At 36.0% G+C, this 62,475-nt stretch overlaps 4 protein-coding genes across 7 annotated transcripts in view; 1 reads left to right on the top strand and 3 right to left on the bottom strand.

The window, feature by feature from the left end:
- Positions 1-4,593: 4,593 nt before the first annotated feature.
- Positions 4,594-16,533, bottom strand: LOC129265086 (uncharacterized). Its single transcript, XM_054903072.2, has 6 exons — positions 16,217-16,533; positions 12,505-12,589; positions 11,422-11,560; positions 6,933-8,190; positions 5,367-5,456; positions 4,594-4,863 (listed from the first exon to the last, which is right to left on the bottom strand). The coding sequence occupies exons 1-6, from the start codon at positions 16,444-16,446 to the stop codon at positions 4,800-4,802; spliced, it is 1,866 nt and encodes a 621-aa protein (XP_054759047.2). The 5' UTR covers positions 16,447-16,533; the 3' UTR covers positions 4,594-4,799.
- An 8,335-nt stretch (positions 16,534-24,868) lies between these two features.
- On the top strand, positions 24,869-30,217 carry LOC129265087 (uncharacterized). Of its 3 annotated transcripts, none has more exons than XM_064101762.1 (3): positions 24,869-24,938; positions 26,085-26,229; positions 27,012-30,217. In XM_064101762.1, the coding sequence occupies exons 1-3, from the start codon at positions 24,930-24,932 to the stop codon at positions 27,101-27,103; spliced, it is 246 nt and encodes an 81-aa protein (XP_063957832.1). In that variant the 5' UTR covers positions 24,869-24,929; the 3' UTR covers positions 27,104-30,217. The 3 variants fall into 3 exon arrangements, with proteins under 3 accessions (XP_063957832.1, XP_054759048.2, XP_063957831.1); XM_054903073.2 differs by lacking the exon at positions 24,869-24,938 and adding an exon at positions 25,124-25,364; XM_064101761.1 differs by lacking the exon at positions 24,869-24,938 and adding an exon at positions 25,475-25,609.
- LOC129265574 (N-terminal kinase-like protein) lies at positions 28,578-56,683 on the bottom strand. The gene is made up of 17 exons (XM_054903556.2): positions 56,275-56,683; positions 48,429-48,680; positions 47,899-48,125; positions 46,844-46,934; positions 46,249-46,404; positions 44,872-45,030; positions 44,131-44,238; positions 41,890-42,003; positions 40,993-41,085; positions 39,126-39,188; positions 38,530-38,794; positions 37,500-37,640; positions 36,979-37,136; positions 35,740-36,273; positions 35,145-35,285; positions 34,305-34,470; positions 28,578-33,243 (listed from the first exon to the last, which is right to left on the bottom strand). Exons 1-17 carry the CDS (start codon positions 56,386-56,388, stop codon positions 33,113-33,115), a joined length of 2,913 nt encoding a protein of 970 aa, XP_054759531.2. The 5' UTR covers positions 56,389-56,683; the 3' UTR covers positions 28,578-33,112.
- A 5,711-nt stretch (positions 56,684-62,394) lies between these two features.
- Positions 62,395-62,475, bottom strand: part of LOC129265088 (large ribosomal subunit protein mL49-like) — a 5,717-nt gene continuing 5,636 nt past the window's right edge. For both annotated transcript variants that reach the window (XM_064101760.1, XM_054903074.2), the window contains exon 4: positions 62,395-62,475. This exon is cut by the window's right edge. The gene's annotated coding sequence lies outside the window, so the exon portion shown is untranslated.

The raw sequence follows: 62,475 nt of genomic DNA, 5'->3' as shown, positions 1-62,475 counted from the left end.
TTTTTTATATAGGTAGAAAATTAGGCATAATTTATACATGAAATCTGCATAAACCATGGGTTCAACAGATGGTTTTTAAAAACAACCTTTGTGAATTCCGGCCATAGGGTATTCCTTTGTATGTAAAGTTCTATGTGAATCCATTCAGGTTTGAAATGCTGCACTGACAATATAGTCAAATAATATGAATTGAAACTTTAAAAAAAATCAGTATTCTTTCATCCTTACCAATCGTCCTGCAGTGTGTGTAATTTTCTAAAGGCTATATTACTGTTGAATTGCTTCAGATTATTATGTACTTACAATTAATGGTGAAATGTTCACTGGTTTAGATGAAATTCATCTGGTTTGTTATATGGAGTAATAGAGAAAAAAAAACCACTGAAACTTTACACTTAACAATTTAAATTTTAATGAGAGTCCTTGTCATGAACATAAAGCTATTATATTATTATTATATGTCCGCAAAGAATATTTTCTCTTATATAATTTGATACCATTTTTACGTGGTATATCTTTATACTTGGATAATCTGGACAGATGTATTCTTTATTGTGATGTAAAATGTGATTTGTGCCAAAGGTACATTGTATGTCTGCAATAAATGAAATGAATATAAAGTCATAATCCTACATAAGTTGCAGTATAAAATTTAATTGGAAAGTAACATTTTCAATAAATTAATAATGAGGATTCAAACTGAAAACAAAAAAATGTGTTTATTTAACAATTCTCATGTCAATTATTCAACATGTTCTAACAATGTATCTTAATGCAACTCCTGTAGGATTACGAACATGGACATCTGGACTCATTCAGTGCATTTATGCCGTACCTTTTTCGTCAAATCGCAAACTTCCTTTTTTTTAACTCGCCCAGTATATCTTGTGTAGATAAGAGCTATGAAATTATGAAAAAAAAATTACATGTTTTTTTTTTTCCAAAATACTGAAAAGTGATGTTTATTCACTTTGCTTCAATTTGAATGTACATATCAATTTTACGTACCATACAGAAGTGTGTGTTTCTATTTTATAAAATATTGGTGCTGACTAAGTGCTCTGTTCTTTGCAAACTTAAAAGATAAAAACAAGAGACTGATGCTATATTTTTGTATAACTTTGATATATATGTATGAAAGGGAGCATCTTATTGGAAAATATGATAAAATATTGTATGTACAGTTAAATATGTGGAATTGTTATGTTATGGATAACAACATAATTGCATAAAATCTCATTAGCTTGTATTGAATAAAGAAACTGAACAGTAAGATGAGTGCAACTTCCTGCATGATATAATCTTTTATTGATCTATATTACCGTTCTCATTAGGCTTTCTAAAACTAGTTTACTGGAAACCGGTTCAGGAAACCAGTTTGGAAGATTGCTTTTCTATTGTTCCCATTTGATCACACAAAGTGGTTTTAAAAATCACTTCACGTAAAGCGATCTTGTTGCTATGGAAACACTCAGTGGGGTGACACGTTTCGCGCAAAATTTGAAACTGCAGCGTTGGCATTATACACCTGTTGTGTGGAGTAGCACGCTCAAAATGTGCGAAGATCACTTCCGAAGAACAGTTGTGTCTTCACTTACGCTAAAACCAGTTTAATGAGGCATAGCGATCTTGAAAACTACATCGCAAGGTGGTTTTCCAAACTGGTTCGGAAGATCGCTTCCAAGACCGCTTCGACGGTTCTCATTACACATTAAACTAATTTCCACCAAACTAGTTTCCAGTAAACTACATGTAGTTTAAGGACGGTAGTGAGAACGGTGTCTGTGAATAACAACATACATTCCATTGCTTTGATCCTCAAAATAAACAAAAGTTTCATGTAATCTGATAAGACCATACAGCTGCTGCATCCCCCTTGTTTGCATCACATAATATGAATATAAACTTTAAGGGATGAAACAACAAAACCCAGCAACATTTCTGACAGTGTTTGGACTTGGACTTGAGAAATGATGAGATAAATCACAATGCTATATGTTAATAATATTAATAAGGCATTACACACTTCAACTTCTAACACAACATATGGTTCAAATTTAGATTTTGCGAATCACAGAATGTGATGCCATAAGTATGTTTTTTTTCAAAGCTTATTTTCCACTATTGAAACTTTCAAAATGACTTCAATTGGCAGGTTTATTAATTGGTGTGCAGGGGGGTGACCAGGGCTCCGTAACACAAAGATTAGCGATCAATCGCTAAATGAACTGACTAATCATGATCAACATTACACGCGCATTTGGTGCAAAATACTGACCAGGAACAAATCAGAAGTTTTCTCTCATGTTTGCTATTCATCGCTAAGCTTTGTGTTACGGTGCCCAGGTGATATGCAAGTCATTTTAGTTGATTTTACAAAATATTGATGATTTGTTAAGCTTTCTTGCTGTGCTTTGATACAATGTACATCACACAATACATACACCTCAAATATCATCTTCATTTTACCCAACTATTTATTATAATTCTCTTAATTTTGAACCAGACATTTTTTTTTGTACCTTTAACACTTAGAAAGAAATTGTATGGTATGTCAGAGATGACTTACCTTATCAAATTCAATTACATTATTTAGTTTTTCCATAACTGGTCTAAAAGATAAGTTTTCAATATCTATTATTTACAGTGGAAATTTTATTTGATGGTTCTTTATGTCCAAATGTCAACTTCTAATTATTTTAGATTTTACTTTATATACATTTTTTCACAGGAGGAATAGATTATTAAGAACAAGTTTATTAATATTGCTTTCATAAAGAATAATGTAATTATTATACAATGGTTCACTATAAGTAATCATGTTACCCCAGTGCTTGAAAACAACAATGTATCATGGTATCTAACAATTCCCTGGTCAAAGTACACTTACATGAAAAGTTTTGTTTTATATACATTCATATATGTACATTTACATATTTCATATTTATTACAGTAATTCTTTTTGTGAAGGTAAAAATGAGAGAGAAAGCCAACACATTTACATTTCAAATATTTATATATACAGTGCGTCCCAGAAAAAACGAAACCGAGATTTAGCGATGATTTATCATATCATAAATAAAATAGACAAATGACCTACCAATGTAAAGCTTAGAATCTCTCTTTCATCTGGTATTATTTAGATTATTCCTTATTCACGCATGATTGAGCAAAAACAATTCGAAGAAAGGATGCCAAAAACTCATTTGGCGGGGAGTATCTGAATTTCAAAAAGAAAATCACATGACTAAAAAGTTCAATATCTTCTCTTTTCTTTGATACCTAAATCACAGAAAATGGTCAAGTAGTAAAAAAGTTATGATCCCTCGAAACAATGCTTGCATTTCCATAATTTCATTAAATAAACATGTTTTCACCGGTTTCCCACAGAAGCTATCGCACGATAACAAAAGACTTAATGCATGGCTGATCGTCAACAAAACAGAGTGTCGAGTGAGTTTGAACGCTAGCCTGTAAAACCTCTTCATTTTATGAAATTATTGAAATTCAAGCCTTATTTCAAATAACCAGAACTTTGTTATTTCTTGACCATTTTCTGTAATTGAGGTATCAAATTAAAGAGCAGATATTGAACTTTTTAAAAATGTGGTTTTCTTTTTAAAACCCAGATACGGCCCGCCAAGTGACTTTTTGGTATCCCCTTTTCAAATTGTTTTTGCTCATTCATGCGTGAATGAGAAATAATCTAAGTAATTTCAGATGAAAGAGGAGATTCTAAGCTTTAAAATGGTAGGTAATTTGTCTATTGTATTTGCGATTAAGTTATGATAAATCATCGATACATCTCGGTTTCGTTTTTTTGTGGGACGCACTGTATATATATAACTTCATATATCATATTACATTGCATAGTAGATATTGCAACATATACTTTAACTTTGTAAAAAATATTGAAATTCTGCAATGACAGAAAATGCATACTAATTGACCTATAACTCCTTCAAAACAAGTTTATTAACTTTTTGACTAGAATAACACTCAGATCCTCTGAAACGAAAAAAGCTCTTATTATTTTGCAGTATGTAGACCTCTCTTTATACAAAATTCTGATGATAAAGTGATAGCACTAAATATTTTCGTATGATTTTAATTATTACACATTCAACTTTAAAGCAACTATTTCGATACCAGAAAACTTTGTATTAATGTTTGCTTGCCAGCATGCAATATAATTATACCTAATTCTGCGCTGCCATCGTCCAACTCAAATGCACAAAATAGACAAGTACAATGTGCATAGATCAGAACAATCTTTTGAGACCTTCAGATAAAATTTACAATTCTGCTTCTAAAGAGTTTTTTTTTCTTGTTGATGTTCAGTTTTCATTGACTTGTATTCAATATGAAATTTCTAACAGAGACAAGCTTTGCATATGACCTATGCTTACATGTCACATGTCATTGCTAAAACTTTGATTATGCAAGTAATGAAACAATATCAATTATAAAGTAGAATGATTCTATGAGAAATCCTGTCAACTTGATCTTCATAATACAAAATGCAATAAAAAAAAAAGTTGAATTATAAAAGAGAATGAATATAAAAACAACCAATAAGTGTGTATTGTTGGATTAATAAATCAAATATAAATCTTATCAACACCATGGTTACAAAAAACTAAAGTAAAATGCAAATTCATGATGATTTTTTAGTCAATTATCCTCCTTTCTGCATACGTTTGATAGGTTTGCTTTCCTATCCCTTAAGGAGTTGAGCTCACTGACCTGATTTATTTGATTAAACAAAGATCTTAAAGAATTGTTCCATTATGCAAAACTTACAAGGTAATCTTTGACTTTGTTCTCTTCTTGTGCCGAAGGTTCCATGCGCAAGCTCTTTTTCTAGGATACAAGAAAAAGGAAGACAAATACATGGAAAAGTCATCAGAATATATGTGAAGTATAATGGCTTCTAAAAGTTCAAATCCGCATATTAAAAGTCAAACTTCTATAAATTGAATAATCACCCAAGTCAAATACATTTTTCAGACCTCATACTACTCGTGTGTTGTCACTTCTTGTCAATTTTGCCGGAGGGGGACAAATTCCTGTGGTCCAACAAGATTCAAGTTAGATTCAAATTTGGTCTCAAAAGGTGTGCGCAAGACTTTACAGTGCAAACTTTTCACATTATGGAAAATGTGTGGGTCAGTTTCTTTTTTCCTTGTACCACATTCAAAAATGCAAAATGAGAAGATCTATCTAAAGCGTATGAAGATTTACTTTCAGAATATCTATGTTTGGGGGAAAACTGAGACATTATCAATAAAAGCAAGAGCAGCATTCTTTCATAAACATGCATATGAATGTGATAATTTTTCTATGTTTGTTAATTCCTGTCTTACCCATAGAGCTGTTTGTAGTGGTCAGGTATTTCATTCCATGCTTGTCCAATGAGTCTGTTGATTTCTTTACTTGTCAGTGCAGGCCAACCACTATGATGAAATGAAATATATATGCAGCAGTTTGTTAAAAAGGAGAACGGTAAAGACCATATTGGAAGTCAAAACGATTACCAGTATACATTGTTTAAAAGATATGAGTAGCAGTTGCAGAATAATACCTTAATAATAATAATAATAATTAAAGATTTGTATAGCGCACATATCTGTCGATGACACTCAAGGCGCACAATTAACTACTTATATAAAACAGAAATCAATAAATACATAAAAATGAACAAACTGAGAAGAAAAAATACACAATCAGTTAAGTTGGTAGTCAAAAAATAAAAAATGGCCTTATCACACAACAGTTAAGGAAATGCTTCCCTCATGAGGTAAGTCTTCAATTTGCTGTGGAATAGCTCTCTTGACTGGCACGACTTAATGTCCGATGGGATTGAATTCCACAAACGGGGACCAGCAACGGAAAAAGATCTGTCACCCCAGGACCTTTTCACTCTAACTTGTTGGAGCTGGTGAACATTCCCTGAACGAAGACCGGGTCTACACGATCTCTTCAACTCCAGAAGATCTGATAGGTACACTGGTGTCTGGTTGGTTTTCAGTTTAAAGACCAAGGAAAGAACTTTATATGCAAGTCTTTGCCTAACAGGCAGCCAATGTAATTCCTTAAGAACTGGGGTGATATGATCCGACAACTTTGAACGCTTTACAAGTCGTGCGGCAGAATTCTGGACCTTCTGTAGTCGTTTTATTTGAGTATCAGGCAGTCCAACCAAAGTACTGTTGTACATATCCAAACGTGATGTGACAAGAGCATGAACTGCCTGCTTCGTTGCATGGGGATTCAGGTAATCCCGGATCCGACGAATCTGCCTAATGTGATAAAATGATGATCTGATGCAGCTAGAGATTTGTGGTTCCATAGACATAGTACTATCAAGTGTCAAACCTAGCGAGCGAACTTTAGAAACAGGCTCAACATGTACATCACCAATTTTTAGGTTAGGAATGATGACCTTTTTGATCTGTTGGGAAGAGCCAAAGAAAATGAATTCAGACTTCGCCTGGTTGATTTTCAAGTAGTTCTGCCCCATCCATTTGGAGATCTCTGCTACACATGACTCAAATCTAGCAAGTACGTTGCAGGTTTTATACATTTTAATTGCTTACCAGCTGACTATTTTGCTTTCAAATTGGCTATATTGCATTTTTTAGGTTGATTTACATGTATACAATGAATCAAAATACAAATATTTCGAATACTTAAAGAATGTTTAAATAGTTTTCCTGACTGCAAGATTGTGATCCATACAGGTATTTTCATTCCATCTTTTATTTTCAATCTAGTATGCATCATCCAATTGACCAGATGTATTGATCTACTGAAGATATGAACATTGGAATCTACAGTACTTTGTATTTATTCAATTTATCAGTCAATTCGTACAAATTGAATTATCTGTATCTATTTCTAATACTTTGATTATATTTTCAAATACTTACTCTTGGAATCTCTTGATATTGACCTTTATGAATAATTCGAAACCATCTATCCCAGACCTCTTAGAAAAAATCTTCTCTCCAAGAAAGGACTTCATCACCAATGGATCATCTCCAACATCTAAGATAATTTCAACAGTTTGCTTCAAGGGTTGAAACAGTGAGGACTGTTTGTGATACACCTCAAATGGATGGACACTGGTGCAGGACATGCCAAGGTTTGGACCAGTGAGTTTGTCATCTAAGCAATTGCTCAATGTACAGTTAATATATCCGATGGTTGGGTGAGGATCAGCAGTAGGGACAAGGTTTCTGTTGAGGATATTATGTTGGGCCGACACAGGGACAGTGCTGTCTGAAAGAGGTTTTATTGGAGAAATCATGGGGACAGGGTTCTGCTGGGTGTGACCATACTGACTACATGAACTTGGTTGAAAGAGAACAGTTGGAGTATGAGCAATGTTATCAGATGACATGCAACTGCTTTTCTTTAGTGGCAAGAAATTGGTTGAATCAGCCTGATTGTACACCTCATTGCCATCTCCGTGGCAAATGAATGAAATTGGTCCTTGCTTGTCCTTGGTCCTGTTGGTAGGAATAGATAGCTGGTTAGGTGAGAATGTGGGAACTTGGAGAACCACTTGTTGCAAAGATGTCTTCTGACTCCATTTAATGTGTTTGCTCTTTTGATTGACCTCAGAGAGAGTTGGGATATATTTCACTCCTGTGTCACTTCTAATGAGATCTGCCAGAGAATCTCCCCTTTGTGGCCTATCATGGCTAGAGATGGAACTAGTGCTTCCCTGTGAAGATTCCTGATCAGTGGTCTTGCTGCTGCTAAAACCATCATCAAGGGACCCTGTGCCCCAGGTAGAGCTGACAGAAGAGTTCATCTGGTTTGATTGAGAAACATCTGTTTCAATTGAACTCTCAGAGCACATCATTCCACTCATGGAACTGCTTGCTAGCAGACTATCCTGAGTGTTTACTGTACTGAGGGACTCTTCATCATCTTCTTTGATGTCATTTTCTTGGAGATACTCATCGCCAATTTCTGTCACTTTGGGGCCATCTTGATGGATGAGCTTTATTTTCTTCTTACGTGTAGCTTTCATGGATCTCGGTTTACCCTTGGTTGAATTCTTCTTGGTTGTCAAACTTGTCAAAGACTTGTCAACTTGACAGTCAAGCCTGGTTAACAAATCTTGTATGGATTCCAAAGAAATTGGTGTATCAGCAGGAATCTCTTTCTGAATTCCATCTGTAATTTGAAAGAGAATAAAAAGTTAGTGAAGTTGAGATGATGAACAATCATGCACTCCTAAGTCAATCGGGAAGCAGTTGTCTTTCTGAACTAACGCTGACTAAGATTGCATACTGTGTGGAGTCAAACAGAAGATACTTTTAGGTGACACGACATTAGCTCCATCAACAACTGCTCTGGAGTTTATTTGGTCTAAGCTGTAGCATTAGGCTTAGGGTTGCAATATGATTTTATGTTAGGTTCAGGATAGGGAATAGTCCTTAATCTGGGGCTGAAGTTAGTTATTCTATCAGCGTGTAGAAATTACAGCAGAGCAATGTCACTGGAGCAAATGTCATGGAATTGTCTGAAAGCAAATAACTTATCTATTTTTCTCTACATGAAATTTTTTGAAATAAATGCTACATATTTTGGAAAAGAAGGTAGGAAGGTAAAATTAATGAATTAATTTTCAAGCTGATTCTATTGCCACTGAAAACCGATGAAATTGATAGCTCAAATTCAGGAGTGTAGCAAATGTACATTTCATGAAACTGATAATCAGAAAAATGCAGAAGTTTTATCACCATAGAGTCAATGGGATTTTTTTTAAGATGGTCATTAGCTCATGTGGTTTATTACACTGGGTACTATTTAATTTAATCAGATAGAAAAGTACACTCTGTCGAAAAATACTTTTCCTTGATATGATTATTTTACATCAACTGCTTATACTGTATCTACAAACAAGTGGAATGCCTCTGGCGGTCTCACCTGCATCACGCGATTCAATATAGCAACAGTGCTGACTTTGAAAAACACCATTTAAATAATTATTCACAAAAAACACCATTCATATAATGATACAATACTACGTTCATTGACATTGGACCTTGATCATGTGACCTAAAACTTGTCAGTGATACTTGATTACCCCTATATCCACATTTTATACACTATATCTATAAACTTTGAAAGTTATGACAGCAATCTAATAATTACCCCTAAAATGGCCAAAGTTCAATTACCTTAAATGACCTTTGACTTTGGTCATGTGACCTGAAACTCGCATGAGATGTTCAGTGATACTTGACAACTCTTATGTCCAAGTTTTATGAACTAGACCAATATACTTAGAGTTATGATGGTAATTCAACAAATACCCCCAACATGGCCAATATCCATTGACCTTTGACCTTGGTCATGTGGCCTGAAACTGGCACAGGATGTTCAGTGATACTTGATTACTCTTATGTCCAAGTTTCATGAGTCAGATCCATAAACTTTCAAAGTTATGATGGTAATTCAACAGATACCCCCATTACGGCCAAAGTTCATTAACCTTTGACCTTGGTCATGTGGCCTGAGATGCACACAGGATGTTCAGTGATACTTGATTACTCTTATGTCCAAGTTTTATGAACTAGACCAATATACTTTCAAAGTTATGATGGTAATTCAACAAATACCCCAAATTTGGCCAAAGTTCATTGACCCTAAATGACCATTGACCTTAATCATGTGACCTGAAACTTGCACAGGATGTTTAGTGATACTTGATTACTATTATGTCCAAGTTTCATGAATCAGATCCATAAACTTTCAAAGTTATGATGGTAATTCAACAGATTTTGCCAAAGTTCATTGACCCTAAATGACCTTTGACCTTGGTCATGTGACGGGAAACTCATGCAGGATGTTCAGTAATACTTGATTAACCTTATGTCCAAGTTTCATGAACTAGGTCCATATATTTTCTAAGTTATGATGACATTTCAAAAACTTAACCTTAGGTTAAGATTTTGATGTTGATTCCCCCAACATGGTCTAAGTTCATTGACCCTAAATGACCTTTGATCTTGGTCATGTGACATGAAACTCTGGCAGGATATTCAGTAATACTTGATTAATTTTATGGTCAAGTTTCATGAACTAGGTCCATATACTTTCTAAGTTATGCTGTCATTTCAAAAACTTAACCTTCGGTTAAGATTTGGTGTTGACGCCGCCGTCGTCGGAAAAGCGGCGCCTCTAGTCTCACTCTGCTATGCAGGTGAGACAAAAATGATGCCTAGTCTAATAATGCTGAAAAAGTCAGTCTTTCTTAAGATTTCATCATAAGCAGATTAAAGTTTTCAGACACCAGACTTTGTAAAAAGCAGTATAAATCCCTGTAATATAAATTAATCTTTGGGGCTCAGCTAATTAAAGTGTACTTTTGACTATAATTGCAGGCATCGCCATACTTGTAAAGGCTAATATCAGAATAAAGGTAGTGAAATAATGACTTCACCATGTGAGGAGAGAAAAAATACTCTGCAATTACATAGCACCTATTGGTCAATAAACTTGATTCTACTTGGGTTGAAAAGGTACACATGTTAAGGGTACATACACTCTAGATGTCAAATGTCTAATGAAAACTGATGCCAAGAGTTAATACTGAATGCTATTAAAGGAAACCAAAACCCAAGAAGGGAAGCAATCTTATTGGAAAGAGTAAAATGAGAGGAACAATTTAAAACAAGTTTCATCAAAATCGGTTATGAAATGAGCAAGTTATGGGCATTTAAAAAGTCTTGTTCTACTTACAATGGGGATCCTCAAATTGGCAAACGTGCTTCAAAATGGCTGATTTTGTGGACAACTGTCCATTTGCTTTGTATACAATTTGTTGGAGTTTCCCCTTTATTTTACATATTTCACATTATCTCCTCCTATACTTGACATATGTGGTGTGAATTATATTTTCCCATGACATATGTTGTGCTCAGAAAGAGGCAAGATGCTATTTGAAAGATAATGAGGAAAATCAGAAAATTTGTGTACAAAACAAATGGAGAGTTGTCCACAAAATCAGCCATTTTGAAGCACGTTTGCCAATTTGAGGATCCCCATAGAAAGTTCAACAAGAGTTTTCAAACTTCCATAACTCAATTATTTTATAACCGATTTTTATAAAACAAGTTTTAGATTGCTCTTCGCACTTTACTCTTTCCAATAAGATTGCTTCTCTTCTTGGGTTTTGGTTTCCTTTAATTGTTACAATTATTCTGTTATTAAATGTCAAATAAGAAGCTAAACTTTAATTTTGTTTCTTGTAATTTATGTTAAAAAGTACCAGTACTTGATAAAGACGTTTAAAAAAGTAAATACTCATTGAAGTTTAAACTGAGAAGCTATATGTACAGTGTAATACTTGAACTGGGTGACACCAGGATCTTGCATGTCTTTTCTACTTCTACTTACCCATCAAAGTATATAATGAAGAACTGAATGAAAGATCTCCACAATTATTTGTTTGCTCTATATCCAAATCCAAGCATAGGGCACTTATCTTTTCTTCTAAGAACTGAATATAATCACTTGTCTTCCTCAACACATAGTGCTGTAAAATTGAATTCAGGAGGAAGAGAAAGACAACAGTCAATCAAGAGAATTCATTTTTAATTTTTAGTGTTTTTTTACTATTTTGTATCAAATTACCTTTAATATAATCATAAATTTATTTTGGGGGTATGTGTAGGCTGCATATGTACATTTAAAAAAACAATGCAGCAATGTTTTCATATTGTTAAAAATTGATAATAAATATTACCCATTCATATTATTCAACAATATTTCATACTGAATATATAAATTTGATATGTCTACCATATCTCTATCAGAAATTCAGAACCTTTTGATAAACAATCATATGCTATACAGCGTCACTTACGTATTGAAGGCAGATAGTGACTCTATCATTCATCATACCGAGTGAGTAAAAAACTTTGCAACTAAAGATTTGGCAATTATAATGAAATTCCTTGTCATGAACATGTCCCTACTACCTCTTTCCCCCAAAATAATTTGATACCATTGGCACATGGTATATATTCACACTTGGATAATCATGTAGGATTCTTTGCTGTGATTTATATTTATTGAATTGACAATTTTTTTTTAGTGCAAATATTTTTTTTACTCCCGCAGTAGAAACAATTTATTATTATCACTATTGCAATCAATTGTCTCATTAACAAATCCAATATATTTATGCAATGGGTGGATACATGTATTCTCCAAGTTCTTTCAAGAGCAAGTAAACAAACCGAAGTCATAATTGTTTTAGTGTACATTGGAATAAGAGATATTTGATTATCGGTTCTTTCTTCTTTTCTTCTGTCTCCCTCTCTCTCTCTGTCTGTCTTTCTTTCTTTCTTTCATTCTTTTTGTCTGTCTGACTGGATGCCTTACACATTTAGGCTTACTGGAAATGATGTTTATTGTCATTATTGATAATTATATTTGCATTATAAACATTACAGACCATTGTATTCTCAAATTTACCTTTGTTTCTGGTTCAGTTGCCTCACAAGAAGGAAGCTTGTTGATTATTTTCCTGATGGCCTGGTTTAGACTATAATGTCTCCGCCTGCATAATGATATCAATGGATTATATAGACATGGTAAGTTTATAATTAGATTGAAGTAGATCTAACTAAATGAAAAGAAAATTATCCAAACAGCGTTTTACCTCTACTTAAGGTCAATGTAAAAGATTATTTATGGTAATGATAATTGTTATTTTTTGTAGTATTATTATCAGACTGACTTAAAGGACAAGTCCACCCCAACCAAAAGTTGATTAGAATAAAAAGAGAAAATCCAACAAGCATAACACTGAAAATTTAATCGAAATCGGGTGTAAAATGAGAGTTATATTTTAGATTTTCCTTAATTTCACAAAAGGGTTATGCAAATGAGGAGACATGATGTCATCCACTCACTATTTCTTTTTTTTTTTATTATATGGACAATTCCATAAAATATGTACGTCCGACCCCCTATGTGTGGGACCTTCATGAAATTTTCTGTCTCTGATTTCTTGTTCTTTGACAGTCTGTAATGTTATCAAAGGACCATGGCTTGGTCAGTTTATGAAGTGAAGTAAAACTTGAGAAAAATGTGGGTCGGATGTACTAAAAGGTTGATAATTTTATGGAATTGCCCATATGTAATATTCTAATTTTGTCCTCATTGTCAAGTGATACGATTAATTCTTTCCTGAACATGTGGAATTAGTATTGTTTAATACTATGCGGTTCAGTCAAGTTGGTCCTTATTGTCAAATCTGTAAAAAAAAAATGAAATATTGAATAATTCAAACAATAAAAAACGAAGAAACATTAAGTGAGGGACACCAATGACTGTCTCATCTGCATGTCAATGAGTTGTGCATATCACTGTCTTGAGAAAATAAGCGATAATTTAAAATGTCATAACTTTCTTATTTTACATCCGATTTTGATGAAATTTTCAGCATTAGGCTAGTTTGATTTTTCTCAATTTATTCGAACATGTTTCTGGGGTGGGCTTGACCTTTAAATATCAATTTTACTGAGTGTGCAATAATTATACCAGTATATAGAGAATTATGGGACAATTTGTGGGCCTGACCATCTCGGCCACTTTTGGTATTAATATGAATGTGAGTTTAGAAAGCATCTGAACAGCTATCTTTTGCAACAGATAATTATTTACTGTCATATTGTTCCTAAATATAGAAAGAAATGGAAAATTCCCAAAATCTATTTACAACTTTCCTACAAAAATCTCTTACGATTCATTGTGATTATTTTTGTGTGTGACTGAGTCAATGAAAAGTAATTATTATATCAACAAATGATATTGTTCCAAAATGTGGACAGAAATAATATTACCAGTACATTACTATTTCCATCTTTCCCACAACTGTCTCTTTATTAATCAATGATTTTGATTTGATCAATAGAACTGTCTTAAGGACACTCCACAGTTAAAGTGAAATCCATGTCATTTTCACCAAACATTGCACATAAATAATTAGCACCTGAATATTCCAAATGTGTAAAAATTAACATGGGTCCATGTGCTTGATTTTTTGCTATATAGCTTCAAAGTTCCCTCAAATGGATGTTGTTAAGTATTGCGCATTCAAAAGAATTTGACATTTTCAGACCTCATGAGATCACTACAATGAGTTTTAATCATCTATTACTCAAATCCATAAAAATTTCATCAAATTTTGCAATACAGTTAATAATTGTATCTATTTATATTGCTATTTGTTTGCTCTCTTAAATCTAACAGCACTGTCAGTTCTTAAATGGTGTGAGAGATAACAAAAACCCAATCTCAAAAATGTGATATTTCAATAACAAACTTGAGAAGTACAATCAATGCTGCACTTTATTCAAAACCCATGTCGTTTTCACCAAACTTTGCAAAGTTGTAGAGGAATGTATGAGTGCAAACATTGAAAAATAGGTGTTAATGTGCTTGTTTTCAAACTATCAGCACTTTTATTAGAGCAAATGTGGTTTGTTCTAAAAAATGTGCCAAATGCTTTATATCTATGTGAGGAAAAATTTAAACCACTCTACCATTTAATCAAACTCAGGGTCATATCTGTCATTCTTTGCAGCACTGCAGAGTAAAGTATTTTGAAATTGTAGAGGTATTTTTAAAAATGGAATGGTCTATGGAATAATTCCAGTTTATCAGTCTCATAGAATAACGCATAGGATCTGCAGTTAGAGTGCAGATAATGAAAAAAATCAGCTCATACCTACAGCTGATTAATCACCTGTTTATCCATTGTGACGTCAGCACACGGAGTGTAAAATATACGCAGATCACAATGTGCACAAACATAACCGTGGATCCTTAAGTTGATTCTAGGCCAAGATCCAACTTTTTAATGTTAAGGTTAGATCAAGACAAACATTGACCAAAATTTTCTGTAGTAGCATGAGCAGGCCTTTTATAGCCCATAGCCCAGGACAAGGGCAGAAATCTCTCCCCAAAGGTAGGGGGACCAACCAGGGGGTGAAAAATTTGACAAGCCAAAAAGAAAAGGTTATCACCCCAAATATAAGGTTATTTTTACCAAAATAAATTTAATTAAAAAAAAAAAAAAGCTTATCACCCCAAAAGTTAGGTCATCTCGTCCAAATGACATGTTTTATTTCAATTATAGGGGGACATTTGATATTGTGTCCCCCCTACTATTTTGGGTAGGGGGGACATGTCCCCCCTTGGGATTTCCGCCCATGGCCCAGGCCACAGAGATAGGGTTGACACAACCTTGATGATATTATGACTATTAACTTTGATTTTACAGACTTTATCATCAAATCAGTGTTTACTGCAGATCTTTCTTTTAGACATATTTTAAATCATGCATTGAAATAGATTTTGACATTGTTGAATCAAAAATATAAAATTTGAAACACCCTTTTTTGTGTGTAGATTACAAAAAACATGGAATTTAATTATTGTTGTAACCATCTTAATTTTGTTCTCTACAAATACTGTACTTTGTACTATGATGAAAGTTTGCTTGTTCATGTTGTTAACTTTCCAAATGGCCGTTTAAAATGGATTGTCCGAAGACGCAACCTGTCCGGGCACAAAACTGGGTATACTAGATCTAGGCCCAATTATTTTCGGGGGCATAGGTTTCCTTAGTCTGGCTTAGAGAAGACTGTAAAATTAGCTGTACTTCCAGAGGAGTTTTTTTTTATTTTCTGGTTTTTTTTTTTCAGTTCCGCAAAGCCAGACAAATGTCAAAACTCAGCAAAGAATGTTTTATGACCGAAATAGACTGATAATATATTTTGGTCTTAGGTTCCTTGTAGTATGTACAGAGTACGTTAGGCCGAACGTAATTTAAGGCCTATGTTGTCGTATACATACAAGTTTCTAGTCTGTAGCCTGTAGGCCTATAGTTAACTAACTTAAGTTGGAGTCTATCAGTAACATTACTCATTAGACCTGTCTAACGCCATGACGGTAACATTTGGCTTGCCTTGCCCTTGTTGAGGCTTAAATTTGTTCATTTTGGTTTTGCTCTCCCCTTTTTTTACTTTGTTAAGTTTGCTGTCTTTGCTAAATATTCCTGTTAAGTTTGACAGTTTAAGCAAAGTTACACCTTTGAAATTTACTACTGCCCCGGGTAATTTGCAGGAGGAAAACCCGGGGCAAAACATCACCAACCCCCACACCGCCCCACACCAACCTCTCATGGATTCGATGCATCTCCCGTTTCTCCAAATGATCGTCGGGTGACACTGATGGTCCCCGTACGGATTGACTCTTCCTCTTCGACTTCGTCACTTTCTTTTTCACCACTGTTTTCACATTTTCAATGCGTTTCGTACTCCTCAAGCGAGGTCCATTGGCATTTAAACTAGATTTCGGGGATGTCTTGGTAGTAGATTTTGATCTTCTTGACTTTATTTTCCGCATCGCGATATGACTTTCAAACGAGGCAAGCGAGAATGGGCGGGAAGGGGCGCAGGCTAGGCGCTAGGGAGCGTAACTTAACGCCGCACACAGGCGGCCAGCCGCGCCGACAGCTCCAGGCACCGCAGGCTAGGCCAGGCGCGGCGCGAGGCGGTGCGGCGGGCCTGTTGCGCCAGGGTCATAGATCATATGCACCGGTTGCGTGCAGTCACATCGCGTCATTTTGATTGGTTAAAAGTTTTTATAGCCTTGTTAAAAGACTTGCCTATTTTTGTGCATTCTATTTCATGAGCCTTGATGGTTATTTACGTTTACTTTTACATCATGATAATGATAAGAAAGAAAATTGACACAGAGCAGCTAGTTGGTGCTCTACTCAATTGAAGACAAAAAAGTGCAGGATTTACGGTACCTAGCGCGCGCTGTGAGGAGGAGGGGGGGGGGGGGTGGAGCTCGGAGGAGAAGGGGTAGGGCAGGCGCGGATCCATGGGGGGCCGAGGGGGCCTTGGCCCCCCCCCCTTAGGCTAAAAAAAAAAGAGAGGGAAAGAAAGAGAAAAAAGAGGGGAAGAGGGGAAAGAAAAGAAGAAAAAGAAGAAAGGAAGAGGGGGGAGAAGGGAAGAAAAGAGAGAGAGAAAGAGGGGGGGGGGAAGAAAAGAGGAAAGATCGAGAGAGGGAGAGGGGAAAGGAAAAGGAGACAAAAAGAGAGAGGAAGAAGGAGGATCGAAAGAAGAGAAGAGAGAGAAAGGGGAAAAGAAGAGGGGAAAAGAGAGAGGAAGAGGGGAAGGAGGAAGAGGAGAAAAAAGAGAGAGGAAAGGGGGAAAGAAAAGAAGAAAAAGGGAAGAGTGGGAAGGAAGGGAAGGAAAAGGGAGAGGAAAAGGGGAAAGAAAGAGAAGGAAAAAGAGAGGGAAAAGGAAAGGAGAAAAAAGAGAGAGAGGGGAAGGGGGGGAGGAAGAGAAGAAAAAGAGAGAGAGGAAAAAGAGGAAAGAAAAGGAGAAAAAAAGAGGAAGAGAAGAAAAGGGAGGGAGAGGGGGAAGACAAGAGAGGAAAAGAAAAGGAGAGAGAGGAAGAGGGAGGAAAGAAGAGGAAAAAAAAGAGAGGGGAAAGAAAAGAAGAAAAAAGAAGAGGGGAAATAAAAGAAAAAAAGGAGAAGAGGGGAAAGAAAGAAAAAAAAAAGAAGAAGAGGGGGAAGGAAGAGAAGAAAAGGCAGGGGGAGGGGGGAGAAAAAAGAGGAAGAGGGGAAAGAAGAAGGGGGAAAAGAGAGGGGAAAAGGAAAAGGAGAAAAAAGGAGAAAGAGGAAGAGGGAAGAAAGAAGAGAAGAAAAAAGAGAGAGAACGGGGGGGGGGGAAAGAAAAGGGGAAAGAAAGAGGGGAAGGACGAGAAGAAAAAAAGAGGAAGAGGAGGAAAGAAAATGATGTTCGAACCAAAAGGGCGCCGAAATGATGTTCGAAGGGATGTTAAAATGATGTTCGAACTGGGGGCGCCAGATTGATACTCGAACAAGGGGGGAGGGGGCCGAATCGATGTTCGAACTAGGGGGGCGCCAAATTGATACTCAAACTAGGGGGGCTCAGAATTGATGTTGGAACTAGGGGGCGCCAAATTGATACTCGACCTATGGGGCGCCAAATTGATGTTGGACCTATATGTAGGGGCGCCGAATTGATATTCGATCTAGGAGGGCGCCAAAATGATGTTCGAAGGGATGTTAAAATGATGTTCGAACTGGAGGCGCCAAATTGATATTCGAACTAGGGGGGGGGGGAAATCGATGTTCGAGCTAGGGGGCGCCAAATTGATACTCAAACTAGGGGGGCTCAGAATTGATGTTGGAACTAGGGGGCGCCAAATTGATACTCGACCTATGGGGCGCCAAATTGATGTTGGACCTATATGTAGGGGCGCCGAATTGATATTCGATCTAGGAGGGCGCCAAAATGATGTTCGAAGGGATGTTAAAATGATGTTCGAACTGGGGGCGCCAAATTGATATTCGAACTAGGGGGGGGGGGAGGCGAATCGATGTTCGAGCTAGGGGGCGCCAAACTGATACTCAAACTAGGGGGGCGCCGAATTGATACTCGAACTAGGGGGGGGGCGCCGAATTGATGTTTGAACTAGGGGGCGCCGAATTGATATTCGAACTAGGGAAGCCAAATTGAGTTCGAAGGGATGCCAAATTTATGTTCGACCTAGGGAGGCCAAATAGATGTTCGACGTAGGGGGGATGCGCCGAATTGATGTTTGACGTAGGGGCGCAAAACTTATATGTTCGACATCGGGGGGCGCCGATTGAATGTTCGAACTAGGGGCGCCAAATTGATGTTCGAACTAGGGGGCGCCGAATTGCTATTCGAACTTGGGGCGCCAAATTGATGTTCGAACGAGGGGGGCGCCAAATTGATGTTAGAACTAGGCGGCGCCAAAATGACGTTCGAACTATGGGGCGCCGAATTGATGTTTGAACAAGGGGGACGGGGCGAATTAATTTTCGAACTAGATGTGGGCGCCAAATTGATGTTTGAACTGGGAGGGGCGCCAAATTGATGTTCGAACTAGGGGAGCGCCGAATTGATGTTCAAACTAGGGGAGCGCTAATTTGATGTTTGACCATAAGGCGACATATACATGTTTCAGAAGGTGGCCGAGGGCAAATTGATATTTCACATGGCGCCAAATTCATGTTCAACCGAGGGCGCCAAATTGACCTTGAACTTAGGGGGCTCCATGCAAATTCATGTTCGACCGGGGGCGCAACATTGCTCGTATTGCCTGTTTAAAGTGAAATTTATTTCCTGCCCAAAAAGGTTACATTAATGCGGCTGATTTAAAATATCCCGTTTTTACGATAATAGAAAAAAATCAATGTGCTCGAGTTTGAAGTTTGTTTGGCGAGATAGCTATCCTGTTCAGGGTCAGAAAAGGGGTTAATATCAAATTCAGCTGGCGCTACGCGTTCGCAATATTTGATTAGTGAGGTGTGTATCATCTCCATCGATCACACGTACATAAGTCCTTAAAATGTTTAAATAAATAGGAATTATACCTTAAAAGAGTCCTTCTTAAGTCAGTATATAAAAAAAAATTGCTCGCGCTTCGCGCTCGCATCACTGTTTAGTTATATACGCATCCCGACCTCACAGTTTTTTTATGCGAACGAGAAGCACAAGCTGAAAATATTTTATATTCTAATCCAACAACTGAAAATGTCCTTTTCATTTCATCATTAAAAAAGTTTTCAACTAGCGCTTCGCGCTCGCATTCATTTCTTAAAGGACAAGTCCATCCACCCCAAAAAAATGTTGATTTGAATAAATAAAGAAAAATCTAACAAGCATTATGCTGAAAATTTCATCAAAACCGGATGTAAAATGAAAAAATTATGACATTTCTAAAAAAATTTTTTGCTTATTTAAAAAAAAACAGTGATATGCACAACTCAGTGACATGCAAATGAGACAGTCGATGATGTCCCTCACTCACTAATTCCTTTGTTTTTTATTGTTAGAATTATACAATATTTCATTTTTTACAGATTTTACAATATGGACCAACTTGATTGAACCATTTAGTATTAAACAATGCTAATTGCTCATGTTCAGGGAGGAATTAATAATTGTTTCACACGACAACGGAGAAAAATGGAATATTTCATATACTAAAATACAAAATGAAGTAGTGAGTGAGTGATGTCATCAGTCTCCTCATACCGACAAGGATGTGATTATAACTGGTTTGTGAAATTAAGCGAAACTTTAAAATGTTGTAGGCCTACCTATTATCTTTGTGTATTTCATATAAGATTCTCAAAATATTCCTTTTCAGGTGTCTCGATTGTCAAAAATGAAGGCCTATGAGCTAGCGCTGTGCGCTCGCATTTTGATTGGTGAGTTCTGTATACCTATACAGTGGCGTAACTACCAGGGGGCATGGTGGGCACGTGCCCCCCCCCCCCCAATCGGCTGAGAAACATAGAAGAGAAACATAATGGGGAAAGAAAAATTATTGTTTATTATAATGTTATATTATATCATAATTATGATACATAAGAAGCATTTTTTTTCTTGACTTTATGAAACAGTTTGCTCAGGGCCTATGTCTTCATTGTTCCTGGTGCTCGCATAGACTGTTTAACGAGATGTATAATCCTGTTGTACTAAAACCTCTCGTTTTCAAATCAATATACACCAAATATATTTCCTCGCAATTCGAGTTATTATTGTTTTATGTAGTGACATTTGCTTTTTTTTTCATGATTACTTAAAGGAGAATGAAAACTTTGGAACAAGATAGCTTGTGTGAAAATAGAAAAATCAAAGAAACAGATTAACGAAAGTTTGAGAAAAATCAGACAAATAATGAGAAAGTTATGAGCATTTGAATATTGTGATCACTAATGCTATGGAGATCCTCAAATTAGCAATGCGACAAAGATGTGTGATGTCACTTGTGAACAACTCTGCCCATTTCTTTAGTATATATTTCACTTAAATTGCCGCTTTTATCACATCTATCAGTAGATCATGTGTTCTTTTTATAGGAGGGCATGTAATACAGATTTTTAAAGAATACATCATGGTTAAAAATTTGTATCACCACAAGAAAAAGCAGAAACAGACATTTTGAGGGTATTCTATAGACCATCAAAGGGAAAGTTGTTCACATGTGACATCACACATCCTTGTCGCATTGCCAATAGGAGGATCTCCATAGCACTAGTGATTGCAATATTCAAATGCTCATAACTTTCTTATTATTTATCCGATTTTTCTCAAACTTTCTTTGTTCTTATTCTTTGATTTTTCTGTTTCGACACAAGCCTACTTATTCCAAAGGTTTCATTCCCCTTTAAAGTGATTGCCCAATTTTAAGGTCTTAATATAAAACATTTCCTGTTCGTGCTAACGTTCGCATTAGTTGATCGGTGAGATGTTTGCTCTTCATGAATTCCTAAAATCATTCCTTAAAATGTCAATTTTTTTTATCTGAATATCAAAATTTTAGCTCGCGCTTCGCGCTCGCATCATTTGGTTAGTGAAATACGTAAGGACTTAGTGAATTCCTACAAACAAGCCTTAGAATGCCCCTTTTCAGGTCTGAATTTCATAAATGTTCAGCTCGCGCTTCGCGCTCGCAGTATTTGATTAGTGAGATGCGTATGATAATCATGATTACAATGACTACAAAAAGTGCTTCATATGTTTAGATGTAATTCTAACAAAATCAGCAAAGGATGCCACTATCATTAGATGACTATGCTGAGATATTTATACTCTAAAATGGATACCTAAAATATAGTCCTTAAAATGTCCCTGTTTGGGGTCAATATATACAAAAATTTCAGCTCGCGCTTCGCGCTCGCATTGTTTGTTTAGCGAGACAGGTACGTATCACGATTACAAAAAATTTGCTTATAATGTCTCTTTTAGGTCTGAATATCAAAAATTTTCAGCTCGCGCTTCGCGCTCGCATTATTTAATCAGTGAGATACTTATCCGTTTAATGGCATTGCATGTCTTTAAAATTTCTCTATTCGGTCAGCATACCTGGCAACTGAGCGCGCTCCCTAAGTGACACCAAATTTGTGGTGGTGCCCCCCATGTCGTGACCCACGGTACGCCACTGTACCTATATATTCTATAACAAACTACTTGAATTCCCCCCATTAAAAAATTTCGGATCGCGATTTGCGCTCGCATTATTTGCTATAAATGTATCAACCCATGAATGCTGTTCATGATTAAAAAATATATAAAATATCCAATTTTCAGGCCTCATGCACTGTCAACAAATTTCACGCACTCATTAGGCTTATTAGATTAATAAATATGAAATAGATTTTTTATGAATTCATAACTAAATCGTCCCTTTTTCAGAAAAATATATCGACAAGTTTTAGGAAGAGGAATAGAAGATAGGCATCATTCTTATATTATGACAAAATGTCCTTAGGCCTAAAATGTCTCGATCCTAGTTTAAAATAATAATAAAATATGAGCTCGCGCTTCGCTCGCATCATTTATTAAGTGCTTTCCACATCCACTTCACAATTCCCCTATGTACACAGTGCTTTAAATATTGCTTAAATTGACCCATTTCATAACGGAATTTCAAATATTATTTCCAGCTCGCGATCCGCGCTCGCATTATTGATTTTCATGATGAAAAACGAAATGTATTCAGAATGCCCAGATTCTGTCTAACTCTAAAACACGTGCACGCATGTTTATTGAGATACGCATCTTGATCTTATTAAAAACGTGCTAAAATTATCCAGTTTCAGATCAGAATATCAAAAATTTTCTGCTCGCGCTTTGCGCTCGCATTATTAATGTAGGAAGATACAAAAAAATACCCATCATTTTTCATGAGTGACAAAACATGAATCGAGTGTCCCGTTGGGGGTTTAAAATCCAATTTTTTAGGTTGGAATATAAAAAAATTTCAGCTCGCGCTTCGCGCTCGCATTATTTAATCGTTGAAATATGAATCGTCTTAATGGCTAATTCAAAACTTCCTTAACAGGTCCCTTTTCGACCAGGCCAGAACGCACATTAAAAATTTCTGCTCGCGCTTTGCGCTCGTAGTAATTATCTATAGTTACATACGCATCTTGTTCAGGTTCACAAACATTGCCCAGAATGTTCAATTTTCAGGTCAAAATACATGAAATTTAATAATTTTTTTTGTCTCGCATAGGGCTTATGAGATTATTGCACATTAATGTTGTTTATAAAGTTAAGTTAGGAAATGACTGTTAGGACATGGGTGTTTTGCCCCCCCCCCCAAAAAAAAAAAAAAAATCACGACCAAGAAAAAAAGAGAGAAAAACAAGGGATTATGGTGAAATATAATGTTATTTTCCAAATATTATGTCAAATATATAGCGCTTCGCGTTATCATTATTTATTTAGGCCTTGTGAGATACCTCGATGTGTTTTTAAGAATAAAATTTCGGAATTTCTTTAACTTTTACCCCCCCCCCCATTTTATTTTTATTTTTTTATCTTGGTGCCCTCTACAAAAGTTCAACAAGCCCCCCCCCCCCCCCCGTGCAACCCTGCTGAATAAATCACAGCTTCGTCACTGATGAGGAGATTGAGTCGATTGCTTCGAGATTGCATTATTCCCAAGAGGTTATCATTTATATTATTGAAGGCTATTCTAAACAACTAGTAAAGAAACTACAGCTCCCTTTCACACAATATTCTAGTAGGGCCTACTCTGGTGAGAAGTTAAACCAAATTGAGACCCCCAAAAATCGCTCGCGCTTCGCGCTCCCATTGATATTACATTATATATTCATGGATTTTTTTTCAAGAACACATTAAAAAAATGGTCTTTAATTGCCTTTTTTTTTAATGTGATTATGTAATAAGATAACTCAAAATACATTTAAGGCATTTAAGTTAAATTTAAGTTAGCCTGGCCGGGAGGGAGGGGGCGCCATTTTTCGAAAAGTACACATGGGCGCCAAAAATCAGGTCAAATTTGGGCCCCCCTCCCCACTAAATCTTGGATCCGCGCCTGGGGTAGGGGTATTTCCTAGTTTTAATCATTCAAATCAACTGCTGTTGGGGTAGACGTCCCCCCAGGACAAGTCTACTCCGATAAAAAGTTGATTTGAATAAAAAGAAAAATCCAGCAAGCATAACAATTATGAAAATGTAATCAAAATCTGATGTCATCAAAGAGTTTATGCACATCCTGGTTGGTAATGCACTGATGAGGGGACTGATGACATCACCCACTCACCAGTGGCATAATGAACCGAAAACTTTGAGGGGGCTTAATTGAGATATATGAGGCAAAATTTATAATTAAAAAAAGAGTGCGAGCGAAGCGAGCCAGCAACATTTTTTTACAATTTTCATTACAAAAATCCAACATTCAGAACTGATTATCTCCTACCTTTTGTCTTTTTTTTTTGGTGGGGAAGCATCCCAATGCCGGCCATCTGTTTGCAACTTTCACTAGTTTCTTTTGTATTTCACGGTATGAAATATGTATATTTTTTTCCTCATTGCCATTTGAAACAAATTTTGATACCTCCCTGCACGTGGAATTGCCATTGTTTTAACAATTTTTTTGTTCCGTCAGGTTGGTCATATTTGTGAAATCTTAGAAAAGTTTAGAAATAGCAGTGAGTGAGGTCATGCAGGGACATCATCGACTCTCTCATTTGCATATTATCACTGTGCATTGCTTTGTGACAAATAAGCGAAATTTACACCCGAAATTTCCAGCGTTGTGCTTGTTTAATTTCTGTCTATTGATTCATATGATCAACGTTATGGGTGAATGCGTTTTTAGTATATCTCTATGGACTATGGTGCATGGACTTAAACTGCATGTAACTTCAAGTCTTGTCTATTTGTTCGTAGTGCAGATTTCCTGCAGTTCAATTTTTACTTCCTTGATTTTTTTTTAATCTCCCTAGGGAAAGCAAGAAATCCTCCATTTGACTTTACTAATTCTTACTCAGAGGGATGTGTATGGTATGTAAAAGAGGATCATATATTGCCTGATTATGCATTAAAAAAAGGCTGGGTTATATACGTCTGTGCCCTTTTGTTGGAGTCAGTTGAATAGCGTCATAGTATCAGTTAGAAGTCCGTCTAGCTTTCCTTCACCAGTACGTTTCACTATTTTTTTCTGGTATGTCCAAAAAAAATCTTCTGGGTGAACTTATATTCCTTTAAAACAGCAATTCTTGAATAAAGACTAGCAAAAAGAAAGGATTCTGCTGCGCAGGTGATTTGCGATTTTGGTTTTGGAAAATGGCGATAAATTCCGATCAAGACGCTAGTTCACAATGTCATATCGGTGAAGAGAATGAAGAAGATGGTATCCTCCGTTGTCAGTTGAATATATCAGGAACAAATGTTAAAGTCCTTGGTGAAAGCATCGTCAATTTATCACAGGTGAAAATGCTTTGCCCCACACGTATAAAACTGTGTTATGTTTTGTGTTAAAACTCGAGCATCTCCCGCGCCGCGCCCGCGCTAAAAGGGCCCAAGCAAGGTAGCTACTCACTGGCTAACCCAGGGAACTCCCGCCCGCGCAGCGGCTGCGCGGGCCGGAGCTCCCTGGGTTACTCACTGGCCAGCATGGGCGCTAGATCGTGCTGTTGGGCATGTGCACAAATACTAATAGTCAAACTCAAAGCGTGAGTTGGCCCCAACCAAGTGTTCTTGCATATTTTGAGTGGTTCGTTTAGTTTTTTTTAGCGGTATGTTCACATTTTCTGGCAGCCGAGTTGATGCCATGACATGTTTCCACGCCACAGCTCCGCTCCGGGAATCTAAAGTTAACACAGTCCAAAGTCCCAGGCCAGGGCAGTATCACTAACCTCCCAAGAAGACTGCATGTCTAGCGGAGCTTTGTCTTGCAGATTTGAAAAATATCTTTTTAATTTGCTAGTACAAAATCTGATGAGAAAATGTTTACAACACATGTATTTAGATGTGAAATATGTTATAGACAGGATATAATTTTGAGTAAATTCCAGTTGATTTTAGTGTCATGTTGAAACCTCGAATACTTTATTTGGGGCTTGAATCATGAATGATGTAGCTCTGTTACTTATGACAAAATTGTGGTGTGGCAAGTAAATGGAAATTTGATCATTCATCATTTTACAGGAGGTAGAAAATGCACTCTTGAGAAGAAAATGGTCAACTCAGTTGAAGGTTGATGAAGGAACAGGCAAAGAACGGATCCAGTCACCTATAGAAGATGCAATATCAATATGCACAGAACTGAATACTTCTTCAGAATGCTTTGAAGGTGAGAAGAGTTACACCCAATTCAATTAAAATTAGGAGAAGCACTGGCATATTAGTTTGAGTCATTTGTATGTTGTAAAGTAAAGTTGCACAAAGATCATACACCAATGCTGTTGTAGTTTATTTACTTCAGTGAAGTATATTGTCAAGGACATGATTAATCATCAAAACTTGTGATGTTAAAATGTACAGCATGAATTTAGTTGTAACAGCTGATGGTATTGGTGAATGGTAGACATTTTTGGTTTGTCTACCATCTTACCTGGTAATTGGATTTTCAAATGAAAGTCTTGCTTTATGTTTTTGTAAAAACTTCTCTTCAATTCTCTTTTTTTTCCTCCAAAGTGATGAAGGGGGGGGGGGGGGAGGGGGTGACCGTGGGCACATCATGGTCTAGTGGTTCTGACTCGCCTTTCAAACCGAGGGTCGTGGGTTCGAATCCTAGCCGTGGTGTGTTTTCCTTCAGCAAGAAATTTATCCACACTGTGCTGCACTCAACCCAGGTGAGGTAAATGGGTACCGGCAGGAAATAATTCCTCAAAAATCTGTGTGCACCTGAATCGGTAGCCTAGCTTAGCCGGGTAATCGCAGGGCCCGCTGGGAGAACAGTTTTCGGAACTGAAGTGGCTACCCTGGGTAAAATTGCCGTTATTAATTTATTATTATTATCTCTTGTACTAAACTACAATAATTACATCATGGATTTTCTGGATACAATTCACCATCTGCCAACTTTCAATTCATTTCAAAATTAGTAATCAATATTTTCTCTTCATTAAACAGATGTTTTTGCAGCACTCAAACAAAGAGAGTCATCCCTTCAAGAAACTGTCAAAGCTTTAACCAAAGAGATCGCTGACCTGAAAGACACTTGACAGACCTCAGTGGTCAGCTAAGGATTCGCCAGAATACATGAACAACATTTGGAGTAGGACAGATCAGTAAAGGATAAAGATATGGACTTTGTATGTTTTGCCCATCTGGACTTACCGATGGCTGAAAGAATTTAGAGTGTAAAATCAACCTCTAAATGGAGATTGAAATAGGATTGTGAAGCAAAACTGGAGTACCTTTTTTGTAGGCAGAGTTGCCTACATTTGAAAGAAATACTAGATTAGCAAATGGTGTTGATTTAGGCTTTTGTTTTAGTAAATTGCAATAAGCCAACAACATATGAAGAAGTAAATAATGAATTAGCCTTTAACCTTTTTGCACATATGTTGAATCTAACCTCGCAGTTCACACAAGAGAAGTCCCCCACACCTACATGTTGGCAGCATTACCCCCATTTATCCCATGCCAAGAGAGACCAATTCATCAACATGTTAACTTAAAAGTAGAACAATTGTAACATTTTAAAAGCCAGAAAATCCTTAATTTGGGTAGGCATGTTCAAGTTAGTCCTCCCATCCCCCCCTTTCCCCCTGAAAAAAAAGAGTGCACATAAAAAATCCTAGCCTAAAAGTGCTTTTCAAATAGGATTTTTTTTTGTTATAACAATTGAATTGGCTAACTTTTTAACAAAAGTTTTATCAAAATAACTTGGGAGAAGAAAAGTATTGCTACACTTCTGCGTAAAAATAAAATATTCATCAAATTATCCACGAGTTAGCACACACTCAAAATTGTTGCCTTTCAAAGTTTACATGAGAAATTGAAATTATTCATTTCGTCTAATTCTTCTGGTTTGATGAACATGATTTGGAGGAAAATTTCTGAATCTAAGTTCTTCTGAAACATCCATCCAGATCATTGAAGAAGAAAAAAAGACAAATCATATTTTGCTACTGAAATGCTTTGCCAATTGTACAAACAAAAGGGTAATTTTGGTATCACAATTGAGTGAGCTAACATTGAAATAAATAATAATTTCTGAAATTCACCCATTTGTGTGTTCACTCATGCATGTCTTATTAGATCAATTTCACTTTTTTTACACAAAAGTTAGTCAAGTTTAAGAACACTTCCACCAATTTAGTTTGCTCAAAACATTTAAAGTTGTGCCATTTTTATTTCATTTTATACTTTAGGTGTATTGTTCATATGCTGCAGCTGAAGCCCATGTACTGTACAGATAAAGTGATATTAAGTGTACAAGAAGTGGGATAATTTTCTAACATTTTTTCAGCATTGTTACTATGGCAGTTACCTTGGATGACAGAGAAATCATGGATCAGGACCCTAGATCAGAGCTGCCAACCTTAACAAGAATATTGCAGTATTATAAAAGCTGAATATCACGGTATTTTCAAAGAAATACCATATAGGACAACACATAAAACTGAATCTTTAGAAATAAGTGACTTTATGTCAAAACAAAAGTAAAGAAAGAAATTGCATACCTATGAGTGTGGTAAAATTAAATTTATTATATTACATTTCTAGATACAAATTATATCATATATTATGATCAAGAGAATCTTACCTTCAACATCATATAATATGTACCTCATTCTTTAATAAGCACATACTTATAATAGAAACACTTTCAGTACTGAATAAATGAATATAATTTCTCCTCACACCCCTATCTTTTATATGAGCTGTTTAATAATACATGCATATTCATCAATATTCATCACTGTAATGATATGGAAAAATGGAACTATATTCACCATTCACATGGTATCCACAGTTAACCATATCAGTCCATACATGTTGATGTATAGTAGAGCAACATCACCATTTTATGTAAATTTATTACTTAAAAAAAATATTGAAAATGCACTATGTACATGACATGTTGGCAAATTCAAATTAAGCCTAAATTCATTGCCAAGTTTTCTTTTTTTATATACTGCATTGTATGATAAAATCTGAAATACATGGGTGAAGATTATGCTTTGTCAGATTCATATTCTCATTGGTCATTCTGCTATGTTGTTTTCAATTTCAATCAGCTATAAAAGCATGGATACTGTAATATAAGTAGTCATCTTGATAAATGTATACTAGTAATACATATACTTTAGCAATAGGATTAAAGCCTGTCTTTAGCTTTGATAAAGAGTCAGTATTATGTACTATACTTGAGTATCATTGAACATTACAATATTACAAAAGCGTAGTAGTCATTGAATGCATCTTTTACCCATTAGAATGTCCCTTTTTCTGATTATTAGGATTTAAATTTAAAAATAGCGTCCCTCTGTTATTTTAATTTAAAAAGGCTGTTTGAGCTCATACCTTAAATATTCAGTAATTGGATATTAGAGAGCTACTGACAAATATTATATCCTGATATTTTCAGCCCATTCTATGTTTAGGAAGGTGACTTATATAAACGACAAATATACGCAGATGTTCTATTTTGATCAGGGCACCTGATTGAATTGAAATCTGATTTAAATAAGAAAATTTATCAAATGAAAAATATTTTTGTTTGAAGCGTTCACACCACAACCATTATGGGGCACATGAATTAATATGATCTAGTAATGAAAATTAATATTGACATGCTTTTTTTTTTTGCGGGGGGAGGATTTACAAAACTAAAGAGAATCTTTATTATCATCTATATAGAGCGTTTTAGCCGTACATTAAACATGCATATTTTGCCTGCGCAGTATGAGAGCATATCCCTAAAATGACCAAAATCTGAAGAATATCCCATAGGCTCGTGTACAAAATTTGCTATTGAATATGAGAGCATATTCAACAGTATAGTGCCCATGGGCGAATGCGTGAAATATACAATGCGTACAACAATGAAAGCAATGCGGTGCGCATCATAAGGGCACAACGACACTCGATGACGTCATATTGAACTACATGCAAGTCGCATGTCAACGACTGAATTTGATTATGCCAATATGTGATAAGTGATATGACTTTGTTTAATCAAATTTCTCCCTCTTTTTGATTGCTAGATGTGGGATAGATGATAATAAGTATATTGGATGGCATTCTTTCATGGAATACCAGAAATATTCCACTTGTTATGGCCAGTATTCCACTCATCTGTGATTCATGGAATATTTGCCCAAACTCTTGGAATATTTCTGTTATTCCATTCTGAGCCATCCAATATAATATAAATATTCATTTTTTTGTAACTCAATGGCGAGAATTCCTAAAGGTGGTTTCAATTGTACTGAGGAACAAAGCCATGGACTATGTAGATTTTATGTACGCAATAACACTTATTTCATCACAAGCAATAAGGAAGTTTAATTATAAATGCACACTTCTGGCAAAGGGGGCTAAATTCACGCTTGAATGAAGCTCCGCAATACTACAAATTTATATCGTCCATGGTTTCGATCCCAAGAAATTGGAAATTTGCCCTGAAAAGATTAAACATACAAATATTACCAACATGATCCTAAAATTAAATGAATAAATGGCTTTGAAATTGCTTTTGTTTTGTAATTGTAAGGGCTAATTAGACAATGTGTTATAATTAGCACTATATATTTAAAGAAAAAAGTAAAGATGAATCCAAAGATAAAATGGTAATTAGGTAGATAGTACAGTTATTGATATTGATACAAAATTATCACATATAAGAAATTGGAAATGATATATATTAAATTCAATACAATCCACTAATTACATATTGAATAAAAATTGTCATTAAAGTACATCCATAATTGCCCAAAAGGAGATCTCAATACTCTAATTTCATAAATATATTCTACATCTGCAGAGATATATAAGTAAAATCTTCCTTGGGTGAGCGATTTTGGTGATAATTGTATGTGGTGACATCCATTATCTCCTTAACTCATTTGAAACAATGGATTGTTTAAATTCTTGTTGATCAGGGCACTATTTCATGAAGCTTAAAACACTGATAAGTTATCATTTTTTGACAGTTACCAGAGTTATAGAGCGCAATGCTTCTCAGCCAATAAGAACCTCAGATTTCTCTGAAGCAGAGCCGACAATTTACTCAGTGATGAAAAAATTCATGAAAAGTTGTCCAGCTTTTATTCTTCAAATTGTAAAATGGTAATATGGGTATTTTTCTTTTACTATTAGAATATCCTAGCTCAGATGTTCATGTATCAGAAATAAAAAAGATTTAGAGAATTTATTTTCTGTGAATATTTTCCTCATAACATTTTTTTTTGAAAGGTACTTTAATACGCAATATAAACAGGCACAGTATATCATAGAATTTTCCCACTTTCTTCTTATGTAGTTTGTACAACTGGGCTCAGCAATATTGGGTCCAATAACAGAATGTGATTACTTTGTCCCGAGTCCATCGGTGTATAACAAGCTAAACTCCTACCATTAAAATTAATTAACATCAAGTTAAATATGATCAGATTTGTACTATAATGAAATCATATGACTGACCAGAAGGTTCACCGAGTGTAAACTTTAGTTTCCTAATTTTGTATGGTTTCATGTAGAAAGACTTCTTTACTGTAAATCATTGCAGTAATGTTGTCAATTAGAACCAATCAGTCCCTAACATCCACAATAGAAACTGACTTTCTTATTTTATTACAACTTGATGGACATGGAGAATTTGGTACTTGTTTATTCTTATTACTCAATAGACACACTCTTGCCACCTGTACCTTGAAGAAAAGTTTATATGCCACTGAAAGAATTGGTAAGGGAAATACAGCTACATATACTATCAATTACTTTTCAATAAGAGAGTACAGTAAGGTATGATACTGTGACAGCATGAGGGTGAAATAATAAAGTTTCACTTGAACTTTCTGTAAGGCAAGACATTCACAGCCCAAACTTATAAAATCTATTCTAAGCTGCCTCAATTATAACAAGTGGAATGCCTCTGGCCGTCTCACCTGCATCACGCGATTCAATATAGCAGCAGTGCTGATTTTGAAAACTACTATAACTCGCACAAGATGTTCAGTGATACTTGGTTACTCTTATTTCCACGTTTTATGAACTAGACCAATACACTTATAGAGATATGATGGCAATTCAACAAATACCCCCAACGTGGCCAAAGTTCTTTGACCTTAACATGACCTTTGACCTTGATCATGTGACCTGAAACTTGCACAGGATGTTCAGTGATACTTGATTACTATTATGTCCAAGTTTTATGAACTAGACCAACACACTTTCAAATTTATGGCTGTAATTCAACAAATACCCCAATTTGGCCAAAGATCATTGACCCTAAATGACCTTTGACCTTGATCATGTGACCTGAAACTTGCACAGGATGTTCAGTAATACTTGATTACTATTATGTCCAAGTTTCATGAATCAGATCCATAAACTTTCAAAGTTATGATGGTAATTCAACAGATACCCCCAATTCGGCCAAAGGTCTTTGACCCTAAATGACCTTTGACCTTGGTCATGTGATGTGAAACTCAAGCAGGATGTTCATTGATACTTGATTAACCTTATGTATAAGTTTCATGAACTAGGTCCATATATTTTCTAAGTTATGATGACATTTCAAAAACTTAACCTTAGGTTAAGATTTTGATGTTGATTCCCCCAACATGGTCTAAGTTCATTGACCCTAAATGACCTTTGACCTTGGTCATGTGACATGAAACTCAGGCAGGATGTTCAGTAATACTTGATTAACCTTATGGCCAAGTTTCATGAACTAGGTCCATATACTTTCTAAGTTATGCTGTCATTTCAAAAACTTAACCTCAGGTTAAGATTTGGTGTTGACGCCGCCGTCGCCGCCGCCGTCGGAAAAGCGGCGCCTATAGTCTCACTCTGCTATGCAGGTGAGACAAAAAGTCAATGCCATAATCGGTCCTCCTCTGTGTTTTTGGCATACATATTCAAGACAACAATTTATGGAACTGCATGCTTTCCATAATTGAAATTTATAAGAGTAAATTATTATTTTCTAAGTGTCACAACACTTAATCATAAAATGTTGATACGCTTTAAAAAAGGAATGGGAATTATGAGTAATCTCAATCTTTTTTTACACCTAGTCTGGTTGGTCCTGATGCTTTCTTAGCTGCTCTCTTCTCTTGAAGTTCTTTCTCTCTTTGCAATCTCCTTTCTTCTCTCTTTTTCTTGGCAAGCTCTGCTTTACTTAGTCCTGAAAGACAAGATGGAACTACAATGAAAATGTTTGCATTCACTTGAAATAAAAGGCAAAAATAGGCAGAAAAAAATTTGAAAATAAAACAGTGCTTCTATAAAAGAAGCAATAAAAATATTAATGTTTTCACTCAATTGTAGTGTATAACAATGAAAATGTGAAAAAAGTGCAAAATCAATTCTTTACAAACTACTCCCAGTGAAATCTGTAAAAATATATATGCGCTATATAAAAGCGGACAATATACAATACTGACTGGCCTGAGGGGAACATCAAATATATTGCCCGCAATAGAATCATATTGGCCCGAGTCATTAGACGAGGGCAATATGGTTCTTTTTAAGGGCAATATATTTTATGTTCCCCCGAAGGAAAAGCCAGTCAACATTTGTATTATTATCCAAATCAGACATCTAGAGCAAAAATCATGAAAATTTACATATTTTACAGTTTAAGAATGGGAATCTATTTTGTCATGTTGAGGAGACTGGGCCTTTGAACTTTGCCATTGTGACGCCTTCGTGGCATCATAGACCTACTAGTAGGCCCATGGTGGCATGAGGACGCAGTAGGCCAGCGTTGTCTCAACTTGATCAACATTATGACGTATAGCACTGCGTGGTTCAATATGACGCGTAGAATACGCGGATGTTAGCTGTGCCTTATTGCCGGCTACATTTCCACGCATTTTCTCATTGACTTTCCTAAGCGGGCAATAAATTGGGTTCGTGGATAAACAATTGGAAACTTATTGACTGACCACTTGATCACAGTCATCGCAGGCAATAATGTATTAAAGTTGCCCTGCTCAGGTGTCTGATACGGTTAATAATTATTATCATTAAGTATGAAAAGATGTGGACTTGGAACAGATCAGAATTAAGGATTTGGAGAAGATAATAAATTATTGACCAAGCCTAACACTAATGAGCACAAAATCTGAAGATGAAATTCTTATTGTTCAAGTTCTAATTCATGAACAAAATAACGGACTACATCATTCCCAAATTCCACAAGAGAAATACAGTCATAAAAGAACACCATAACAAAATACTAACCACTATCACTGCCTCCTCCTCCTTCATTACCACATGAACCCCATCCATCATCATCCCATCCAGAGTCTTGATTACCCCAACCTGATGCATCAGATGATGTCTTCTGTTTGCTGGGAGATGATGATGGCTTCTTGGATGTCTGTAGTGATTTCTTATTGGTGGTGGTCTATGAATAATATGCAAGAAAGACAGAATTTCATTGAATAAATGGAGGAAGTAGGACTTCTTAAATACAGTCTAACTCTATTGAGTTGTCCCTGCTGGGACTGGCAAAACTGACATACAGCTTTAAAATGTTTAGGCCTATCCAATTAAAAACATGTTATAATCAAAGATTGAAAAGATTCCATTCATTCAGCTGAAACAAAGTTTTGACTTATACAGGATGCAGACTTATATGACATTTAACTATCTGAAATGAATCAAATTTATATTAAATAAAAATTCAGCATTAATCATTTCTTCATGTCAAACTGACACATCAATTTGTAATTTGAAAATCCAAAATTTTATGAGACTTGGCATGACTAGATAATCTGTGATGAAATAAATTTCTATGTTCGATAGTGATCTGTAGCTGAATTCTACATTAATCTGAAAAAGCCGATTTGGATAGAACATCGTCCCCCCTTTTGTTTTCCCCTTAATTGTTTTGTAATGTACCCTGTTTAGATAAGTTTTTTCATGTATTATGTATTTATTGTCTATGTCACGGTGCACTCATCACAAGCTGTGCTTTCTGGGTTGCTACCTCCATTGTTTTGTTCAAGTTCTTAAACATGTATTAATGCTTTTATCGTTGGAAATAAATGTACTTTCTTTCATTCATTCATAATTCACCTCTGGCTTGGTTGTTGCACCAAAGAAGTCTTCATGTGCATTAGAATCTTGTCCCCAGTTGTAAGTGCTTGCTGGAGTGTGGCTCTTGTCCTCTTCAAAGTCTAGGCTATCTCCCCATCCTGGAGGAGGATTGGAGGTTGGCTGCAAGTGAAAAACAACAACAATGTCAACACGTTTACCTTCAATCGGAACATTGTCTACTGAGCATGAGGTCAGGTTGCTACTGCTGAAGTGGAATACATGAAGCATGAATCACAGTCATATCTCTATTTAACTAATATTAATAGAAAATTAGTACAGGTAACTTCACCTCAAACGTGATAAATGTATAATTTGATCTACAAATTATTTTGACTTTGGCCATTAGTCGATATCAGGAAGGTCAAACTGCTACCAATGTCAAATTCAAGAGATTTAGAATAATCTAGGATCCAAAACCAAAGCAAACTTGAAATGACAAGACTTTCAAAAACAGTAATTCCTGAATTTTAATCTGCACTGGAACATACAACCTGAGTATTTATGCTTGAAGTCAACTTGAAACATGCCAAATGGAACAACATTCCATGTATCCACCATTCCTTTACAATTATACCTTTAATTTCTGAGCAGGTTTGGTAGGTGACACTGACAAGTCTTCCATAGCACCCCAGTCATCATCATCTCCCCATCCTCCTCCACCATCACCATCTCCATCATCATCTGCTACTGCATCCATGCTTCCCCATCCACCAGCATCATCACCATCATCCCATCCTCCTAGGTCAGCATCGTTCCTCATTTCCTTCTTTGGACTACCCTTTGGAGTAGATTTCCCTGAACCTGACCGACTCTTGGACAGCTTAGAACTAGTCTTGATGGGTTTCATATCTACCATAGGTTCATCTAAACCCCAATCACCAAAGTCCATGTCTTGTGTCTTCTTGGTTCCTCCTAGTTTTAATGCAGATGATTTTGACTTTGCTGTTGATGATGATGCAAGAGATGATTTACTAGTTCTTGTAGCAGGTGTTTCAAGACTGTCCCAGTTGTTATCATCATCAGCATCATCATCACCCCATCCTTGAGAGTCCCATTCATTTGTATTCCGTGTATCTTGAGCTGTAGTTGTGTCTTCCTCCTCTTCATCCTTGAATTATTACACAAACATACAGAAATTATAATAATCATGATTTTGTAGAGATTCAGGATTCAGTGTAAAAAGTTCAGGTGGAAAATATTTTACAACAAATTACAAATGATTCATGCAACATATATAACAGGGGCCGCGGAACCGGGGGGCTTCAGCCCCCCACTTTTTTCCAAAACCGTGTACAAAAACGTAAAAATGACCATATGATTGTGATTTTTAGCATGGTCAGCCCCCCCCCCCCCACTTTGAAAACCGTTCCGCGGCCCCTGTATAAGGTATGAGAGGACTTGCATGTGAATTATCTGAACACACAACAAAATAAATGTTAGGGTGTTGACTAACTCATGCTGTCATTTTCTACATACAGGTTTACATTTCTTATTATTTTAGAACAAAGCAAATTATGTAATAATTATTTGTGAAAAAGGGAATAAGAAACCATGCAGTGAGAGCTAGTGAAGAGAGTACAAAATAATTCAGACCAGCATGCATGCATCAATATATGACATGCAAAGGTCAGCCTACTTATGAAACAATAATTGCCTTATATGATACTAACACTTGGAATCATGATTGCAAAGATGTCAGATTTGACATATACTTTAATAAATCTTTTGTATATATGTTCACACTACACTCTCTAACTGGTCTCCTATCCTATCAAACCAAAATTTATGTTTGATTTTAATAAATTCAGCATACCTCCATATTGCCCCAGTTATTGTCATTCCATCCATCATCATTGCCTCCTTCATTTCCATAATCTGAATCAGAGTCTCTACCTCTGCTACCATCAACCCTCGTCATTGGCGATGGCCTTTCACCTTCATCAGGTTTGGTTGCTCTTGTGTCTGACTTGGCTGCAAATCAAATAGAACAAGTAAAAGTTCAGATTTTCCTTGTGGCCTATTTCAGTATGGATGTGGGAAGACTTAGAATCAAGAATTCCATCTTCTTATAAAGATACAACCTTTAAAGTTGGGATGCACCATCATCATCATCAGTAATAAATCCAGAATTTCAGAGGAATGTGAAGATAAAATCAACAAAGTTATAACTTCATATAATTTGAACTCAGAGTGAAATAATAACCAATGTGCTTTCAAATGATGATCTATGCATTATTTCATTACTACAAATATGCATAGCATTGAAGTTATGATTGTTAAAATAAGAAGAAAAATTGTCACTTTTTCAATTTTACTGATTACTGGAACACTTACCTTGTTGAGGGCCACCTGTTCCTGGTGTTGATGGTTTACTACCAGCTCCCCTATATAACCTTGATGTAAGAGATGTCATAGCCCATCCTGTCCAACTTGATGGGTTCTGAGATGATACACCTGCTTTGTTTACATCAGCCTCTGTGTGATTAGAACATGTGATTTAGTATAGATAATAAATGTGATAAAGCTGTCAATGATTTTACGTTTAGTACTTTTTTTAAACTTTAGACTTACAGTCCAACCTCTCTTATCCGGCTTCCCCTTATCTGGATCTCTCTATTATCCGGACGCACACTTGCCAAGATTTTTTTTTTAATTCAATCTAGTACTTGAGGAAATGAGATTGCAATCTAAACTCAATCCTATACACAAACTCACTTTAATTACATATATTTTCCAATATATTCTACCTAAAATAACATTATTTTTCATGAAAATATCTCACCCAAATCACCGAAAGAACTTAGGCAGGATAATTTTCCAGTAAATCGGGGTGCAGTGCAAACATTTTATCACATTCTCTTTTTGTTTCCCGGGAAAAACAACACATGTTTTACTAGCTAACGCTAGGCCTCAATACGGACAGCACTATCTATCATGTTTGAGCCTACATTCAGTATAACAATGGCTGACATTGCGAAGCTGCGATACCCGCCACGATGATCTAATTGTAAAAGTTAGTTTCATCGAGTCATTCATTCTCTTTCTTTTGAGGTTCATGTATGCTCGATTTATACCTCAATCATTTTAGCAGGTAAATTATCCAACAGTTTTGGCCATCGTTCGATTTCATTTCCATAAAAATACCGCCTATAATTTGCACTGACACTGCAGTGAACACTGTCTTTACGCCCACTACAATAGATAACGCATGGAGCTATAAGCTCCATGGATAACGTGTAGCTACCGCCGTTGGGGGGATCGAGGCAACAAGAGGAAAAGGGTATGTATCGTTCCCCTAAAAATGTGTGGGGTTTTTATCTGGGGGAGGGATTTTTTGGGGAAAGGGATCCAGACAATTTCTTACCCATTTCTTCAAGCAGTTCTGGATTCTCTGAGACCTTCTCCAGTTTGTCTAGGAAGATCTTAATGGCCTTGAAGGCATTCTGTCTGACACCCTGATCAGGATCCACAGTGAGTGTGCAGAGGGTTGGTAGAACCCTTAGAGCACAGTCTTTGAGAGAATAGTAGCTCTGAGTGGCAAGCATGGAGAGGACACCAGCTGTCCTGGCAGGTGGGAAGGGGTCCTTCATCGCTCTTACAAATGCAGATGACAGTACCTTCTGTCTTGTCTGAATAAAGAACAGAATACAGCATAATATGTGAGTGGTGATACACTACCTCTTAGTCAGATTGTAGGATCCATGAATAATCAACCTTTCTTCATGTCGTACCCCAATTTTTTTCTCCATTCTTCATTCTCAGGCTCTGATAATTTGAGAACATTACAACTTGTTATATAAACTAGAAAACAGAGACCATCATTACATGAAGGTCTCATATATGGGGGTTGGATGTAAACACTTCATAGAATTGTCAAATTAGTACATTATTTGATGAAAATAATGCATTTTTTGTGTTGATATCTTACAGATATAAGGGATAAGATATATGATGACTTACCGCAGGGTTGAGATGGCCAGCAAGTTTGCCAAGGCATATTGTTGTATTTGTTCTGATTCCTCCCTGAAACATAAAAGAAAAATGTTAATGATATAAGCACAATCATCAATTCTATCACTCTGAACTCTGTTACATCTCCAAAAATGGGCAACCTATGGAAATAAACATTTGCACAAGTTAAATAAATCAGAATACAATAAAATTCTGCAAATGATACTATTCAATTTTTTTCAGGAAAACGTTTTGACTTTCAACTACCCATTCATAGGCCAACAAGAACATCATATGTTATCATTACCCTTTCTACACAGCATGACCAAGACCACATGCTCAACCATTTAAGGTGGTTTTATTTATGCAAAAAATGTGATACCAGAAAACATGCAAATAACACTCATGAATTCCTTTCTCATGGCAAAATCATAAAAATATGTTTCCCCATTATATGGTACATACATACCAGGATAGAAAGTATAATAATCTCAATTTATTTCAATTCAAAATGGTTTATTGAGATAAAAACTTCAATCACAGCATAAAGCCAAATTACAAAAAGCTTTTACAATATAAAAGATTGAAATCATAAGGCAATAGCATAATTTTCAATTTAACACAACAAATACATAATACAACAAATAGTACATAACATAAGATAAACAAATATTATCACAAGACAAAATATGTTTAATACGACATTACTGTCTTACTAGAATCACAGAACTAAAAAAAAAAATACCAAAGTTATAGAATCAATATGATTGAAAAAAGAAAGATGAGACATACAAATTATGCAAAATAAACAAACGAAATGAGTACCAGATCGTGTACAATCAAGGATTAAATTGAATATATGATACACAAGAGATGTAGGATAAGGAGAAAATTAAAGGCAGAATAACGAGAGCAAGGAGAAGGACAAAAAAATAAAGAAACGAAACAGCAAGTAGAATTAGAGGCGAAAGAAAAAATCCCAAGAACTATAGCATAATAAATGAGATGGGCTAACTGATCAATGGTGCATTGGGGGGATACAACGTAAATAAGGAGGACAAGAGAGCGTGGTAGCGGGGCTACTAGAAAAAAAAATCTGTTCAAGTTATAGATAATTAGAATTCAACGTAGTAAACTGTGAAGGTTAAAAAAATTTTTAATAAAAGTTGTATGTATTGTACCAAATTACATCGTCAAAAAAATACAGTGCATAGTGTTTGCGTTGAAAAAAAAAGAAAGGGAAAAGCAAGAAAGGGAGGGAAAAAGGAGAAATATACAGAAAAGAAAAGAAGGTGATAATGAGAAGGAATAATTAGTAAAAGAGATACAAGGTGAAAAGGAAGAAGGGGAAAAGAAAAGGGAAGGAGATGATAGAAAGAATGAGATGATGATGAAGAAATAGAAAAGAAGAGGAATGAAGATGAAAGGGGGAGAGGGAGGAAGCAGAAAGAGAATACAGGGAAAGGGAGAGAAATAGACAAGGTGATAAGGAGTCAAGGGGAAAAGTGAGACAGGAAAACACAAGCATTAAGGGATTGACAAAGAGCAGGTAAGAAGGAACAGGAATCAAGGTACATTCGGATAATTAGTCTTTCTGTTTCAAAAACCGCTTCCACTTTCATCACTCTAAACAGAAAAACGGTCGCACTTCAATGATCTACATCAAGGAAAACAATTCAAAAAATACAAAAAAGGGAAAACTTTTTCTGTTCCACCTCCCCCATCAGTTTCATGTTCTCCCCTCTTCCATCTATAAACTGAAAATCAGAATAACCCTTTTTTGGGTGTTTGGTGTGACTCTGCAAGGCAATGAACCAAGGAATAAGGACCTCCTATAGAGGCTGCCACTTTACAACCTGAACTAACATTGTCTTACCTGCTCATCTTTGGCTTGTAATCTTGCAAAGTGTTTAAGGACTTCAATATTGAGGTTCTTGTCGTTCAGCTTGCAAGCTAGTAGAAGCATAGCCTAAAAGAATAACATCAATAAAGCGAGAATAAGAAGACGATTAAAAAAAAAGTTGTGTGTGTGTTAGTTTATTAACTGTCAAGAAAGCAAATAGGCATTTATAATTTTTTTTTTTTGGGGGGGAGGGGGGTCTTCATTTTCATAATTTGTGAATACACTATTCAAACCCCACCCCAGGTAGGTGCTTCATAAAACTCTTCGTAAAGATATGAATGACTTTACGCACGACTGGTAACCCTTTCTCATGCTATATGATATGATACATCCCTTTGTAGCTGACTTCACACCAGATCACGTTCCAGTAGAGCATAAAATCATGCTTAACTTAACAAACAGCTTTATGGAACACCAACCTGGCCCAGATAGGTTCTCAGATAAAGTGCCATTTGGTCCAGGGTAAATCCCACTCTGGCACTTGTGTATCGAGTCTTGGTTTGACACTCAACATTCGGGTGTAAATGGGTACCAGAAGGAACTCAATGCTTTGAATGATGGGAGCATTGTTATCGATCACCCAGTTACCATGGGAACAGTGCCTCTCAGCCAATCAAAATCAAGGAAAGATATCAGATCTGACAACTTGTCAGACAAAACTGTTGATGAAACACTCCCCAGCTCTGGTAAGGTTGGAGCGCCTTATGCACTTTGTTTGACGGAAAGGTATGCTATGTAAATATCTAAATTATCAAAATCTAAAACTTCAAAGAAAATACAAAAGTTGCTATCACCCGACAGCCACTCTAATCAATGTTGGGCAATCTAAAACAAAAGGTCTAAAACCATGAAAGACATCAACGGTCTTACCTTAACTGTGTTTTCTCTTATAACAGGCACTGTATCATTGAAACCATGACAAATGTGAGGGAAGATTTGATCGTTGACAACAGCTGGTTGGAGATGCTCTATAAACTGATCCATCTGCAAGAAAACACATAGATTGTATAAATAATGAATGTTGAAACCCTCCCCGCACTCTCTCTCTCTTTCACACAATAATCCCATAGTCTTTTTTGTGTTTCTTTTTTTTCTCACATATTCACTCTAACACCATATTGTCCCTAATCCCCTTTGAAACACACAAAAAAAAAACATACATGTCAATGTAAGCATAACAATACTGATTAAGCACGTCCCTTCTTTATCGATGTGATATAGATGCTGTTAACCCCTGTATTTTTTGCAAAGTGGCATTAGCAACTGATGAAAGCACTAATACTTATGAACAAACTATCAAATTGTTGCATGATCAACAATAAGTAAATTTCTTTGCCATATTCGCTCACTTTTTAGCCTTGCATCAATTGTATCTGAAATTCACAGGAAAAGTGGCATGTTACGTTTCTTCGTCACTGTCTTTGTTATTATATCATTCTGTATAATTACATACAGTATACAAATGTAATCTATGTACAGTTGGAAGCAAAATTATTCAACCCCCCCTCTCATTTTTGACATTCCGTCATAATGAATAACATTGCAACTGCAGATTGCTACTGAACCATTAAGATAGTTAGCAGACAGTTAATTACTAAAAAATACCAGAGAAAAAAAATCAAAATTTACTTCATAGTTCATCTGAAATTGCAATTTGCGCACAAAAAGCATGTTGCAAAATTATTCAACCCCCTATATTATACACAAGAAAGGAATGTACAAATAATGACAATTTTAAAGCTAGTGCATATATTTTGAGGTGAATGTTGATTTCATTTATCCTCCACATGAAACTGGAATCCTTATATGCACAACAAACAAGTTGTAACGTCATTCAACCCAGATGGGTGTGTCTTTTAGTACTTTGTGCAGCATCCATTGGTTGCAATGGCCTCCTGCACACAAGATGAATAGCCTCTCACAAGCTTCTCACAACGCTCCTTGGAGATTTTGGCCCACTCCTCTTGCACAATGGTCTCAAGGTCAGCGATGCTGATAGGTCTACGTGCTGCAACAGTTTTCTTCAGATCACACCACAAATTCTTGATTGGGTTTAGGTCTGGAGACTGTGATGGCCATTCAAGGACCTTACATTCTTTCTTCTCCAGCCAGGCCTTTGTAGATTTGGAGCTGTGCTTGAGGTCGTTGTCCTGCTGGAATGTCCAATGATGTCCAAGCTTCAACTTCTTTAAAGATGGGTTGACATTCTTCGCTAGAATATCCTGGTACCTGACAGAATCTATGATGCCTTCAATAAACTGGAGATTCCCAGCGCCAGTAGAAGCAAAGAACCCCCACAGCATCACAGACCCTCCCCCGTGCTTCACAGTAGCCAGAGTGTTCTTCTCTTTGTACGCTTCGTTCTTCCTGCGCCACGCGTATCGTTGATCCATAGGACCAAAGAGCTCCAGCTTGGTTTCATCAGTCCAGAGAACATTGTCCCAGAACTTCTGTAGCTTTGTCAGGTTGGTTCTAGCAAACTGGAGGCAACATTTCTTGTGATGCGGCTTCAGAAGTGATATGTGTCTAGGGACCCTTGCCATCAGGCCTTCAGCATGAAGTGTGCGGTGCACTGTGTGCACAGAAACCTCAGTGCCCCCTTTAGCCCGGGCCTTTAGCCAAGCCCTTTTTACAGCTCCTTTGCTGCATTGAATTCACCTCTAAACATGTGCACACGGCTTGTCATTTGTCATTATTAATGTATTTATCCCTGTATATAAATAGGGGGTTGAATAATTTTGCCACCTGCTTTTTATGTGAAAGCTGCAATTTAGAATAGACTGGGAATTAAATCTGGACTTTTTTCTCTGGTATTCAATTGTAATTAACTATCTTTTAACTACTTAAATGATTTAGTAACAATCTGCAGTTTCAACATCATTTAATTCACCAAAATGTCGAAAATGTGATGGGGGTTGAATCATTTTGCTGCCAACTGTATGTAAAGTCAATGTAGACAAGTGTTATTGTAAATTATGAGTAAAACAAATGTCCACACTGAGGACAATCAAATGACAAAGAATTAAATTGAGTTGAATTGATAGAGGAAATGCAAAAAACAAACAAACAAACAAACAAATAAAACATTCACAAGAGTTATGAATATCTTACCTGTTGTAATAGTTTAACTCTTGTATTCCTATCTGTTGATGAGAAGAGTTTGACTACAATAGGCACTATTCTCTTCTGGTATTCATCAGCATCTAGTAGTTTACCCAACTATGATAAAGATAAAAATATAAAAAATTACAAACAGAAAAACAGCACACTTATAGAACTTGGATTAAGAATATTCTCTGATAGTCTTTTACGTTTCAATTCATCTTTTCTTGTACAATTTGGAGAACAAATATTATGTAGTACAATGTTAGATAGGCCACGAATTGACAATGAGCTAAAAGGAATACTGAGCCAAGTCTTCGCTCCTCAGAAAATGTAAAGTAAAATGCTAAGTAATTTAATTAGTCAATCGAACCTTTTAAGTGAATACAGGCCCTGGTGTACAATACCGCAATACATGCAATTTTACAGATTTCAAACATCTCAGCCTCCAGGAAAACAGTTTTAAAAAAGGAACAACCTTCCATGCACTGTCCAATATCACTGTATATTCATATTTCCCCCCTGATATCCAACCCCAAAATGAGATGAAGTTTAAGTCAGAAATCTAGTACTTAAACATCAACATATTTCATTCACTACTTGGCTTCCTATAATACAATTATTTTCTCGGATCACATCATAGACAGATATTATTACGGGGGTGGCAAAGCCTGGGACATTCCACTTTTTGAATAACGTGGTTTTGATATCCCAGCAGTGATATATAAACTGTATTAATAGGTATCAAACCTTGAGAAGTGGAGTAAGGATAGCTGAACCAGCATTTCCAAACTCAAAGGCTTGTAGCAAGAGAGGAAGGATACGATGACGACAAAACTCCTCGGGGAAGTCATCAATGGCAGCGCTCAAACCACTCAAGAAATTTGTCTTTTCTGTCTGATCTTTGATCTGAAAGATGAGAATGAAAACCTTTTAATCAGAGAACTGTAATAATCTCGTACAGCTTACTGTATAAGCTGTTATTTTCGCGAATCGCGGGGGTCCCGACATTTTCACAGGTTGTTGAATTCGCAATCAGCATTTCAAAAGCAAATATAGTGAAAAACATGAGCAAAAATATGCTCCTCAAAACCCCTATGCTGACATGTCTTTTGTACATAAATATGTCCCTATAAAAACAGTTACAAAGTGTGAAAAAAGTGGCGTGAATTTCACTTTTTTTTTACCTTTAGATCTGAAAATTTATCATGTCACAGTTTGATCTGTAAGAGTAATCTTTGGAAGCTGTGTTTTGTTAGATTCATTTTTTTTAAGGTGGTTTCAGTGCAAAAATATTGAAGTTTGGAAACAAAATCTTACACCTTATAAACCTCTGGTCAAGTGATTTATGAATATTAATGAGTATGCAAATAGCTGCCAATGCGTGTGTATAGAGTCAATCAGATGACAATAAAATCTAATTATTTTATTGAAAATACATTGTAATATTGCAGGGAGTGAATAAATATTGATAAACATATGTCAGGAAATACTCTGATTTTGTTTGAGAAATAAAAGAGTGAAATTCTAACTAACTTTTTAAATTACTAAGCATACATTTTCAACCTTATTTTTGTACATAAGTATAGGTGCTTATTCTTACTTTACAGGATGTTTGCAATTACAAAGCTTTGCTGTTGGGGACATTGGCACCAAATGTGTCAATATTTTTGTGTGTTGTAAACTTCGCGGCCGATCGGCAATTCGCAAAATCCGCAAAAATAAAACTCCTGCAAAAATAACAGCTTATACAGTATTTTGAAGCGACATAAAACATATACTTCTGACCCATGAGACTGCATAAATTTTATATGTCGATGTACACAATAATTATCTGCTTCAAAAGACCTAACCTAAGTACTGAATGTGCTTTTTATCATTTATCACAATCCATTTGGTATGTTCATTCACTATAAACAATCTTCTCCTACCTCCACATACTTCTAACTACTATTATTGCCGCTAAGATTTAGTGAAGGATGATGAAAAAATAACAACTCATCTGTAGATTCCTTTAATAAAATCAAAAATATGATACTGAAGGTTATTCAAAGCACACACTCTACAACAAATGAAAATCACTTTGAAATGTATCTTGAATAATGAAGTCTAACATGGATATCTTACCTGTATTTCTTCGAGAAAGAGATTAGTATCAACAAAGCTGTTCTTCATAAAGCCACCTGAATTCCTACAGGAATCAATGAACTTTGCTGGGTTTGGTCTAGATACTGGGTTTGCTCCAACCAGCTCACAGTAATTTGGTACAAGAGGTTTGGGTATCTACAGAACATATACACAGGGATGAACATTACGTGAAGAAATATATTCTTCCTATTGATTGTAAGTTTTACCAGCATTTTGGAGATGACAAATTTAGTACCAAGATTCAATTACATTTTATTTTATAAGATGCAAATCTGTATATTCACAGAAAAATAGATGTTACGAGCTTCAAGCTCTTCTTTTCATAAACATGATACATTTTTAGAACAAAATATTCAAGGTAACACGTCATATACTCCTGTACACATTGTCAAACTTTTCTTCAATGCACATGGTGATATTATTACACAGCTTTGTTCCACAAAGAACAAACCTGTATGACAATGTAAATTTAATGACTACCGGTACATATTATCCTGAAACAGGACTAAGAAGTTTCAAATAAAATCATTTGTGGAAAAATGACAAATTATTGTACGTACAAAGTTCCATTTACCTTTCCAAGCGCCTTCAGAGAAGATGTTCTTGGAAGTGTTCCATTGAAGACCTCCCATATCAAGCAACCAAGACCCCACATATCAGCAGCCCTATGAATAGAATCACATATTTTAGATGGTCACTTTTGATGAACATGTTACATGGTATATATATATATATATACATATATATATATATTTTTTTTTTTTTTTTTTTTTTTTTACTCAATTGACAAAATGAGACTAAATGCACCAGCTACAACCCCAATATTCTGTATCATAGTACTCATGAGTAATTTGTGAGTGTAAATAGCAAGCCACATTCACCATTAATTTTTAATCTGCAATTTCATTGGAGTAAAGGTTTTCTTTTCAAACACATGAATATATGTACACAATAATTATCAAACCATTATCATTACTTCGCAAAAATATAAATCAGCAATATTTTAAGATGTAAAAAAATCCCTGCTTAATTCAGATAATAACAAACAAGGCAAAAGCGATTTTGTGTCTCGCCCACTAATGAAAATAACCAGAAATATCATGATTTGCGAGGGCACGCAACAGAATTGTATCAAATCATTGTGAAATGATTGGGATGGAATAACACTTGTGATAAGAGTCTTGCACATAAACTTTGACTTTGAAAATGACCTTTGACCTTACCATGTGACCCCCGACTGCAGCATAACATGAAGGTCCCCCAAGTCCATCTACCATCCAAGTTTGGTTGAAAAGTGACTTACGGCTGCGGAGTTAGGTGTCATAAGAGAGTCTTGCATGTAAACTTTAACGTTGACCCGAAAATGACCTTTGACCTTACCATGTGACCTCTGACTGCAGCATAACATGCAGGTCCCCCAAGTCCATCTACCATCCAAGTTTGGTTGACAAGTGACTTACGGTTTTGGAGTTATGTGTCATAAGGTTTGTGACGGACGGACGACGGACCGACGACATTTGGATCCCTAAGTCTCGCCTTCACCTCTGGTGGGCGAGACAACAAAAGTGTATTCAAGCAAACAAACATTTTCAAATTCATTGATTTGGAAATGGCAAATGCTAAACTTACCAAGGGCATGGCCTCTTTTTAGCTCTCATATCAGTCATTTCTGGTGGGTTGTATTTTTCTAGAGACTTCAGTCCCTTATCTGGAATGGTGCTGCCTTCCCCTTCAGATGGAGTGATGTAGTCCACTGCACCAAGCTTCCATTCCCCAGCCCGATTCACAAATACACAGCTTAGGTTTACATTGTTGTGTTTAAGTTTGCAGTCATTGTGCAAGAAACTCAGTCCTTTCTGTAAATTTGTGAGATGTAAATGAAAAGTTTGTAGACAAACTGGCATGAACACAAATTGCAGCAGCTACTTTTATCTGCTCCAATTATTATCAACCATAATACCAAGGTATCTTACTCTATAGAGTCTATATCCACTTTAAAGAATTCATCATACAGGGGAGTGTTTCATAAAACAACTTGTCTAACGTTTTATCTGACAGTAACAGTGTTTCTCAGCCGATCAAATTCAAGGAAATTTGTCAGATCTGACAACTTGTCGGGCAAAAATGTTGATGAAACCCTCTCCAGGAGCAACACTTACCACTACTTGATATAATCCCCAAGATATTGTTGATTCTTTTGGTGCATTAGTCTTCAAGAAAGTAGCCAATGGTGTCACTTCCTCAGTCACAACATAGATGACATTGTCCGTCTCTAGCCCATCTACATAGAGGAGTACATTTGGATGTCGAAGTGTCTTGAGTCGCTTGTGAGCACTCTTAGCTAACTGGGCTATGGATTCTGAATGGCTTTTGAGATCCACTATAAAGACAGATACTGGTTCTCCATTGGCCTGACGGGAAACAATAGGCCATAGAAAAATGATTTGTGATTAATAAATCAAATTATCAGTGGGCTACACCATGGTCAAAATCTCAACACGAAATGACAAAATATTTGGTCTAGGTCCAAGAAAAAGTTGTGCCAGCCCAAAATCCAAGGCAAGGGTCTTTTGCCAGGAAATTACATTGCTTACTATAACTTTGTCATTTTATGGAATTGCCAGAAGGCATATTAAATTACTGGCCATAAAATACTCTAACCATGTGGAAAAACACAGGGTGGATAATGCAACATTGGGGAAAGTCAATGCACAGTTCTAGCAAAATGAATGAAGTTCCAGTGAGAAGAAATCTTGTTTAAGCAAAAGAAACCAATTACTTGTTTGCCATAACACTGACCCTAACGAAACCTGCAGACTATATTTAATTCAATTTTGACCCCCAAAATTTAAATTCTGGTGACAGACCCTTATTTTCATACTAATTTCAACAATTATTTAAATAGACGCCTCTGGTACTAGTAGTCTTGCCTGGATTACGCAATGCAATATAGCAAGTAAACAAGTTGTAAATTGACAGTCCAATTTCTATTGACTCAACCTGATGGTTCATGTAGTGTAGTGTACACAAACCATCACCTGAGGCACTCGCATGTGGGAAGGGTCCACATTATGGTGAAATGAAAGCATGGAGCTGGTCACTATCTAGGCCTATCTATACAGTTTCAAGTTAAACAAATGGTAGAAGTAAAAGAGCTTAACTTACCAATGTGGGCCATAATATAAAAGTTTCTTTTTCTTCTTCTTGGATTTCAGTAAGAGGATTTTGTTATTGCAATTTGGATCTGATAGTGCCAAATCATTAGAAAAGATTTGGATAGTTGGATATATAGTAAACTCTATGTAAAATCTTATGCGATAATGGTGTAAAAATACCTAACAAGTGGAGGACCTCTCGCAGTCTCGCCTGCATTACATGATTCAATATAGCAGCAGTGCTGACTACGGAATAATGAATGGAATACTAACCCTAAATAACATTAGACCTTGGTCATGCAACCAGAAACTCATGCAGGATATTCTTTCATACTTGATTACTCTTATATATGTTCATTGACTCTAAATGGCCTTTGATCTTGGTCATGTGACCTAAAACTTGTACGGGATGTTCAGTGATATTGATAACTCTTTCCAAGTTTCATGAACTATATCCAAAAACTATCAAAGTTATGATGGCAATTCAACAAATACCCCCAACATGGCAAAATTTCATTGACCCTAAATGACCTTTGACCTTGATCATGTGACCTAAACTCAGGCAGAATGTTCAATAATACTTGAGCACCCTCATGTCCAAGTTTCGTGAACTAGGTCCATATACTTTCTAAGTTAAAGTGACATTTCCACAACTTAACCTTAGGTTAATATTTCGATGTTGAATTTATCATGATGAAATTGTCATGATGATAAAACTGATCTAAGAATTACTTTTACCTTACCCTACCTTACCTTTTATAGCAAATAATGGAAGAATGCTGTATCCGCAGTCGAGCTACCGGGTCTATCTTCTTCTTATCAGCTGCTATCATGCTCCAAAATTAAACTTTAAGGAGGCAATGGGGCAAGCAGGTGATAATTGACTTTTCTATCTATATCTAAGAGTACTGGGAATCATAATGCAAGTCTCTCCAGTGTCAGTCTAACCTGATTTTGAAGATGTCTACTGTGGGAGCTTCGACTACCTCAGCTGGGAGAGAGTTCCGGTCAATTACTACTCAGTGACTAAAAGCTTGTTTTCTCACATTTGTTCTGCATCTTGGCTTAAGCTTAACAAGCTTCATGATTATTTTGTTGTGTATGGGTTTTCTAAAAAAAAAAAAAAAAATGAGTTTCTTAGCTAAAGACCAAGTACATGTTTTCCTTTTTCATTCCATTCAGTGAAGGATATGTATGCCCCATATTAAATTTTTTGCCTTTGGGGCGACCATTTTTGTTTTTACCTAGACTATAAAATCTCTATCTATATAGTCTAGGCCCGGATTGGGCGACATTAGTACCCAAGTGAGCTCGCACTAACGTACTACCATTGGTGAATGGGAATGATAGTACAATGTCAGAAATTGATAAATAAATACCTAGAAATGACGGTTATTCCCGTCTAGCTCAAAACGCTAGCTCAGTGGTGCAGATCTCTTTAAGTAATTAGTCAATAGAAATTGACATTTTTTAAAAATATTATTATTATTAATAAGAAATGGTGGCAGAAAGAAAAATTATTTGACATTATTAAAGATTTCATTTAATGTTATACCGAGGTTTTTTACCCGACTGCTAAGAAAGCACGAATGCCTGTGAGCAAGCAACCAGGGGACCAACGGCTTAAGGTCCTTTCCGAGGGACCTGGGACTGGGACTCGAACCCGGAATCCGAAACCCCCGCTCTACCGACTGAGCTATCACGCCTCCCACTAGAGTAACAGATTCAATGCACACTTTAATAGATAATTCCTAATGACTGCACAAATATGCAAGAATCTGGATTCGTCCAAGTAACTACTATATCAGTGATCATTATGGTATATTATGCTAGAGCAGAGGCAGATCCAAAACTAAACCCCACACAGGTTTAAAGGTCAAGTCCACCTCAGAAAAATGTTGTTTTGAATCAATAGAGAAAAATCAGACAAGCACAATGCTGAAAATTTCATCAAAATCGGATGTAAAATAAGAAAGTTATGACATTTCAAAGTTTCGCTTATTTTTAACAAAATAGTTATATGAACGAGCCAGTTACATCCAAATGAGAGAGTCGATGATGTCACTCACTCACTATTTCTTTTGTTTTTTATTGTTTGAATTATACAATATTTCAATTTTTAGGAATTTGACGATTAGGACCTCCTTGCCTGAACCACAAATTGTTAAGATAATGGAATTCCACGTGTTCAGGGAGGAATGAAACTTCATTTCACATGACAATGACGAGAAAATCAAAACATTTCATATTTCATATAATAAAATACAAAAGAAATAGTGAGTGAGTGATGTCATCAGTTCCCTCATTTGCATACTGACAGAGATGTGCATATAACTGTTTTGTGAAATGAAGCGAAACTTTAAAATGTCATAACTTTCTTATTTTACATCCGATTTTGATGATTTTTTCAGTGTTATGCTTGTTGAATTTTTCTCTTTTTATTCAAATAAAGTTTTTGTTGGGGTGGACTTGTCCTTTAAATATTCATTCCGAGTACCAATGAGGTCCAAACATTAACATGTATGGACCTTATAGGTGACATTACCCAAATTATGGGTTGGACAATGCTGTTTTGATTTCCAACCCAGGACTTTGGTAAATGTACGCCTTAATACAAGTTCGATGGATGAGATATAACTTTCATAAGGTTGGAACAATAGAATATGTTATTAATATTTATTTAAAAAAAAAATTTTGTCAGACGTTCATAATTTATATTAAGCATATCAATCGTCAGTATCTTGATTTCAAAGCATCAGTATTGCAGAGGAAAGTCATTATAGATTGGAATCAGTGGCAGATCCGGGGAGGGGGGGGTAGCATTTCTGGCCCGTTCCCCCTTTTGAGATTTATAGTCAATATTTTGGATGTAAATATGTCGTTCATACAAAGTTATGGGCCCCCCTCCCTTGAGAATCACAGCAATATTTGTAATGGGGATATTTTGTTCATATTCTTCTCTTTTTGGGCCTTTTTTTTTGTTTGACAAATTTTACGGGGAACAATATGACTTTCTATACATCACTTTTAGTGACAAACTTTTTATGGGGGGGGGGGGCTTGCCAAATATAACGGTGGACAAAATGACCTTCTTTTTTCTCACTCGGTGATCTTGCAACTCTGTGTGCTACTGGAACTTTGGCCTTGCTTCAACCTCTTGCTATTCATATTTACAGGTATCATCCCACTCTAAAAGGTATTCATTCCGATAGAACATTTCAACTACATTGTAGTGAAATTTGAAAGAAATCTACTGACGCTAGTTTCGGCGATGTCTAATTTTTGGGAGTGTTGTTGGGCACTTCCACATGCCAATGTATGCGCATTGTTGTTTTCTATTAGTGCACCTTGGTCCCAATAAAGGTCACAACTTTTGTTTTAAAAAACAATATGGCAAGTTCCCCCCAAGTCTGTGCAGTCCCCCTTGTCATATCTGCGCAATTCTAGTATAAGAAGATACGCAACGAACACAAACTTTACACATGCAACATATAGACAGATATTCATTAAAAAGTCCTACTCAAAATGGTGGAAAAATAATTAATTTTGGGCGTTTCATGTCACGGCCTCAAAATGCAGCCTTTCTCATTAAAATACCCGAATCGTGTGGAAAGTGAATGGGTGCGCAGACATGAGTTACCATTTTTTTTATTCAATCTGAAAATGACTGCCCGAGGTTTTTTTCCAAGAAAATTCTATATTTCTTTCAAATTTGTATGAGATATTTGGTACACCTACTCGTAATAATAGAAGGAACATTATTAACTAAAAGATTTTGTGAAAAGAGAAGAAATTCATGTTAAAATCTCAACTCAAATTGTAATGTTGTTAGGATCAGCGCAGACTTGGGGCCCACCATCATTCATAGTTCATACCATAACCTCCTTGGGCCGATTGCACGAAAGGGTCTTTTCAAGGACCGTCTTTCGTGTCGCCCATCTTTTATGATGCGCTGTATGCGGGATATTTCTGAAATGTATGATTAACAAATAAAATTTGTTAGCTAGTACTAGTAGTAGCATTAAAACCAATTTGTATACAATTAATTTCATGATATATCACATCATTTAATAAACAAAGATTTTGTTTACTTTAACGGATGAATAAAATATTTTTGCACGTATAATTTATTTAAAATGCGTTTCACATGGCACATCATAATAAATGGGCGACACGAAAGACGGTTCTTGCAAAGGCAAAGCCAAAGACCCTTTCGCGCAATCGGCCCCTTGTTACCACTCCTAGTACCAATGAGGTCCAACATTACATGTATGGACCTCATAGGCGACATAAGTGATAAAACCGGTTAGACATTGCCGTTTCTATTTGCACACAAGGACTTTGGCAAATGTACGCCTTAATACAAATTGGATGGTAAAAATTTTGGTATAAATTAGTTCTTAACATCTTAAATAATCTATTACAATGGTTAAAAGTTAATGGATTGAGGTTAAACTTACATTTTCAGTCTTTTTTCTTGAATTCTTGGTGAGCGTTCCAAACGCTGTGGGGACTGATCAACTCCGATGTGATTCACGTACTGGTCAGCTGATCGGTCAGGTGATCGGTTGGTTATCTTTTTGTCAGACGTTCATAATTTATATTACAATATATCAATCTTCAGTATCTTGATTTCAAGCATCAGTATTGCAGGGAAAAGTCATTATCGATTGGAATCAGTGGCAGATCGGGGGGGGGGGGGGGGTGGTTGAGCATTTCTGGCCCGTTCCACCTTTTGAGATTCATAGTCAATATTTTGGATGTAAAAAAAAATATGTCGTTCGTACAAACTTATGTCCCCCCCACCTCCTTATGAGAATCACAGCAATATTTGTAATGGGGATATTTTGTTCATATTCTTTGCTCTTTTTTGTCCTTTTCTTTTTTGCTTCTCAAATTTATTTTACTTTGAACAACATGACTTTCTATATTTAATGACAAACTTTTTTAGGGGGGGGGTGGGGGCTTGCCAAATATAACGCGCGGCAAGATGACCTTCTTTTTTTAGTGACAACTTTTTTTTTATTTGTCAAATTTTACGAGAGACAAAATGACCTTCAATCATTATTAGTTAAACCTTTTTTTTGGGGGGGGGGGGGTAGGGGGCTCGCCAAATAGTGACACACTTTTTTTGAAAATTTTACGCAAGAAAAAAATGATCTTCAATCATTATCAGTTACCTTTCATTTTTTTTTTTTTTTAGGGGGGGGGGCTTGTCAAATTTTACGTGGGACAAATGACCTTCATTTTTTAGTGATTTTTTTTTATACTTGACAAATTTTAAGAGGAACAAAATGGCCTTCAATCATTTTTAGTTAAAACCTTTTTTTTTTTGGGGGGGGGGGGGGGCTTGCCAAATATTTCACAAACAAAATGAACTTCAATTTTAGTGACCATCTTTTTATTACTTTTAAAATTTCACGCAGGACAAAATGACCTTCACTTTTTTTTAATGTTATGTTATATCGAGATTATTTACCTGACTGCTAAACAAGCACGAATGCCTGTGAGCAAGCAACCAGGGGACCGACGGCTTAAGGTCCTCTCCGAGGGACCTGGTAATGAGGATAAATGCCTTACCAAAGGGCACTAGCGCACCACTTGGTAATCGAACCTGGGTCACCGGAATCCGAAACCCCCGCTCTACCGACTGAGCTATCGCGCCTCCGATATGTTAACCTTGGGGGGGGGGAGGCTTGCCAAATATTACACGGACAAAATGACAGTCTTTTATTTTTAGTAACCATCTTTTTTGTTTTACTTGTCAAATCTTACGCGAGACAAAATGACAATTTTTCTGTGATAACCTTTTTTTGGGGGGTTGTCAAATTTTACTTGAGAAAATGCACCCCCCTACTTTGGAAAATCGAAGATAAAGATCATATACATCTCAGAGGCGTAAACAGATGGGGGCATGGCTGGCCATCCCCCGAGTGGATTTCACCTGAAAAAAAACATGATAAGAGCAAAGGAAGGAAGAAAGAAAGAAAGAAAAAATGAAAGAAAGAAAGAACGAAAGGAAATGTAAAATGGAAGGAAAGTCATGTGAGAACAAATAATCCGGGGGGGGGGGGGGATCTACTCAGATAATAAAAAAAATCTGCCATCTGTAATTAAATTGGATTAGTTAATATCCAGAGGTCCCAGTGCTACCAACATGCATGTAGTACGGGCAGTGGCGTACCTAGGATTTTCCACAGGGGGCAAAATCGGCCGCCAAAAAATTTGACAAGCAAAAAAAAAAAAAAAAAAAAGGTCTTCAAGCTCGTCAGGGGGGGCAGAGATACGTAATTTGCATGGGTTTGTGACTCATCGGGGGGGGGGGGGCAGACTGCCCCCCCCCTAGGTACGCTAGTGCTCGTGACTTACATTACGTAAGTATTATCTTCCACACGCGACATGTGCATATGTGCTATGCCCCCTCTTATATACCCCTGTTATGCCCCTGCACAGACTCGTCTACATTGATTTCGATATTTAAGCGTCATTATAAAATTATAGCAAAAAGAACGCCTTGAATTTGCTGGAAATTCAAGGCCAAAACGTACCCGTCTGGCGTCGACTTTTCCAACACACGTACACGTTGGAATAGCGGTGTAGCCCCAGAGTGCTTGTTACTGGGGCTATGAAATGAATGAGGTATTAATGAAAGGTCTTGATGAACTCTAAATGATGCTATGAAGCAAACACCTCATTTCTCAAATTTATTTTTTTGCAACATACCTACCTGGATGACAGCTGAATTATTGAATTTGAATTTTGATAAGAGACAGGAATATCCGGAATGAAACATGAAACACTGCGTGTGGGACTGTGTTGGTAGGCGATTAGCCATTAATTTAATATTTACCTTTCGTTTTCCGTGATGCAAAGTCCAAATTGATTTATCTTCTAAGCCATCCACCTTCTCTCCTATTTCAAAAGGAAAGCTCCTCGTTGGATCTCTCGACAAAAATGACCACATCGTCGAAACTTCTTGTTTTCCTTAGCTTTGGCTCAATCAGTTCTCGGTAGATCAACACGTCAATTACACGTCACAAATATACCGTACCGTACGCTGCCCAATCGTCGCTCAGTTTACGTATTTTCCTTTATGTTTCATTCAATTAGCTATGATACCCTTACTTCTATATGTCACCTGAAAGAGAAAATACTGGAAAATTGTTTCATAGGATAATAATTATATGTCTTCAAAGCACCGCTGTGTAATTCGCCGTTTTCGGCACCCCTTGCGCCTGTCCCATTCGCCGCTCACCACTGCCCTAACTCCGCTCACTTAGCGCGCGCATTCATACATGTAGTTTATAAGGCCTGATACTGTCTAACTCTTTTTTCTACCCTTTTCTTGCACTTCTGAGTGAGAAAGTGTGTAATTTTGTTGTGATTAAATGTATTGTTTACAAGTTTTATAGTACTATGCACTGTATAAAATGTTCCTTTCGCCAAGTGCAATTATTTTTAGGGCCTCAAATTTTTTGTTACTGATCTACGCCTATATCATTTTTTTTATCCTCCAAACTTTATTCCGTATTTTTTTATAAAATACATATTTTCAAAAAACCTTTCCCGACAAACTTTTAACTGATTTCAATTGTCTAATAATATGAATATGATTCTAATCCATTCATGAATTTTATGAGTGTATCATTATTTATTTATTTCGGAAATGAAAAGTATATGAAATTGGAACAATGTAAAACAACATTAACAGAGTATAGATTGAGCACCCACTGGGTCAAATAAATTACTGTTGTCAATAAAGACCATGACCCTAACCAGTGCTATAAGGGTGCTTACATAAAATCGGAAGCGGATAAAAGAGTCAGCATGAACAAAAAGGTTTTAAACAACAATATACAGTATATAATAGAATAACATGCTTGATATAGTTAAGTTAACTTAACTTAAAATATCAATATTGATGAATTTACACCTTATAAATAAAACGCTATAAAGCTCTTTTAGCACATTCGCCATTCAAAGTAATCATTTTCGCCACTCATCCAACTTGAGTGCCCCCCCCCTTGTCGTCCCTTCCGCTCATTGCCCCCTGATGTCATTGACCATTGATTTACATTATTATTTTTTTTACTATTAGAAATAATTATTTTTATTCACTGCATATTCTTTGGAGCCTTCAACCAACAAGCTTTGCTTTTACTTTTAGCTCCCTCATATCCACATCTCTCATTTTCTTTCTTTGTCATTATTTTAGAACCAATTTCAAGAATACATTCTAGTACTTTTTTTATTGTTATATTATGTATATAATATACATTTCATATTTTTACGATTTATGCTTATCTATGAAAACTTGTATTGTATAATATTATTGTTTGTATTGAATTGTTGATTTTTTGAAAATGTGAAATGTTGATGTGAATAGACCTTGAACCCTGAACTCCGATAATACTTTTGGGGGGATTCCCTTATATTGACTTTCATAAAAAAAAGCTCATCTTGAAAAACAACAATAATATTTAATCACCTCGCTGGTTTAAGTTCACATTCGAACTCCCGTCAATAATAGGAGAGGGAAAAGGGCACTCAAGAAAATTCTATTTGTTCAAAATAAATTGGTCAATTTAAATCCTGTTCCGTTTTCAAACAAAACATAATTAAAAAAAGGAAATATCCATAAACATGACAAAGTTTCATCTATTCAAATCAATCAGGAAACTACTGACCGAGTTCAACAGGCCTATATAGGCCCATTAGTGGGATATATTTTTATTTATTCATTTAAATTCTTTATTTTATTTAGATTTATAGATATGAATCAGATAGGCATGCAGATAATGGGCCTAACATAAAATATATGTATCATTAGGCTCATAAGTTATCACATAGGCCTAATTACACATCTATTTGAGGTGACGTGTATAAAATCCTTGTTTCATTCCAATTAAATTATCCCTAAATTTCATACTCTGAGTAAATTATATTGGTAATCATCAAAATATGAATAGGCCACATAAAAAAACAGCATTACGATCGATAATAGCCTAGAAGACATGCCAGGGGCCGCGGAACCGGGGAGGGGCTTCACCCCAGAGCAAAAAAAAAAAACTATCCCTATAGTTGTTTGTTAGTCGGTATTGATAAGCATCGAAGTCTCATTTTTTAGCATTGATGACCTTAAGATTCGTTATAGAGCAAGATAATTTTTGTAAAACTTTTTCCCAAACACTTTGGGCCAGGCCGCGCGGAATAGGAAAATAACGAAATGAAAAAAAAAAGATTATGAGGAAGGAAAATAAAAGGAAGAAGACAAGACGAAAATGAGAGTTGGGGACCGACAAATACCTATACCCTTCATTTAGAACAAAATAACTATTCAGCCTGCTCTTCGCGCCCGCATTGACCGTTTGTTTCATTATTCATGTCTTGTTTTCAAGTCATTCTCGGTTTGTAAGATAAAACATCATTACAAAAGTGCTTAAAATGTCTCGTTTTTTCTGAATCAGGGGCGGAAATCTTTCCCAAAAAGTAGGGGGGCAAGGGGCTAGAAAATTTGACAAGCAAAAAAATTTTGTTCATGAATTCATATGACACTCGATCTCTTTTCGATCTCCTTTAAGACTTACTTTATTGTTCATGTATTACAGTTATAATCTGCCCTATAGCTAACATAATGAGCATAATATTATGGGCTGATCAATCGAGCTGATTTCTCTTATGTACAAGCAAATATTACCACTATTCTTATTGAAGCGATTTTTCTTATGAGGTAGGCCTATACTGAATTATGACCTGAAATAAATTCAGACATTCCTGAATTGTTTACACTTAATTTTCATCTCATATTAAATTCACGAGTTGAATTAGTAGAGTAATCAGGCGTTACCATGGCAACATACCATTACCATGCATTCAAATGAACTTATATCCATGCAGAACACTCTGTTGTTTTCGAAATTTAATTCAAATGAGTTGGTCGAACCTATGTAGATTTTGGCATTTTCATTGTCATTTTCCACCATTCATCTTTTCCCACCATAATGTTGATTTATGATGGCAATTCAATAAATGCCCCCAAAGGCGTACATGACCAAAGTTCATTGACCTTAAATTACCTTTGACCGTGGCATGACCTGAAACTCACTATAGGATTTTCACTGACTCCCTTATTTCTAAGATTCATGAAAGCTATAGAAACCTATAGTCCTATTTCAAACTTATGATTACATTTCACAAACTTATCCTGTTTTATTTCAATGTTTACGACGCCGCCCGCGCGGCGCCGTCAGAAAAAGCGGCGCCCTGTCTCTGCAGGCAATCAAGACAATTGTATTTTCTGCGGGAAAGATAAGCCGTTACCATGGCAATGGATCTTTTGCAAATACTTTGATGACTTGATAGGCCTATATCTAGAAATTGAATTTGGAAGGCTTAAGAATGATAGATTGGACCATTAAATTGACAGGGTAATATGCCATATATATCGGCTCAATATGTTATTTTTTTTAAACATATTAATCAGTTGCCATGGCAACGGCGGAAGGAGGCATTTATGAAACTGGCAACAAGCGGATTCATGTTCAGCACCATCAAAATAGAGGAACTGACACAAAAAATCAGATTCTAAAGAAAAGTCTACTTGAAAAATTATGACAATTCCGTTTAGGCCCTATATAGTATACTCTTACAATGATTATCATACTACAATCAGGGTGAGCGGAGTTAGGGCAGGCTGCTATCTCAAGGTATGCCCTCGCTAATTCATTCACACAACAAATATTCATTCTAAAAAAATTTGTCATGACGACATATCAGGACCTCCCGCACCTGCGACTCTCACATTTTCATTCATCATATAAGAATATAACATTTTTCACTGTTTTTTAGGAGTTTTTAAAGTGATTGAAAAAAACACGTAATTTGGTGCAGTTGCGGTACAGTTAATCGAAGTTCAAACCCGTTCAAACAGTTATCGGGTTACTTTACATTTAAAGCAGTATTTCACGATGATTTATTAAGGGATTGATTTTATTTTTCCACACTTTGTTTTTTCATGTAATGGTCTCCTCTTGGGTGCTTAATTATGCGAGTATACTAAACAATAAGGAATTTGGGACGAATTTAAAATGATAATCATAATAAGCAGCGTGCGCATCGCGCTTGTGAGGCCGGGGTGAGCGAGAATTGGGCAGCGTACGGTACGTACGATATGACACTGCAGCTGTACTGTGCACATACATGTATATACAGTATATGCCGCAGCACCAAAATATTATCTGCGGCAGTACCGGTACTCCACTTTTCAAAATTTACTCTGAAAGTTCCTGCAATAATATCTCGGAATTATGCAAATGTTCTCCAGTCTTTCTATACTTCTCTTCTATTCACAAAATAGGGCCCAGTGCCGTAATGAGCCAAAAATTTTGAGGGGGCGAAATATGGTAAAAGAATTGCGAGCGAGTGAGGCAAGCGGGCAAGATTTTTGACATTTTCATTACAGCGATCCAATTGAGAGATAGATTTTGACATAATATTCAGAAAATAATATCAGTCCTGTAGATGATAACTTCCCGGAATTTCTCACTACCCAAAATGATCTTGGAAAATAACTTCCCGGAAAGCATGTTGCACCTCTACCCAAATGATAACCATAGACTTAAATATCCCCCCCCCCCCCGGAACTGTATGGTTACAAATAACACACACACAATTTCATTTTTTGTTTTCATTCTTATACTTTCTTGATTAAAAAGTGGTTACTTGTAAACTGCTTTGGCAGATCATGTTTTTCACGACAGTAAAATAGATTTTGATTGAATTTTCTTTTTTGTAACATATTGGGCACTGACAAAGATTGTGACTTTACCTTTCATTTTTTAGAGCTACACTCCTTTTAAAATCTATTATTTTATTTCTATGGCATCAAAAATCCAAGTTTGTGATAAAGTTTGACATAATATTTCACCCTTATCCCTTTCCTTTTCTCTTTTTTTTCTTGGTCATGAAAAATTTTGGGGCAAGAGCCCCCCCCCCCCCCATCTGTACAGCAGTGGTCAAACGGTCATTTAGTAATATAGAGAATGAAAACAGGATGGATAGATGGTCAGAATAGTAGTGGATGGAGGCATGAACATCCAATTTTTTTTAACCCTGATGGATTTTTTGAACCTCTTCACTTAAAATATTCTCCCATTTCATGCTTTTTTTTAAAACAAACTTGACATCATGAAAAACTGTTGGTTATAGCAAGAAATCCTCAAAAAAAGGGAGTCAATTCATAAAGACTTTCTTCTATGGTAACTACTGTAGAAACTTGATTTTGATGACTGCTGAGTCTGTTATTATGAGTTATGTTAATGGCAAAGTTACCATAAATTTAAGTCCTTCATGAAACAGTCCCCAGCAGACCAGTGTGGACAAATTCAAACTCAAATTGGCAACTATGAAGCATGTCATATTTTTTGTATATTTTCTGTGGTAAATGATTTTGTTTTCATAAATCCAACCTAATATATAAGTTTTATTAAAAAAAATTATAATAAAAAAAAAGGAATAGAAAGAAATATATGAGGATATGAAAAGGTGACTTGCTTAGATGTGTTGGTCACATTGATTCTCAAAAACTGAATACAATATCAAAGTGGATTTCTTCACTTGAGAATATAATTAACAAAATAACATATTTCCATGAAATAAAGGACCAATAGTCAAATGATTGTTTCTTTGAATTCATATTGTATTCTAAGAAAGAGATACAGTTCCAACAAATGACTAATATTTATATTGCCCCAAAACCTTCCGTTTTCCTTTTGAAGGAAAACAGTAATTATCATAAAACTTGCAATATTCAAGAAAGCCGACCATCCATCGTGTAAGTAGTTTAGTTTTGAAATAGACAATTGAGTCATTACTTATGTAGTGATCTTGTAGTATATCTTTTGATTTGTATGAATAAAAGGGGTAATGCAAGAAACTCTTCAATCAATAACAAGTCAATTTTAGGTCCCAATTTTGAAGAAAAAAAAGGAAAAAGAAATTTATTGCTGGTCCGATTCTTACAAAATAATTATTACAGATAGATCTGATCAGG

Source organism: Lytechinus pictus, chromosome 7 (genome assembly GCF_037042905.1).
Source record: "Lytechinus pictus isolate F3 Inbred chromosome 7, Lp3.0, whole genome shotgun sequence".
In the NCBI taxonomy this organism is placed as follows: domain Eukaryota; kingdom Metazoa; phylum Echinodermata; class Echinoidea; order Temnopleuroida; family Toxopneustidae; genus Lytechinus; species Lytechinus pictus.
Note: the sequence above shows the minus strand (reverse complement) of the source record. Positions and strands in the feature narration are given on the sequence as shown.

What these genes read in the sequence shown, in the direction of transcription:
- LOC129265086 (XM_054903072.2), bottom strand. Translation starts at nt 16,446, where the DNA reads ATGCGGAAAATAAAGTCAAGAAGATCAAAATCTACTACCAAGACATCC. An exon ending in ATGCATCGAATCCATGAGAG is followed by an intron (nt 12,590 to 16,216) that starts GTTGGTGTGGGG and finishes ATCATTATGCAG; the next exon opens with GCGGAGACATTATAGTCTAA. An exon ending in AATATCAAGAGATTCCAAGA is followed by an intron (nt 5,457 to 6,932) that starts GTAAGTATTTGA and finishes ATTTCATCATAG; the next exon opens with TGGTTGGCCTGCACTGACAA.
- LOC129265574 (XM_054903556.2), bottom strand. Translation starts at nt 56,388, where the DNA reads ATGTGGTCATTTTTGTCGAGAGATCCAACGAGGAGCTTTCCTTTTGAA. An exon ending in CTGGCCATCTCAACCCTGCG is followed by an intron (nt 38,795 to 39,125) that starts GTAAGTCATCAT and finishes TTCTTTATTCAG; the next exon opens with ACAAGACAGAAGGTACTGTC. An exon ending in AGAACTGCTTGAAGAAATGG is followed by an intron (nt 37,641 to 38,529) that starts GTAAGAAATTGT and finishes CTAATCACACAG; the next exon opens with AGGCTGATGTAAACAAAGCA.
- LOC129265087 (XM_054903073.2), top strand. Translation starts at nt 25,221, where the DNA reads ATGGCGATAAATTCCGATCAAGACGCTAGTTCACAATGTCATATCGGT. An exon ending in GCATCGTCAATTTATCACAG is followed by an intron (nt 25,365 to 26,084) that starts GTGAAAATGCTT and finishes ATCATTTTACAG; the next exon opens with GAGGTAGAAAATGCACTCTT. An exon ending in TTCTTCAGAATGCTTTGAAG is followed by an intron (nt 26,230 to 27,011) that starts GTGAGAAGAGTT and finishes TTCATTAAACAG; the next exon opens with ATGTTTTTGCAGCACTCAAA.